Genomic DNA, 55,418 nt, shown 5'->3' with positions numbered 1-55,418 from the left:
ATCTCTTTAAGGAGAAAAGTGGTTCAGCTGGGGGAAAAATATATGGGGCTGCTCTCAGACCACCTGTGTTGACTCTAACTCAATCAATTAATCCTCCTAAATGCACTTTTGTAAGAAAAATTTACTCTGAGACTCTGAAAGGCAACTCAAGTGATGCCACCCAGAGATGTGAGCGAGGAGCTGTCATGGGCAGGATGCGGGGAAAACGGTGAGAAATGCCTCTGCTGGAGCACAAGCCCTACAGATTTAAATGTATGACAGTGTCAGGCTTGGACAAGCCCTGGCTTCCCTTGGTGCTGGGACATTGCAGAAATGGCAGAGAAGGATTTGGGGTTTGTGCCTCTCCAGCAGGACAGGCCATAGAGACCAACACGCCAGTGGTATTTCAGCAAGGGGTCCTTTAATTCGGTTGCTTCTCCCTTATTAAAACCATTTTGTTTTTCTGGTGCAGTTTAAAGCCACGAGACCCAAGGCAGCCTGTGGCAGCACGCCCTCCCTGGCACCAAGGGCCGTGCTGCTCTCCGCAAGTGATTCCACCAAACCTTTGCCCAGAAACCCCTCCCAGATTTCTCTCCTCAGGTGAAGCCTGCAGGCTTCTCACACTGGTGTCTCTTTAGGGAAAGGTAGCAAGGGGTTCCTGTCAGTCCCTTTGTTTGCTTCTGCACCTTCTGTTTTCAGCCACTCCATCTTCTGCCGGTGCTGCTGCATCGCATCGGCCACACGGGCGTCGATCATGGCCTCAGTGAGCACCCCATCCTCCGAGGCATAGGCTGCTGCCTGTGGGGACAAGGACACCTCAGACAGCTCAGGGATGGCATTGCCCAGGACCAGGAGACATCTCAGACTGCTCCTTCTCTGTTGTTCTCCGTGCATGGTTTCCCCCCCAATGCCCTCATTCCAGGTGGCACACAGCAATCACCAACAAGAAGCTCTGCCCACCTCTGTATTTCCTGGGAATCAAACCCCTTGTTTTCAGAAGAAAAGGTCCCACACTTGGCTCATTTAAATTTCCTCTCCTGTTCTTAAAGAGCTGCATGTGTGAAGCCAATAAGGTGAAGAGAGGTGCGTGCAGGGGGGTGATGGAACGACTCCATCCAAGCAACAGAAATTGTTTAAACACTTGCACAGCCAAATGAATGTCAGTGCTGGGGGGAAACATGGGCAATATGGTGCCTCTAAAATTATGTTTCATGTGCACTGATCCTGCTTTCCTAATGCACTTCCCTCAGGAATCTCCCCTGCATCACTTCTGTGCTGTGTCAGCTTCCACCTTGCACTCAAAAGCCCACAGGACCTTCCCTTTCCTCCCCTCTCCAGTTCTGCTTGGCAAACACTCCATCCTGGAGCTGGGAGAGTCAGCACAGACGTGACCACAGCTCCTTGGGGAAAGGGCTGGCAACTCCTGCCCCTCTTGTCCAACAGTCTGCAGGGGGAACAGGCCCGTGAGGCAGCAGCAGAGGGACTGTCCCTTGGGAAGGGGACAAACAGGACAGCTGGGGCTCTGCCCGGCCATCCTGCAGATGCCAGCACAGCCGGTCCCTCCAAGTGAGGAAAGGATGCTTGTGCTGTCAGCTGTACCCATCTCCAAGGTAACAGAGCAGCCCCCAAGCTGCAGATTTCTAAATCTGGTTCCTCCCTCTGCAAGTGCTCCTATGAGCAGCTCTGTGTTGCACTTAGGGAATGAAGGAGCTTGGGATGAGGAGTGGGATCCCTGCAGCTCCCCACAGCCATCCTGCCTGGCCCTAAGAGCCCCAAACCTCTCCCCACATCCACAGAGCCACATCCTGGACTGCCACATGCCAACCCTTCTGTCTCCTGTCCCGGTGAGGAATATTAACTTTGGTTTCAGACACACTGCAGTGTGACTCTGAGGCAGCACACACGGGCTTCATTAATTATTGATGGTGCAAAACATCAGTTCCTGCAAGGAACAAGTCTGACAGCAAAAGCAGCACAGAAACAAACTCAAGTGCGACCCTTTTACACCTCCACTGCCCAGGGATGTCCACAGGGCAGAAGACAAAGCCCAGGATGAGCTGTTGCTTTGCTGTCACCACAGTGCTGTGGGTTAGAGCTGCCTATTACATCAGTGCTACCTCACTGCAGGAAGAGTAACTATTTCCAGAAATGAGCAAAAGGTTACCCAGGCTAGTTTTCAGGCTCCTCTAACCTACTTTCCAACCACTTTTTTGGGGAACTGGTTAGACCACAAAAGGTCTCACTTGCACAACTCACCAGAGCTGGCTGGTTTTCCATGCAAGCAGCATCAAATCCTTTCCCTGTGCAAACCCTTTGCAATCCTTCCTCCAGGCAGCACTGACAAATCAGGCTGGTGGTCCTACTTAAAACCAGGAGTAAACACTGGCCTGGGGCAGGGAGTGCAGAGAACGAGCAGAATTCTCTGTAAACAGAGCATTCTCTCTGCACAAAGGCTCTTGTTCTGCACTCACTGCCTGAGCAGGATCCTCAGCACTGAGGCTGCCACTTCTGCTTCCAAAACCTGCCAAATATTCCCACAGCACCTCTCCCAACCCCTCCTGTCCTCTCTGTAAAAGGGGAACACTGGAAAGGTTTTATTCAGACCTCACTCATCCAGTTTACATCCCCTCTCAAGCCAGCCCTGGTGAGGTATTTTAAAATGAAAAAGCACCTTCCTGGGATGCATTTTTGTGCTTCCAGAGCTCAGAGAGGAAGGACGTCTGGCCTGATCTCCTCCCTGCCACTGCACAGCCCATCCAGCCCAGTGTGGAACCTCCTGCAAAGCTGTGCAGTTCACGCTCTGCTGATTTTGTCAATGACTTTCTATTTTTAGAAAGCCTTAGGCCCTCACTGTCAAGAAAGCAAATGGGAGAAGCAGCTGCCCCTTCTGGGAGTAGCTTGCACACACACAAAAATGGTACCAAGCTTCATTTATATTCATACCTCTGCCTCCTGCATGGACAAATTTTAACCCATTTTATCCCTTGCAGCAATTCCTGTTTTATTCCTTGAAACAAATTATGAAATAATTTTGTTTGGTGGGGATGGAACAGATGACAAGTCCAGCCTAAATGACCTCATGTTTCATTTCAGCCAAGACTTGTGGTTTATTTTAACCTGGCCAGACTAATCTGTATCATTTGAATCCCACTGATAATGAAAATAGCCTGATTAAAAAAAATTCCACACAAAAATACAACAGCTATTTTAAAAATATAAACAAGGGTTCAGGGAACAAAAGAAAGGCATTTATGTCAGTGGCATAAAAAGGCAAGGAAATGACAGGAAGCTCACACTGGGACATAAAACTCCTGGGAATTCTCCTGAAGTGCTGCCAAAACAATTTTCCAAGATTACAGCTTGGAATAGTGAAAGGTTGCTTTTTGGTTTTGACATTTTATCTAAAGCACATCTGTAGGTTTGAGTACAGTGCTGGGAAATCTGCACATGACTATAAACAGAGCTGAGGGGAATTTTTTTAAGGGGAAAATGCATCTGGTCCATGCTAGAGCCATAAAGGTCAATGGAAAAGCACAAGGACAAAAGGGAATGCTCAGTCTTCTGCAGAAGAGATTAAAATGGATTTCTAGCACGCACACTGTTAGCTGTGCCAGACAGCAATATTTTTCCCAGTGCTAGAGGTTACACTTTTGGCTTTTCTGCATCTTATTTTTTTTTTCTCTTGGTAAATACAGGACAGACAGAGCCAGACCAAAACAGCAGTGGGCTAGAATTTCATGTAAATGACAGCAAATCAATCTCAAATTCAGTTTATGGTGGAGTTAAGCCTCTGAATGCTGCAGCTATCGCTCAGTTTAACTGAGATGTTTTTTCAAAAGCAATATTGGCAGAAGAATCCTTGTGGGAACTGACTGCAAGGGCACAGGACATAGTGGCCACTGCTGCTGTCCCAGAGAAGAGCTAATGGTTGTGATGCTTTCACCTCCTAAAGCTTCAGAACTTCCCCTTTCCCCAAACCATCTCTGGGATCAAGTTCTGGGAAGGGAAGATGATCCCAGAGCTGCTGAGGATTCCAGAGGCTCCAACCTCCATCAGGGCTGCACAAACACCTTCCTGTGCGCAGGATTAAAGCTAAGGTGTGCACTCAGAAAGGGGCTGCTCACATCAGGCACAGGGTGGAATTGTGGGGTTTGACCTCTCCAGGGCCCAGAGATGGGCTTGGATGATGCCTGTGAGTTTTTCCCAGCTCAAAATATTCTGTAATCAGATAATTTCCCACCTTTGTCTGGCAGCATCTTGAATTAAAAGGGAATTCAAAGACCAAAAATGATATATTGATATGAGATATAAGAAATACAGAGTGTCTGTGGTACATAAGCACCCTACAGCTGCTGCACCCAGCTGAGGGAAGCCTGATAAGGATTTTTTGGAGTCAGTTCCTGGTTCCTCCAGCCCCTACCTACCCTGAACACTGTAGCTATGCAGTTAACTCATCTTGCCAAGCTATTTTTAGCTCTACTCAGCTCCCTGACCCAGTTCAGAGCACAGCCATCCACAGGGGTGCACCAGCACCACGGGAAGCAGAGCAGGAAGGCAAGAATTTGAGGCAGGAAAACACTGCCAGAAAGGCTTGACAACTGCGTCCTTAAACCTTCCCCGACAGTCCAGAGCACTGGAGCAGCTACAAAGGCACCTACCAGTCCCCAGTGCTAAAACAGGGCCTAAAATACCAACAGCTCCCAGGAGATCAGCTGGATGTGAGCAAAAAACACCTGCCTGGAGAGGGGCTTTACCCCAAACCTGCTGAGGGGCTTCACACAGGCAAACCCAAAGGCAGGTGGGACATGTCCTGCCAAGGTCAGTGGTCAGAGCTGGCAGAACAGCAGCTCCAGCCAAGCTCTAGTCAGTCACAGCTCGTCCAAAAAATGGACCATGGCTCATGGGTTTTCCTATTTTTATAGGTTTGGTCCATTTGCATATTGGGGGTTAATCCTCCAATTCCAGCTTCAGGTAATGAAGGAATTTACCCCAGGTTTGCTGCCCCAAACTCACTTTTGTTTCCATCTCTCAGGCCTGGGGCAGTGAGGTGTCCTCGATTCCCAGGCCCGGAGAGGAATTGTTGTGTCTGCCCAAAATGGGAATGCAGCAGCTCACACTGTGTGTGGAGTGTAGAGTTCTGCACTGAAGAACTGAAGGGTTACAAATCTATGGAATAAAGAAAAGCTAAAATCCTAAGGCATTACAAAGTGACTGAAAAAGAACCCCCAGAGCATCGACAGCTCTGACAGGCAGCTCCCAGGGTAGTGCTCAAGACAACTCTTATCCCACCCTGCATGCCCTCGTGGCCGCATGTCCAGCCCCTGGGCTGCTCACTGACCCTTGGCACATTCCACTCCCCTTCCTGACCAACAAGAAATGAGGCCCCTTTGATTTTAACACAGATGAAGTTTCTTGCTACATCCAACCAACCCAAGTATTTCTTCTCTCCTGCATGTTTGTTTTTTTCAAGCCCTTTGAGTGTTTCATGAGAGCAGAGAGGAACACAACTTCCCGCTGCAATTTTACATCAAACTTTGTTAGTAGTGAATAGTGCTGGCAGCACAAGATACATTTTAAAAAGCTGTCAGGGAAAATTAGTCACCCCCACCTTTTTCCTCCCTTCACCAGCACTTAAAGGATAAATGATAAAAGCTGAGATCATTCCTGGGGAGTAATGACAAACTTGCTGATAAGGGGTGATAAAAAGCAAGGGATCATTTATCACAACTTCTTATCACAGGAAGTAGTTGGCAGCAAAGCCTTTCACATACGTGGGGCAGATGACAGTACACATTTTGAAATATGATTCAGTATCACAAAAATTATACAGGAAAATTAACCAGCTGTGTGCTAGCAACGAATAAAATAGGAACTAACAGCACTCAAATTGGACCTCGGCTCATGACTACTGCAATTAAAATTAATTTGAACTAGAAAGGAACAATATTTCTGTCCCTTAAAAGGTGGAAACCCAGTAGTAGAAGGAATGAAATGCACAAACTTCGTAAGATGTTTGTGAGCTGCTAAACTTAATTAAAAATTTAAGAACTATACAAAAAGTCACTTTGTTTTTACAGTCCCTGAAAAGAAGCTGACATGAGTAAGGTTACATGACACACAAATTGGAGCACATTCCTTCAGTTGAGATTTCTAGGTTAGTTTATGAAAATACACAATCCAGCAAGAAAATGGCAGCTGTGACAAAACAAGGTGAAAACCTGGTTTAAAAAAAAAAAAAAATCACTAAAAATCACTAAAGCTTGCATGTGAATAATTGTACTCCAAATGACTGCATTTCTTATTTTTTATGTATGGAAGAAATACCTTTCTTTTTTCCAGCTCCAATTACAGTTAGATTTGTTTCTTTAATAGCTCAAGTTGCACTGAAGTGTTTAAAACAAGAAGGGAAAGGAGGATGGTTTAGTACCCTAATGAAGGAAACAACATCAAGCATCTCTTCTGCTGAGCTTCCTAAGCTGGACCATGAACATGGCCAGCATGGACTGCCCAAATTCACTTCAAACTCACCTGCTTTACTTAAATTCCATAAGAGATTTCCCATTATAGATTATCAAAACTGTTCCTATTTATGGGATGAGGAATTATGCTGATATTCCAACACCCATTCCAGAGGCAGCAGTGTTCTGGTACCACCCTATGGACAAATGAAACTTTCACAGGGAGAGACAATCTGAGACTCTAGAATCAAATCCTCAAACCTTCCAGGAAGGGAAAAAGAAGGAAGGAGCAAAGCCCCACTCACCTGCCATGCAACAGCAAGCTGAGAGATCTCCCGGCCAGACATGCCCTCAGTCAGTCTGGCAATGTCTGAGCACTTCTTGCCATAATCAAACTGGGCCAGCTTCAACCTCCTGAAAGGCAGAACAACCTTTTGATTGATGTGTAGCTACACCAAAGGAGTTCCTACAGTTTCCTGCTTGCATTACTGCCTCCTGAATTTTAAGGGCACAACAAAAAATCTGGGATGGCATTGCATCAAGATTCCCATCCCTTGAGCTGCTTTTTGAAAGTGGGTTTATAGACAGAACATACAGGAAAGAGGATGAGAAAAACAAGAAAAGAAGGAGAATTCTCCAAGGTGGGAGAGCTGTGAGGTGTACTCACTGTTTGCCCTCCGTGGCTGGCTTCAGGACGTGCTGGTCGAAATACATCCTGACAAGTCGCTCGCGTTCCTCCAGCTGGGGCAGGTCAAAGTTCACCATTTCATCTATCCTGTCATTGATGGCCCAGTCAAACTGCTCAGGCTGGTTGCTTGCTAAAACAAGCATAAACCTGGAATTAGGGGGGGGAAAAAAAAAAGGATAGACTGACAAAGCCGTAAAAATAAAAATCAATGAACTGAGTCTGGACATCGGGAGCTGTTGTAGCTAGGATTAAAGGTGTTTCATCACTTGGAAAAAACCTGGACTCCTTAGAAATAGCTTTAACAGCATCTGAAGCACTGCACTAAAATGTGTTTTGGGCTGTTTAGAACAGTCTGATGTGTGCAGACCAAGCTCTGCTCCACGATACATGTGCTGCTCCAGGTCCTCCTGCATTTTGGAGCTGGAAATCCTTTTATTTTATTGCTTTGCAACGACACTTCTTCCCCGTGCCAATACTTTAATGCTTTAATTGATGTCAGTAGTTTAATAGTGCCTAATAATCTGAAATGGGCTTTTAAGCACAGCTATTGGAATATTGATGTTCTTGCTGTCTGTCTGAATCATTGGCTACAAGGGGCTGTGTTCTCTGCTGTCATGTCTGGAGATAACTTGGCCAAGATAAGTGGCTTTTCAACCAACAAGGACTTGCAGAAACACAAGCCTGGATTAAGGATTGCCATGCAGCCTAATACTCAGACAGTCAGCTATCCTAGAAGATGATTTTGGGAACTTTAAAGGCAGCAATTCCCAATCCTGGTGACAATTCCCTGCTGAAGGAAGAGCTCTCCTCAGGGTCCCACCAAAGCAGCCCCATTTACATGTCCCATTACACTGATCCCAGTGAGCTCCCATTCATGGATGAGGACTGCTCTTTGCCCAGAGCAGCAATAGGCTGCTCAGAAGTCAAAAGCAGTGCATGAATCACCAGGGCATGTTCAGTGACCTCAAATGGCTCATGGTTGAAATCAGGGCTGAATTCAACTTGAAAGTTCATTGCAAATGAGAGCTCAGCTGTTCTGAGGGGAAGCAGAGCATCCCCAGCACCCAAAACACACCCCCAGAGCTCTTCCAAAGCAATTTAACGTCAGGGAAAGAATGAACCATCTCCTGCCTGTCCCTGATTTGGAGAACAAATATTTAATGTGTTTATTCTCGCAAATATAATTTAATAATAATAATTATACTGAACATGGCTTTATAGAGGAACTCCATGTATCATTTCAGAAGAGATTTGCTCTCCTCCTGAAGGGAAAACCAAGGTTCTTGCAGGATCAACACCTTGCTTTGTAGCAATTTATTTATTTTAGAAGAAACACCCCTTCCCAGGCACCCCTGGGACAGAGAAGCTACACACAAGCAATTATCAGTTACAGGTGTATTGGTTCCAACAAGTTCAAGAGACTCCAGGGACAGAAAATGTCCTCGAACAGTGACCTTCCAGGATATTTGTTTCAATGGCATGAGGTTACTCAAGAAATCTTTCATTCCAGCCTCACTGAAGGGAGTTCGTGATTAAAAAAACTCCACTTTTCCACATAAAGCCAGAGACAACTTTTCTTGCTGGCTCAATTGTAAAAGGAGAAATTTTAACAACTAAGTAAAGTTCACACCAAAAAATCAAGTATTATTTGAGGAAGGTGGAGGAAAGGTCACCTCTCTATTATGCTAGCCAGGAAATGGTTTTGGCTAAACTGAGCAGTGCTGTGCAGGGAGTTCCTATGGATGTGACAAAGTGAGCAAGAGTGGGGCACAGTGACCTTGCCACTCTGTCACCTCAGCCCTGCCATCCTGTGCTCAGCGAGGAAGGAACAGCTCTGGGATTCCACACAGAGTCAGACAGAAAGAAATGAAGTCAGACAGAAACTCATCTGCCTCAAAGTTCCTGCCCACACAAGCACAAGATGGGAGGTGACTGAAGAGGAACAAGCACCACTGAAGTGTTTTTCCAGGTGTCCTGGTTAAGGGCAAATTTGGGAGAGAACCTCTCAAAACATGAAGCACCCAGCCAGGATGAACTTGGAATTTTTGCGGTAGTGATTTTCCTGAACTCTTGTACAAACAGTAACTTATCAAGAAAGAAAATATAAACATCAAGACACCCAAGATGTAAAAATACCACCCCAATTTCATGAAAAAAAATTCATTCTGTTCTGATTTCCAAGTGCCAGGAAAAGTTGAAGGAGGACCAAGCAACATTCAGCACATCAACTGAAAGGGGAATATTCTCTGCAGATTTCTTTCAATCTCTCAGCAACACAGATCATTTCCAACTTCCATTTGTACAACAGAGACCTTTTAAAGACTTTCCTCAATTCAGGGAAATATCAGCTGCAGAAACTGGATACTCACTTGTTGCTGTGCTGCCCTGTTCTGTGCAGAAATGCATTTAAAGTTGCTCTGAGATCTTCACTGATTTTCTCCTGCAAAGAGGAAACCCAAAGGAGGATCAGCTGCTGAGGACTGCAGAGAGCCTATAGCTTTAAGCAGCATTATGGACAAAGGGAATTCTCTTATTGTCAAGCACTTGCATTACAGCAGAATCCAAAGCACTCTCTCACCTTGGGGGAAAAAATCAATTTATACACCCAGGAAAAAGGTTAGGAATAAAGCTTCCAGAAGAGAGACTACAGATTTATCCACACACATCCAGTGATTTGCTTCAAACCCAATGCTCTGGCCACTGGCCCAGGTGGCTTTCCCTGCTATGGGAAGTTCAGTGCGATATTCAGAGGAAAATAAGCCAAGGATTCACTCACACATTCAAAGTAACCTTCTGGAGAGCTTTTTAAATACACAGCTGGGATTCAATAGCAGGTCCAGACTGGTTGTACAATGTGGTGACTGACTTTGGAAACACAAATTATTTGTACAGGGGAAGATGCTGCTGTAACTTTGTTCCATCTAGCAAAAAGCAGTTTCGTAATGAAAACTTTCCAGGATAAATATCTGTGGGGACAAAGCCCAAACCTTAAAAGGTACCAGCATGAACAACGTTCAGCATATGCCTCTTTCCTTCCTATTTTCCTGCTGCAAAACCGTCAACAAGACTGGGCAACTGATGCGTTTTTCCTGGTCTTGAAATTAAGAGTTAGACACAGTTAAGGGATAAAGGGTTTTTATCTTGATATTTAATAAGGTTTTTTATGGTGCAACAATTTGCTAAGGTGGAATATGCTGAAATGTACATTCGTGGTAGAGCATGTGGACAATTTTATAGATTTTGTAAATTAGCATATTTAATTAAGATGTTTTAACGAGAGGTTTGAATGAAGAGCGTGGTATTTCTTTATTCCAAAGTATTTTTCATTAGATGGGTTTAATTCTTGTTCATGGGATGTGTTTTGGAGGGAATTTGGCTTTTTGAGGTAGTGTAGGGTTTTTTGGTTTTTAATGGCCAGGCTTTAGGATGTTTGGTTATTTTGGCCAAATAGAATATTAGGACTATGTCAAGATATTAGATTTAAGGAATTACAAGTATGCATGCTAAGGGTATTGAGAATACATAAGAGGTATTTAAAAGAAAAGACAAAAAATTATCATGGCATTGTCGCCCTGAAAACTCAATTTTCTGAGCTTGCTGACAGTTTTCTAAAGACTTTCCCAGGAGAAACTGTAAACATAGACTCCTTCTGATACACGTCTTTTGATGGACATCTCTCACGGTCAGTGCGGTTGGAAAGGTGTTAACATGACTATCCAATCCCTGGCTGTGGTCAGAAACTTACAAATTCTGAGAGAAGAAATAAAGTTCTCTCTTCCTTTCACCACACCTCGAGCTGTGCTCGTGTGACCTATTTCGTATCCAGCAGCACCATGGCATCACCACCCATCTTTTGCAGGCAGGAATTTTCAGTTTCAAGATGCCCAAAACGCTGATTTCTTGTCTCTGCCATCAGTTAATCAGGTGAGCACTGAGGCACCTGCTAGCTTCCATTTTTTGCCAATTGCAGCCAGATAATCAGAATGCAGGAGGCTGCTGGCTGGCACTGCAGAAGGAGCAGACACACACCAAGCACTTACTGTCGCCCTTTTCCTCAGGAACGCGTCCGCTTCATCCACGAACAGCAGGAGGCTGCAAAAGGAAAGCACTACACAGTAACAGGACACAGGTAAGTGATGCTCAGTTGGCTCCAGAATCCACCTGCCCCCACTGCCAGGCACCCACAGCTGGCAACACCCAAAGGATTGCACAAGCAACCTAATTTCCTCAGGCAGTGTTTTGTAGCTATGCTGTGGCAAGCTGTCCGTGGCATGCACCTGGCCCAGCCCAGCAGCTGAAAAATGGATTAATTTCACACACCTCAGGGCCATAAATCTGCCCCCAAGCCCCTGGAGTTCTGTTTCCTGGTGTTCAGAAGAAGATTGAAGCAAGACTAAGGCACATGACCTTAAACTCCTCTGGATTTTTAAATCTAGATGAAAGTTTTCACAGGCACAGTTTGAAGTTTGTGCTGGCAGTGCTGGATGTTACTGCCAAGCTGCATTAGATATTTGAAATTTAGACCTGCTGAAATCTGAGAGTGCTATTTTAGCATTCCCTCCTCTTTAGAGAGGTGTGTACAAGGGCACAATACAGAAATCCTGGTGACAGTGACACCTCCCTGCTATTTTTCTTCCTTATGCCACTCTGAAAAGCACAAACCAGAGTCCTCTCCTCAGCCTGCTTTGTTATTTTGTGAGGTTTTTCTCTCCCAAACCACAGCAGCACCAATGTAATGGTTTTACTACCTGTGGAGAAGCAAATTAATAAAGTCCATGAATTATTCACCAAAATAAATTCACTTATAACCCAAGGGCAGTGCTCTTCCCAAGGGACTGAGCCTGTAAAGATGTTTATCAATAACAGAACCAGGGTGCTCATAAAGCTGTCACAGCTTGTACTACCTCCTTGCCTAGCTTCAAACCCAGCTTTCTTCCAGGGGATTTCAGGCATATTAACATCTTCCAGCCATCCCCAGCTTCTCCCATATACTCTCTGCAGAGAAGTGTCTGTTATCACAATTTCAGTTAATAAAGGCAACAGCTAAGGCTCCTGGATATTCAGAATTAAATATGCTTAAATACTTCAGTGCTACTGGAGGTGAAAATATTGATTCTATGGACCCATGTAAGCTTTGATCAGGAAGTGTAGGAAGCTGAAATGTACATAAAATTTTATCAGGGCAGAGAAATTCAGACCCAGGCAATGCTGTAAAAGAATTCCTTAATGGAACCATCCAGCTGAGTATCCTCCTTCACATCTCTTCCAACTTCTCACTTAAATTCTAAGCTTACTTAAATTCTTTCCTTCTACAGTGCCGCAGGATAAAAGCTTAAAATTTTAAATCCTTAGGACGTTTCCCTGCTTTTTTCTTTGTAAGGGGAAATAGAATGATTTAGATGATGAATGAAGCAAGGATTAAAAGCGACACTGCAAGATAATGTCCATCTCAAGCAATCAGAGAACACATAAATCACTGAGCAGCCACATTTACAGATCTGAGATCAAACCAGCACAAAACCCAAAGTGATACCCCCTGAAAGTTCAATACTGAATTTTACCATCCTGGCTGGACAAACAGCTCCTCAGCTATCTCTGCACTGCAAAAACTCATTTACATTGGTAAGAGCAAATTGGCTACACACTTAGGGAGCCAAGATTCAGCCTCAACGTGAAGATTCTCTGCAGATAAAAATTTGCTTGTAAAGGTGACTGAAAAAGCAAAAATTCTTTTTTGTGTTTGTGATTTTTACATCTGATGTCAATGCCTTTAACATCTGTTTGCTCCTTATCCTCTATATTTCTTATAATTCACTCCTCCTGCAAAGTAAACAAGAAGCTGGATCTAAATACTATCAGTGTTTAAAATCTGAGCAGTTGCAACAGGGAACATCCAGAGTGTGAACACCTTATTTGTGCTAAATCTTCTAATTAGTCAGATCATTCATCACCCTGAAGGAAATTTGTCCCAGCTTTCAAGTGGGCAGGAAGTGTCTTCTTGCTAACAATAAAGTTACGACTGATCTAGAAAAGTTGGTGTAAAAAGGGTTTGAGAGAACAAAAAAGCAAAGGCTTTCAGCTTTTTAAATATTACTAATTAACAAGGATTCACCCATTCTAGGAAAACTTTCGAAGATTCTTCGAAATTTCAAAGTTTTCTCCGTGTTACCTCACTCAGTAATAGTGACTGAGGCTGTTGTAGTGAGGGCTTTTTGAGCAAAAACCCAAATTGAGGACTCAAGAAAAGTTCAACTTACCCTCTCCTACTGGTGTTGGCCCAGTCAAACAGTTTGTGCATAGCTGTGACCCCTTCCCTGCCCATGGGAGCCACGTCCCCTCCTGTCATGATGGCATAATCCATGCCCGAGTGCACAGCTAATTTCTGGAATCAAACAAAAACCAGCAAATTAAACCCTTTCTTTCACAGCAAGGCCATGGAGGATGAAGAGAGAATTAAAGCAGTTTAGTCCTGCCAGTATGCTTATTTGCAGAGGGGAGGTTTGGCTTCCTTATGTTCTTTATTGCTTAGTGGCATTTGTGTATTACTTTTTCCATTTCTGTCCATCTCTATTGGCTTTAGAAACCCAAATTAGGTGGCTTCAGAAATCCAGTAGGTGCCATAGAAAGCTTTAGGTGCCATACTCTCAGAAAATCACTGGGGTAAGAGTTTGATGTACTGACAGAAGGAAAAAATTCAACTTGCATCAATTTGTTAAATCTGCCACTGTTAAAAAGTTGATGACACCTCAGGTCTTGTGGACAAGCACTGAAAAGCAAGGGAAAAAAGTAAAATTCTGACTCAAATCCATGTAAAAATCATCCTGGCAGTGCCTCTGCACATGGACCCATGCCTGTCTCTGCTCTGGGACTGTGAACAACAGCAGGAAAGACCCACTTAACCAAGGGTATAAAACCAACAGAGGTGGATATGAAGTGGCTGCTGCTGGGATTCCTACAACTCCCAGCTGCTAAGGGCCTTTTCCAGATGGAAAGGCTCCTCTGCCTACTCTCAGCACCAGAGTCCAAGTGGCTGCACTGATTCAGAGCTGAAGCAGGCAGGCTGCCCTATCCTCCCTCCCTAACAGTAACACAATGTTTATGCAACACTCCAGCAAGAGATTTCAGCCCAGGGAGGCTTCTCAGGCCCTGCAATTTTCAGAGCACTTTGCAATGTATAGGTTGGCAGAATGTTGGCAGGGTTTTACCTTGGCAAAGAGAGTTTTTCCAGTGCCAGGGGGACCGTACATCAGAACATTCCTGTACAGGCTTTTGTTCTTTTTTGTGTTTCTTGTTGCTATGGCAATGTCTCTCACACGTGCTTCCAGCTGGGGCTGCAAGAAAAGAGTTAAATGGAAGGACCAGAAAGTACCAAAAGAGCTGCAGCTACCAGGGTTCCCAGATCAGTACCTGCAGGAAGGAGGCAGCACTCCAGGCTCAAGCTTTTAAGTCTTAACTTCAGCTGCTCATGACTCCATACCAAGGTCATTTCCTGTCTATGTGAGGATTTACTTGATTTTCTGTCCACTTGGCTACAATTCTTTCATAAGAAAAAGCAGCAATGCAAGAAGCAGTGCAGTGATATTCTAGGAACAGTTAACACCTAAATATTCACTTCCTAATGGATGCCCTGGGAGGGATATGTCAAAACACAAGCAACTCTTTGCAGTGCTAATTCCTTCTCAAGTCATAAACTCCTATTTATTTTACTACTGCATTTGGATCCCCAAATGAGAGCTATTCCTGCAGGAGCATTTTCTCTCAGCAGCTTCAAGCAGCTCTTAAATTTGCCTGATAACCAGGAATCAAACTCAGAAGCAAATATACAGAAGTAGCACTAATTAACAAGTTAAGAAACAATCTCAGGGTGGGCAAGTAAACACAATATTTAGATTTTTTTGGCCTAGAAGCAGGTCTGGGTTCAGTAATCCTTAACTTCAGATGGCACAAGTGACATTGTGTATCTTAACATGCTGACTACAGAGAGAGAAACTGCACCAGAGCAGGGACTGAACCAAGACTTCCAACTGCTTTTCACATAGAAAAAAAAAAGTGAACAGGCTGCTTAATGCGTGTCACAGTGAACACAGGAGCTTATTAATGGTCTCAGTGTCCCAAGGGTGCTATGACCCCAAAACTGCTGGAATTACAGTTTTAGAAGTGAGTTTAAGGAACCAGCAGCTATTATTCAGAATCTAAAGTCATCTTTCACAGCCAAAGACAGGAAAACAGAGTACTCACACTGAGAACAACTCCTTCAAGGGCATCCTGAGCCTTGCTGGTCAGACGTTTACCAACCTTGAGAGGACAAATTCAGTTACTCACAGCTAGGAAAAAACCAAACCACATTTTGAAAACTCACTTGGACTAAAACATCTTACAGAATGTCAGTGGGCTCATCCCATCCATTCTATTCTGTTCATTCAGACCCACTGATGATCCCAGGCTGAGTTTTGTTAAGTGCAACACAGAAACAAAGCTGAATTTTACCTTGATAGGATGTTTCAGAGCCTCCAGCACAGTGATCCGGGAGGTTTCCCTCACCAGGGAGGGTTTGCCCAGCCGTGCTTCTATGTAGCGCCCTGCTACAGCCGTGGCATTTTTGGCAGAATAAACCCCCACTGCCAGCAGGGTCAGGCCTGCCACCTGCAAAAAAAAGGGGGAAAGATTAGCAAAAACACTTGGCAAGGCACTGCTGTTGTGTGCAGCCTGCCCTGTGGTGGGGAATTAAGATTCAGGACAAATGCTGACCAGGAGGAGTTTATTTTTGGTAAGGTGTTTTATCCCTGTTCAGACAGTCAAGGTCTCATACTCCCTGTTCACTGACTGCACTTGCACAACAAAAGGCAGAGGAAGCACAAGTGAAGCATTTAGTCCTGAATCCAGGAGTACATCCTACCCAAAATGTGTGGGGCTGTCCAGATTTTCAACTAAACTGAGTAATGAAGACAAAACAGCCACATCAGCCAGGTGCTGCCTGCCAGAATGCCCCTCACCACAGCAGAAAATGAAAGCTGAATTTAAGGTGCCATGGTAAAACAGTTGAATTGTGGCTGCCACCAAGGAAGGGCACAGTGGGGAACAAAAAGGGAATATCTACTAAAGGTGACAACTGTGCCAGCCCCAACTCAACAGGGAATCAGGGAGTCCACAGGAGAAACAAAGCCAAAACTATCATGGGAATGGAAATTACCTCACTGGATGGGAATTACCATCACTGCACTGGGCTGTTCTTTCAGAAACCCCACAAAATGAGACATTCTCATCAATTTGCCAGTGAAGCAGAAAGACTCCAAACTCAGGAGTCAGCTTAAAGCTGATGCAAATAATTTATATTGGAGAAAAGAGCAAACTGCAGCAATAGCTTTTAAAATAAGCTGACTTCTCCTGCAGATTGGGGTCAAAAACCTCAAGGACAACAAGGATGGACCTGTTCAATAAACCATGAGGCACCATCTGTTCACTCTCACTCTGCCAAAATGTGTGATATCACTTCTGCTCTGGATGGAAACACAAAGGGATCAGAACTGTGAGTTCCAGGATGCAAAGAGTGAGGGATCTCCACACCCAATTCAGCTCAGATACAGAACACAAAACAGATTTCACCTTTTTAGCAGCCTCCCTCTAAAAACAGTGTCATGATCTCATGCTTTTATACCATCCAGCACAGAGCAAAGATCCCTCTGCCTGGATAGATCTGACGTCAGTTTCTCAGGCTTTTGGACTTCATTGATGTTCATGTCACAAGATACACAGAAACAGAGCATTAAAACTGAGTTCTGTATCAAACAAAGGAATGTGTCTCTGAACAGTAAACAAAGTTAATTACATTAAAACCACAATGAACCAAAACACTTGAAGTAGAATCTTTGGGGCTCTTAAAATAACTGACTGGTTCTTATAGTAATTTCAAAATTGTCAAAGCAACAGAAAACATAAGTTATCCAGCTGTGTCATCCCCTTTCCAAAAATATACTTACTTTTTTTTTTTTTTTTTTTTTTTTTTTTTTTTTAAGCTAAATGTCCCAAATTCACAAGAGAAGAGCAAAAATGACCATAATGCAGGAAAGTGGTATCTGGGTCAAGTGCTCAAAGCCCCAAGTACTGATCTACAAAAGATCTGAACACTGCAGACACTCCAGGTACAGATGACAAAAGGAGCCACTAAAAGCTTGTCTTGTTCTCCCCAGTGCTCTCAGGGAAAGGATGTTTTGTATCAGCCTGTGTGTATAAAATCAGAAGGTGGAGCAGATGTTGTTGACTGATTTAAAGCAAAATTTCTATTTTAACCAGCCACACTACCAAAAATATTTTTTCACTGCTGTTTTATTGTAAGTATTACACTGAGAAACAACTTTATGTCTCCAAGATTCCATTTCCAAGCTCTTTTGTCCTATGAAAAGATGCTGCTCTGACTTTTAATCAATTTATTTAGCACACAGAAGAATTCTCTAAGTGCTCTCTAGACTACATCAAAATCAGATCTAAAGCTGTGATACAATCAGGAGTTTAACACATTTACAGACAGGCTTTTCTGGAAGTTACTGACAGATATCCCAACCTTACCGTGGCTGTGACTTTATCCCAGTCTGTTACAAAAGCACGGAATCCTTCCCCAAAGAGCATCCCAGCTGTCCTGTAGCAAGCAAACAGCAAGGCAAGCAGGAGAGAAAGGGATTTCAAGGACTGAATTGATAAACTTTCAAGACTAACTTTCAGATTGTAATAAAGTTGTAAATCTTCTTCAGAACTAGTCAAAGCTAAGGGCTCACCTCAGAATTAGAACATGAACAAGCATGGAAAATATATTCATAGTAATTTGATACCTACACCTGAGCTGGGATTAAGTAAAAAGAAGCATCTGACTTTAAGATGGCATCAGTTTATTTCTTTAATGCATTATTTATGTTGAACTCTAAGTATTTTACTCTAAAGCTTTTTTTGTTCAAAACCTCAAAAGAGCTAAAATTAACCAACTCCACCTCTGTGGAGCCAAACTGCTTTACACCTTTGTGGTGGATGGTCTGAAAGAGCTGAGGGGAACTGAAAGAACTGAGGGGCTCTCAGAATTACTGAGTTGCAGGATTAGAGGACAGGGCTTGAAATGATCTGTTAGAAAAATTGTTCACTATAAATGTCTCTGGTTGCCATTCAGGTGACAATGTAGTGAGACAAGTGAGAGAGTTCATACAAGGGCACACAACACTGAAATTCCTCACAGGAATAAACCTCAGGTTCTCTCACACATGGGGACACCCTTGGAGAAACACCAGGCTGAAATTCCTTAGAGGATTAAACCCCAGGTTCTTCCATGTGCTGGGACATACTTGGAGAAGCACCAGGATGGAACTCCTCAGAGGAACAGAGCCCAGCTTTCCAACATGCTGGGACACATGGAGAAGCTCCAGACCCTGCCCTGCACCTACTTGAGGGACTCGAGCACGGTCTGGCGGTGCTCAGCGGCCTTCAGGCGGATCTGCTCACGGATGATGTCAGCGTTCTCCCGCTCAGCCTTGGCGCGCGCCCGTGCCTCTGCCTCCACCCGCAACATCTCGTTCTTGTGCCGCAGCTCCATCTCCCTCTCCACGGTAGCTTGGGTTAAAAAAAACAGCAGAGAGGTCACATTTTTGGGTAGCTTAATGCCAGGGAGCAGGAAAATCCCAGGGAAGTTACTGTGCATGGCTTGGAAGGAGGAGGAGCAAAACAGTCCCAAAAAGGATTTTGGAAGCTCCATTACTTCAAACGTGGAATTGTGTGAAAGGAGAATTAATGAGAAATCCAGGAGTAAACTAACCCAACCCTACAGGGTTTCATCACTGGGATGTTTTCGTCAGGCTACACTTCCCTCACTGGATGGCAGCACAGCTGTCCACATCTGTGCTCAAAGCAAGCCAGCCTTCCCATCCTGTTCAGTCAAACACAAATTGCCTTAACATTTCTGAGACCTGCACCCCAGTGGAATTCTGGCAATTCCCAACAACAAAAAGAAAATAAGCAAGTTTCACACTACAACTTTTTTATTTTCTGCAGGAAAATGTAGATGAGGTGACACAGATTTAACCACTCCTCCCAGAAGATGTTTTGGTTTTTTTCCCCCTCCTCAAAACTGGTTCTATTTTAGGTTGTTCCAGTACGAAATCAGGATTTCAGGTATTCTATCAGGAGATACTGACAGTTCATTGGGAAATCCAGGAGTGACAGGGCAGATGATTAGCGGTGTAGCCCTTTCCGAAACTAACCTTGGAAGCAATTGCTAATTTTAGTGCTACTGGGATTTACCTGTTCTTGCCAATCTGACATCAAACACAGCATGGACAGAAAAATCAGCACAAGGACTCCACATGCCCTCATGCCCTCAGCAGCTGAACAAAACACTCACCTCGCCTCATGGCCTCCTGCTTCTGCACAGATTCCTCCTGCTTCCTCAGATTTTCCTCATTAGCAAGTTGCTACAGGGAGAGATTACAGCGGAAGAGATGTTGATGTTGTGAGAACTTAAAAGCGCCACAAATATTTTCACGAAGCTGGTGCTCAGGTTGAAGAGTGTTTTCCACTCCCCATCTCCCAGATTTATCCTCCTAATTTCAGGCTGCTGCTTTGTCCTAATGCCTAAGCCTTGATGTGCCAGGCTAGCACTGCTGATGCTGAGCAGATAACATAGATAAACAGTGCCCAGCAGGACAGGGCACAGCTCCAGAGCATCCCCCGGATGTAAGGAGGCTCCCAGCCCATTCCCAGCTGAATCAGAGCAGGAATCCACCTTACCTGCTGTCGCATTTGCTCATCGTAGCGCTGCCGTGCCAGTTTGTCCTGGTACTGGGCTCTCTTCAAAAACAAAACAGAACTCAGAATACACAGATTAGGCAGTTAAAAAAACAGCCTGGTCCTCAGAGAAATGAGGTTCAGAAGGGAAAAAACCAAACTAAATTGGAAAATCCACACAAATAAGAAATTATCCTGGATTTGAATATGAACAGGATAAAATATCCTCAGCACCAAAAACTCCTCTGTGCTAAGAAATCTCCACAGTCTGACTTCATTTTAAGGGACCACAGACGTCAAAATAAAGAACAAGTGTTTCTTGGCCCAGAAAAGGAGACTTCACTGGGAAAAACAGTTTTCATGTTCTAAACCACATTATCTGGACTGGTAGTCACCAGTCTATTGCAAGCAATAGAACTGTCAGGATGGTTTTGATATTTACTTGTTCCTCATTAATTCCTCATATCAATTTTCCACTGTAACTCCAAATAAACCTAAGTAATCTCCACTGAATTGGAAGTGGGCTGAGGATCCACATCCACCAGGAGGGAGAACTCTGTATCAGGGGGTGACATCATTCTCTCCAAACACAGGGACAGCAGAACACCTTGGGAATTACCTCCTCATCAACAGTACAACATCCTGGAATAAACCAAGATTGGGTTTGCTGTGATTTCAAATAACCCATGAGTTTGCTGTGACTTCAAACGATGCCCTGTGAACAGGAGGAGGTGAAGAATCCTGAGAGCAGCTGAATGTGCAGCTGCATCCTGGGCCCTTTTGAGCCCTGCTCAAAGTCCAAACTTTGCAAGAGGAAAAGCACCATGTGCCAAATAAACAGTTCTACCAAACTTCCCAAGCTGGATAATCCATTAGAATTAACCAATTCCCGCATCTCCTGTGCTCTCAGTGTAAGAAATCACCATAATTTAGCTTTAAACATAAAGGCCAGCCTTTATTTTCCTTGTTTCAGGATTATTGCCATGTCAGTGACTCAAGCTCAAACAACCAGGATGCACCGACATTGCTCACAACAACTCAGATTTGCATCACTTCTCCTCTTAAGATATTTTTTCCTGTTTACTTCATAGGAAACAGGGTTTCAAGCTACTTAAGACTGAAATCCAAATAACTTCAGAGCCATTCCACTGTCCAGGCTAACGCTTACAGTTGATAAACCAGTATTCCTCAACATTTCCCTGGAAAGCCCTTTAGGAAAATCCCAAAAAGCACAGAATGAGCACAACTGCTACCACCAGTTCCTCTGGACGTTCAAGAACGTGGGAACAAAAGTCCAAGAAGATAAAAATCCAGCTCAACATTACAAATCCAGGACAGAACAGGGGTTCAGTCTGTGAACACCCCAGTCCTCTGGCTGCCCACAACCCCCTCTCCCCAAAAAGGGGTAATTAATTAAAGGAATAATGAAAGAGATCATTATTGCCTTTTCTATAAGGGAAGATACAAACAAGGTCTCCCCTCACTTGGCTTCCCCCTCATTCCCTTACTGCTTGATGCTGTTTGGTTTCTTCATTGAGTGTTTTCCTTCTCTCTTCTGCTTGTACCCGGATCTGCTCATTCTTCAGCTGTTCTATGGCAGCTTCATACTCCTGGGAACAATCAGAGTATGTAATTCCCATTAACTGACCATCCTGGAGAAATTCTACTGTCAGAAATTCTACTGACAATTATATTCCAAGAAACCCCTCTGCAATCAGAGCAGTACCCTTAAAAGATGACCATTAACACAAGAAACTTAAATATGATAATAAAATTATTGTAAGAAGTATCATAATTAACCATTTCAGGATTAAACACAATTTAAAAAAAAATAAAAATCCAAGAGACCAACCACCACCCAAACAATCCCTAAATTCATTCAAAAGAGAAACAGAAGTCTGCCCTTCACCCAACTACTTTACAGTTCCCACAGAAACCCCTTGTCATTCCCCAAAAACAGTGATATTCCAAGAGTTACAAAACAACTCAGGACATACAAGTTTAATCAAAGCCACAAAAAAAAATGTGTCAGAATAGGCCAAATTAGCTGGGACTTCACCTGCCAGAATTACTTTTTTTTTTCCTAAAGGCAAATAGCTACAATTTCCTGAAGTTGAATAGAAAGGAAAATTTATCATCCTCTGCAGAGGAAAGATTTTATTTTTTATCCTTCCCAAACCTGGCAGCTGCCTGAGGGATTCCAACACACCTTCAGTTTGGTTTGCTGCTCCAGCTGCAACGTCTGCTCCTGCATCTGAGCAAGGCTCAGAGCATCTTTTGCATGGCCTGGAGGGTGGGAAGAGATTATGGACAGTGAGAGGTGTCTTCTCAGCAAAGAAGATGCTTAGACTGTTTGATCCATTTTGCTCCAGCTGTGCCTGCCTGGAGCACAGCATTGCAAGGGCATATTCAATCCTCCAGGGAATAAATTATTATTCAGCACACCTGTGGAAAAGATCCAACCAAGGCCAGGCTGGATGGGGCTGGAGCAATCTGGGATAGTGGAAGATCCCTGCCCTTGGCAGGGGGTGGAATGAGATGGGATTTAAGGTTTTTTCCAACCCAAACCATTCTGGGAATCTGTGATTTTATGAAGACGCTCACTCAGAGCTCACTGACTGGTAATGCTGATCCCGGGACCCCAGGAGAGCAGGGCAGGAGCCAGAGGCGGCCCTGGGCAGGTGGGACCCGACAGGACATGAGGTATGGGAGGATGGGTGAGGCTGGAAAGACTCCGAGAGGCTCCAGCATGGTCATCCCAGAGCACAGCGCACAGAACTGTGTCCAGACACACCTGGAATATCGCCAGTGAAGGCCACTGCACGCCCTCTCTGGCCTCTGTTCCCGAGTGGAACAGACAATTCCTCACGTCCAGGTGGAATTTCCTGGGCACCGATTCCTGCCCTTTCCTCGCGTCCCATCGCCGGGCCCCACAGAGCAGAACCCGCTGCCCGCTCTGACACCCCCTTTCCGCACATTAACGCACCCTGACGAGCTCTCCCACCCTCTCGCCCCGACCCCTCACGCACGGGACGCGTCCAGCTCTCTCGCCGCCTTGGCAGCGCGCTCCAGGCCCGTGGGGTCGAAGTTGCTCCATTTGTCCTTGGGCGTCTGACGGTCCCCGGCGCCGCCGCCGCCACCGGGGACGGGCGGCAGGGAGAGGCCGGCCCCGCTTCCCGCGCCTGTCCCGGTGCCCGGGGGTGCCGCGTCCCCGCCGCCGCCCGGGGCGGTCCCGCGGTTGAGCCCGAACAGCCACGACATGAGGGCGGCGGCGGCTGCACGCGGGGGACGCGCCGCGACCCGCGCGCATGCGCCGGAGGGCGGGCGGGCCACCCATTGGCCCGTGTGGGCGCCGTACCACACTCTGATTGGCGGAGAGACGCGGCGTGAGGGGTTTGATTGGTTGAAATAAGCTGAGGGGCGGGACCGCCGTGTGGGGGACGGATCGCCGGGAGGGACAAACGAGGTAGGCGGTGCTTCTGCGTAGCAACGGGAGTGCAGTGCGTTGCTAAGGGCCGCGAGGCGGGCACGGCTTTGGGGTTATCCCGGAGTTCCCTGGAAATCGGCTCGGGCCTGCCGTTATTTCCAGATTTCCGGATTTCTCCCGAAATCGCCTCCTTGGAATGGCAGAGAGGGTGGGAAAGCAGAAAAGGGGAGCGCGGAGAAACCTATCGCTGTGATTATCTGGGATAAAGAGCGGGATTTCCCTGGAAATCGGCACCTAATCCCACGTTTTGGAATGAGAAGGATGACACAGAAGCTTCCAGAGAAGGGGAGCACAGGGAAACCCTTATCTGTGGCTATCTGGGATTTCCTTTGAAAATCGGCTCCTGATCCAACATTTCCCATGGAATGGGAAAGATGATGGAAAAGTGGAAAAGGGGAGCACAGAGAAAACCATTGCTGTGGTTATCTGGGATAAAGAGTAGGATATACCATGGAAATGATCTCCTAATCCAAATCCTTGGAATGGAAAAGATGAGACAGAAGCCTCCAGAGACTGGGAGCACAGGAAAACCCATCCCTGTGGTTATCTGAGATAAAGAGCAGGAATTCCCATGGAAACAGTCTCCTTGTCCGTCTGCTTGGAGTAGGAAAGATGATAAGAAAGGCTTTAGAGACGGAAAGGGCTGTGATAGTCAGAAACACGTGGAATTCTGCAGCATGAAACGGTGTAAAATGCAGAACACACCTGGACCATGCCCAGAAACAGGCTGGGGACACATTCTCAGATATTTTTTTTTTCTCTAAATGTTCATGTTTCTTCCCAAATGCATGCTTAGAATCATGGAAACATGGAATATCCTGAGCTGGAAGGGATCACCAAGGATCAGAGTCCAGCTCCTGGCCCCTCACAGGACACACCAACAATCCCACCCTGTGCCTGAGCGTGTTGTTCACAAATATTTACCAGTTCTGCCAAGATTTCTCCTTGTAAAATAATTCTTACTGGAACTGAGGCTTTATCAATACAAACACTTTTCTATTTTTACATTTCTAACACATTTATTGAGGGATAGGGATAAAGTTTTGTGTAAGCCAGGCTCTACAGGCATGGGTAGAACACACACTTCCCAGCCATTTAAAATTACTATGATTTAACATGGTCATGTCAGCAGCTTTTCCCAACTTTTATCATTCTATGAATGCCATCTTTTCCACCCCTGGAACAAAACCCACAATTCATAGATTTGCCATCAAGCACAAAGGAGTCATTCAGCAGCTCTTGTATTTTTATTTAACTGTCTTCAAAAGGGTGTGTTACAACTGGGGGGATGACACATTAATGTATTAATTAACTATGCAGGGAGTTGTGCAAACTTAATTTCTGTCCTACAGCAAGAACAAACAAAATCATCTTATTCATGAGCAGTTCCAGGGCCTTTGTCATTCTTTCAACACTGAGATTAATCAGTCACAAATGCACATTCCAAACGAGGACACAAATCATGTGAAAATCTCTTTACAGAGTTAATGAATGACTCACCTGCCTTCTATCCCTTTCTCCTGAACAAGGTAGTCCAAGGAAAACGCTCCAGAAATGGGGAGACGAAGGATTCAGCTCTCAGGAGACAAAGTCAGGGATAAAAGTTCCTCTTAGCTCTGAAAGGAGCTGTTTTAAGAAGGGTTTGTGAGACTGCATGGGGCTTTCCAACAAACAAGTTCCACACGTAGGACAAATAAGCAGTAAATTTAAAATAGAGCAGGAGTTACTGAGGGAGGGTGTTCCCATTGATGCTGGGGTTTAGCAGAGAAGTATCTACATTTCTTTACAGCCCTAAGCCCTGAACTTTGAAACCATTTGCTTGGTCACTAGGTATTTATAATTTGTCTTTTTTTTTTTTTTTTTTTCTAGCTCCCCTTTCCAGAGTGGCTTAGCAACAGCAAGTTCAAGCCTGGGGGCCAAAGGGAAAGAATCAGATTTACTCTTCTCCTTTAAAACCCCTGACTTTTAAGTGTAGCTCAAGCTTAGCACTGGGTAGAAGCCCAAGACAAGACACCAGAGATGTGCTGTGTGTTCAGAGTGCAGAGGAATGATAGTGCTGGAGACTTATTGCCTGTAATTAGTCACAGAACAGACTAATTAATCTCCATGAGGACAGCAGGACTCCCATTTGGTGAAAAGGGGTTGCAGGAATGCCAGAGCAATGCAGTGGTGATGATCCAGGCAGGACCACAGAATCTATAAGAAGTGCTTTAGATGGTCTTGTCTGGCTTTTCTGGACTCTCAGCAGCTCCCTTAGCTCAGCTGAGGGCTGGGACCCCTGGAGGGACCTGCTGGGGAAGCACATTCCCAGGATTTGGGGTTTCCTGCTCTCTCACACTCCAGCTTCCCTGGCTTTTGGCAGTAGGAATGGATTTGGCCACGTGGAATCTTTCTCTGAGCACCCTGTATGAATGGCCAGGGCACTAAGCAGTCAACTCCTGAATGTGCTCAGAAGCTGCAAAAGTAAATCTGGATCGACCTTTAATAAACAGAGAACAGGGAGCAAGCACGCAATAGTGAGGATCCACCACTTTGCCTTCTGTTTGTTCTTTGTCAGACATGTTTATATGAAATGGGTGCAGATTTGGCATCTTTTATCAGATTGGTTGTTCCATCCAGCCAGGCCAAGCCTTTAAGCTCTGGGAGAACTTGGCTGGGGACAGGCTTTGGGCTGGACAAGCAGGACCCCTCAAGAGACAGCACAGGCTGGGAGATGAGGTGTTTTCCTCCCCTGGCTCCTCCTTTTTGTCCAAGTCATTGTCCAAGCAAGATCCCTTACTCTGCTGGGCATCAGCTCGCTCCAGTCTTTCACGCTTTCTGTCTGTGCCTGTATCCTTGGGCCTCTGTAGCTGGAAGAACACAAGGAATAGAAATGTCAGCTTTAGCCACCCATTCTCCACATCTGAGACAGAGATCTCACCGCTGGGGACATTTTTACTCTCACTCCAGTCCCTTGCTGGGAAAAAGGGGTTTCTGTTTAGTAGCTTCTGTTTAGTTTTACTCCATCCTATCAAGGATCCTTTAATGCCACAGAAAGTGGTTTCTGGGAAGCAGAAGGAAAAAAGAAGTGTTGTGTCTTTATAACTGGCTTTAATTGTTACCTGTCCCCTGCCACGTTGGAAAATGAAAGGCAACCAAGGCTTTAAATGACTTTAAAACAGTACTTCCAATGCCCATGCCAGGTTTTAGCTGTTTGTTATCCCGAAGTAGCTCCAAGACCGTCTCCACTGCACGTTTTTTTTCTCCTGCCTGCAATAAACTCCACTAGGAGGAGTCTTACTCCTAAAAACGGGTAAAAGATCCCAACTTTGGTCAATCCCTGTGATGAAGCAAGACCAGCGATGAGCACAGAATATCCCAGCCCTGCGGGGCTCCTCTATGAACGCTCGCAACACCTGGCTGAGGATGTCTGCAGCTCACCTGGCTGCCTGTGCACACTGCGGCAGAGCCTCTGGCCGGGTTGGTTCCTGTACACGGGCTGGACACACACCTTGCCGCTGGTGCCCGAGGGCAGGTCGCTGAGCAGCACAGTGTGCACCTGCGGGGACACGCTGAGCACCGAGGAGGGGCCGCTGTGTCGCCGGCAGCGCACCCGGTAACCCAGCACCGGCCCCGCTGCAGAGTCCCAGGAGACTTTCAGGGTGTTGGGACCCATGTCCTGGAAGCGGAGATGCTTCACCTTGGAGCCCTCTGCGGAGAGAGGATCCATGTTACTGCAGGACATTGTTCCAAAGTGAGCCCTACCATTCCCTGCTCCCCAGGGGAATGCTGCTGGCCAGCCTGGCCTTTGGTGGGGAGATAAAATCACTCTGCATCTCCCCACTGAAGGAGCTCGGTTTAATTACTCCTTAACTTTGTCCTGGTACCAGCATAAAAGTCTTTTTTTCATGCTGTCACACACTGGCAGTCACCTCCCACACCCTCAGCTCTGTCATCCCCTGAGCTCCTCTCTCCTGAGACCTGATAAGGGCCAGACTTTGCCTCCTGCAATATCTTCACAGGTATTTCTTCAGAGCACAAGTTTTTGCTCATTAACTTCTTAACTTCATCAATTTCTACCCCTCTGATGCCAAATCACCCCAAGGAACAGGCACAGAGGAGTCAGAAAAGGCACTTTTCTTTCTTCTTCAGTGAGATTCTTGGATCTGCAGGTGCACCAGCAGCTTGGCCATACCCCATGAACAGCTCTCACTGTGTGAGTGATTCTCTTTCAGCCCTTACACATCTGCTATGTCCTAATGGCACACCCAGAGCTGCTCATGCAGCTTTTCCCTGTATCCCACCCCAGGGACTGGATTCAGAGCCCTCTGGTTTCACCTCGAGGCAGGTGACCCTCTAGGGACACTCAAGGGACTCCTTGTGCTGCCACTTCCCCTCGCTCACCTTCCTGGGTGCAGGCCTTGGCTGACAGGGATTTCTTCTTCCCAGATCTATAGATGGCAGTCACTGTCACCAGGTAGGTGGTGTTGGGTGCCAGGTGCTCCACCACGGTGCTGTTGTGCTTCCCATCCACCTCCAGCACCTTCACTGAGTTCCCTGGGAGTGGCCCATACAGGAGCTGGTAGCTGGCCACACTGTCCAGCACAGGAGCCCAGCTCACCTGGAAGCTGTAAGGCCCAGACTCCGAGATGAGAACCTGAACTGGGCTGATTTCCTCTGGAAGCAATGGAAAGAGATGTGAATGAGGATTTAATGAGCATTATTAACCTACACCATATTTGGCTTCAAGTGTGTGGAATTAAAATCAACCCAGCAAGCAGATCTTGATAGTCATCACACAGATCAGCCCAAGAAAAGGGTTTTCTCTACCTGGGCAGAACAACTCAGCCAGAACTGTTCCTGCATGCAGAAAATTAATATTGTGTACACGTCCACCTTGACTTTGCCACCCCTGCCAGAAACCCTGCTGGTTTTCAGTTTGCCACCTTTTTGCAGGCTGCTCCCCAGCATAAATCTGAGTTATTTTCTGCACAGAGAGGCTGTTTCCTGCTCCTCTCCTTCCCTCTCAGAGATTTCCCTTAGGTCATTCCAGCATCCTCTATCTCTACCTCCAGCCTCAGATAGGAGACATCTCCTTGTCCCCCAAGAGGGACCGTGTCCATTTTACCTGCCAGTGTTGTGACCCTTGTAGTCTGCGGGGGGAAGTAGTGCACGTTGGATTCAGGAACCAGAGCCACCTCATACGTGGTTTCTGGTACAAGGTTGCTGAGCACAAGGCTGGTGTGAGCCCCAGACACCTGCTGTGTCCTCTTCCTTGCTGGATCAGCTGCTGGGGCATATTCCAGGCTGTAGTAGCCAGTTTCCTGGGAGAGGAACTTGGGCCACATCAGGCGGAAACTGCTCGAGGTGACGTCTGTGGCATGGAGCCGGTTGGCTTGGATGGCATCTGGAAGAGCGACAGTGGCCAGAAATCACTGCTGGCATAAACCCCCAGAGCATGGAGCACCTGCAGTCCCAGCCCTTCGGGATGGGAGATGTATCTGGAAGCACCACTGATACCTGATACAGATGTGTCTCCCTGTGGAAATCAACAAGCAGTGAAACCAAACCACTCAATTCCTGTACAGGAATTGCCCAGAGTATGAAGAACTCCATTTCTCCCTGCTCTCTGCTGTGCCCAGTGACCAGGAAGAAAGGGCAGCAACTGGGGACTGCCCAGCACTGCTGAGCCAGCTGGACTCACCCCAGCTTAGGTCATGCCCTGCAGGGCTTCACAGAGCTCCCTTGTTCAGTGACATTCAACACTCAGAGCCCTCTTGTGCCACCTCACCTCTCCCTGCCCCTGCACAAAGGCTTCTCTTTGAGGCTCGTGCCACCTTTGAGTTCCAGACCACAAATGCCAGGCAGAAGTACCTCTTGTGACGTTGGGCAGCTCCCCCATCTTCCTCTGCTACTTGACCCTTCTGACATGTGTGGCCTTCCGAGCCCATTTTAGGCAGAATTCCACTGCTTTCTGGTCTTTCAGAGGGGCAGAAATACACAGGACTTTGTTTCTAGATCTTGGGAAGTGACATAGGAAGACATGGAGCTTCTCTTTTGTTTTTGAAGGATTTTTAAGAGCACCCTGAGCCTTGACATTCTAAATCTTTATAAAAGAACCTTCCAGTTCATGCTCAAACACTCACAGAGCTCTCTAGGTAGCTCTCACTGGTTTCCCATTTCACAGAGGTAAAGGGAGTCACAAAATTCCTCCCAAACCTGCAAGATGGGGTTGCTTTGCACTCCCAGACTTGTCTTTTAGCCGGGAGAGGATCAGCTCCCCGCCTCTGAGCCACTCCGAGGCCCTGCCAACTTCCCCGTACCAAATAAAACAACCTCAGTTTTTCCTCTGAGCTGTTCCCTGGCTCTCCCAGGCAGGCAGGAACATTCCCCTGCTCTGTGCCCTGCCTGCTCCCATCCCATTCCAGCCCAGCCAGCCGCACTCCACCCACTTGGAGGGTGGGAGGCAGTATCAGGAGTGCTAGGGCACTGTACCCTTCTGTGAGCCTCACAAACACCAGGGGCCAAGCCACGAAGGAACAGGGAGCACAGGAAAGGCCTCAGTCCTGCCAAAAATCCTGCCAAAAGCTCAGGGAATGGAAATAAGTGAGCTTGGAGGCAGGGACACTGTGAATAAAAGGGGAAGATGAAAGGACAGGGAGCAGGAAGCCCAGAGCAAACAGCTCTGCCCCTGTTGCCAGACCCCAGAAGCCTTCAGCATATGAAGAAGGCAATAAACCAGACAAAATAAATGTCCACAATGTGTTTCCCAGCCCCTCTGTTCCCACAGGGAAGCAGCAAGTTAATATCCTGTACCAGATGCAGCCAGTGCCTGCCTAGTGACAGACAGGTGATGACACTTGCCCTCCAGCTCTTGCCTCTTGGTGACTCCAAACACCACTCTGCAGCCACGAGTTTGTTGGCACCCCGTGAGCTCTGGAGAGATCAGGATCAGACTTGCAGGAATGCTGCTGGTTTCATGATGAGGGTAAGAAAGGCAGCCAGGCAGGAGAACCTGTCCTAATCTGGGTCTGTGGTCACCCCTCTTAGAAGCTGCAGCTGGGATTTGGGACAAATCACTTCTGTGTCCTGCTCTGATGTGGGTGGGGAAAGGTTCTGATTCTGGGAGCGGGGACAACACTTCTCCATCTCCAGGAGGGGCATTCAGGGTCTGAGATCACTCCCTGTGCTCACCTGCTTGGACTCAGTGCCAGATGAGACAATCAGAGCACTCCAGGCTCAAAGCCTTCACTGTAGCAGGAGTTACCCAGGACCTCATTTTGGATAAGAAATGCATTGCCCTGAGCACACGTGGGACGTGGTGATACTTGGGGAGTGCTGGGTATGCAGGCTTCTGCAAAGCTTGGCTCAGGAGGTGGTACAAGTCCACAGCCTCAGCTCAGCTGGGCTGAGCACAGAGCAAGTGGCTGCAGGCACAGGATCTGATGTCTCCTTGGAGGAATGACTTAATTTCACAACACTGGGGAGTCCCTCCCCAGAAGGAGAGCACCAAATGCCACAGTTTGGGCACATCCAAGATGCAACAGAGGGAGCCCGAGCTTCTCCACAGCCTGAGAACCTTCCCTTCCCGCTGGGAAGGGCGGAGGTGCCTGCCAGGAGCCAGCTGTGCCATGGCCAGGCTGACTGGGAGCTGCATTCTGCAGAATTCTTCCATATGCCAAAGAAAAAGGCAGTGGGCACACCCAGTCATCCACAGTCCCTGTCCTGCACTCCTCTACAGAACAGCAGCAACACTGGATCTATTTCAGGTCCACCACATCTCAAGAGTCTCTTCCTGTGGAGACTGAGGCTTCTCAGCCCACCTGAGACAGCAGCAGCAGCTTGGCAGGAACCCCTGTGTTGGAATATCTATGGAGCAGGCATGAAACGCCCCATTCCTGGAAAGGAGATGGAAGGAGGAGAGCAACTCTTGACAAAGCTTGTTTGTGCCTCTACAAAAGCCTCCACTGTTTTTTAACAGTAGCAGGAGATGAAGATAAGAGAGCAGTGATAATTAAACCAGTCTGGGCCATTCCAGAGTTGGAAAGGCCTAATTCCTGCCTGCCAAGATCCTGTCTGTCCCTGCTATCCCAGGAGGGGTGGTGACTGAGGGCTGCCTCCTCCAGGCAGGGAACAGTGGACTTAAGTAGCTTTATTAAGGTGAAATCAGGTGATGTGACCAATGTCTGGCACTTTGCAACCCCTGGATTCATGTGGGAATCTCACCTTCCATTAAAATCCCAGCCCAGCAGGATCCAGCTGCTGGATGCACAGAATGCTGCCCTCAGGCACAGCAGCTGTGATGTCTGCAGATTTTATGATCTCCTGTGCTGCAGATTTCTAATTTTTGGGATGCTATTTTGTATAACCTGGATTTGGGATGCACCAGGAAATGAATAAGCACGGAAACAAAATACCTGGAGACCTGTGGGGTGGCTGGGACAGGAGGAGGGCTGTTGGTGCTGCCCAATTCTCACATGGGGGAGAAGTGGGTGTTTGGGGGAGAACACAGGCCCTGGGAGTGGTTTTTTTTAATGGTTGTGATTGGAAACATGAAGGAATTCCTACACACAGAGGATTCTGTGGAAAGGGGCAGCTCCAACCCACCTCACACAGCAGAAGTCAAATAAGAAATGAAATCAGGATTTCCAATGGAGAGAGAACCTCCAGAAAAATCTGTGAAAAGTCTGCAAAGTCACAGTAACTCCCTCAGCATTCCAAACAAATCCAGAGGCATCTGGAAGGCTGAGACAATCCCCAGGGACAGATGGCAGTGCCCTTGCCTTCCAAAGCCTCTCCTGAGGCCCAGATCATGGAATTTGATCTCCTCAGAGCCTTTCCTGGATGGTCTAGAAACCTGGAGTGATGAAAACTCCAATCTGCTGTGTGTTCCCTCTCCTAGCAACCACTACAACCCTGCAAGGAACAGAGAGGTAGTGCTTGGGCTGCTGAGCCCAGTGAGGCAGGGCTGGGCTGTTCTTTCAAAGGTTGTGCTGGCCAAGTCAGGCCATGGATCTGGCAGATGTGGAACATGCTAGGACAGGGGATTTATGGAACAAAAACATTCCTTTCCTATAGTCTCAATGCTGACAGCAGGCACCGTCCTTAATTGTATTTTGTAAGAGAACAACTGCAGGAGATGAAGGTTTCAGCCCTCGATGGTGAATTTAGGGAGTCACATCTATCCTAGACGAGTTGGAAGGAGCTGACAGGACCAAATCCTTGCCAGGGACACACATCCCATTTTGGACGTGTTCAACACATTTGTGTTCCTCCATCAGCTGGCGCAGAGACAGACAATGTTTGAGGGGAAAAAAAAGAAAAATCACCCTGAGCATGAAAATCAACTCAAGGGGCTCAGGCACTTTGTGTCCACAATCAGCAGCCTCTTGGTGAGGTAAAATCATTGCTGTTTGGGAAACCTTTGGTTAACAGCCTGTGCAGGTGGGGGCATTTTTGTGCTCTGCCTGGGTTGTACAGATGCCTGAGCTGCATGACTCACTTCAAAGACTTGTGGAGTTTTAAGGGATTCAGATATTTTGCTGCCCGAGTTCCTCATTCCCAGCCAAACTCTTCACAAACACAAGTTCATCTCATCGAAGGGAATTTGTTCCACTCAGTCAAATATTCCAAGGGGAATATATTTGTCCCAGACCTCCCAGAAGCCTTGGTTTATTCTTGGTTCTGTAGCATGGTGGGCAAACCCCTGAAGTTTGCCAGAGCAGCGCTTTTGGGTCAGGATGACCATGAGATTTGGGAATTCTCCCACTGTCCACCCCACAGAGCCAAACACTAACCCATCCTCACCCCTGCCACCAAGTTCCAGTGCCCCCCATGCCAGCCTACCTAGAATCCCATCCCTGAGCTCCTTGGTGATGATGGGCAGGTCATCCACGTCCACAAAGTGCAGGTGTTTGTCCGACGGCTGGCTGGCAGCAGCCGACAGCTCCAGGAAGTTGCTCCGGCCGGTGCTGACGATGAACACGGTCACGCCCATGTCCTTCAGCAGCTGCATGGGCTCAGAGATGTCATCCGTGGAAAAGCCATCTGTCACCCACACCAGCACCTTGGGCACATCTGGCCGGGCCCCAGCTTCCCCACTGAAGAGCTTCTCCTTGGCGTAGGACAGCGCTTTGCCCGTGTTGGTGTCACCCATGAGCTGCCGCGTGTCTCTGATGGCTTTTCTCAAGGTGCCACTGGTCAGGTACTGGTCAAACGGGAACTCCATGGTGGGTGTGGTGCTGATGTGGATGATGCTGGCCTGGACGTCCCTGGGGCCAAAGGTGAAAGGGTGCAAAAGATCCCACATGAATTCTTTGACCTTGGAGAACTCATAGTGGGAGACGCTGGCAGAACTGTCCAGCAGGAAGAGGAGATCTCCCTCTGTGTTGGAGATCGATGGCTGGGGACCTGGCAGGGGAGAGAGAAGGAACAGCATTAGTGGAGTGGTGTGAACCCAAACCCTGCACAGGCACCTGCTGGGAAAGCTCGGTTATCTTCTGCCAAATTCCAGGATTCAGAGAGAGGCTGAGATGGCAGAGGCACAACAGATCTCCTGGAACAGCAGGAGAGACCAGGCAGAGCATTCAGAAATGGAGAAAGTTGAAGTTAACTGGGAGCTACTATTTACAAGGGCATGGGGTGACAGGGCAAGGGGGATAGCTTCAAACTTACAGCGAGGCTTAGATGGGATATTGGGAAGAAATTCTCTGTGAGGATGGTGAGGCCCTGGCACAGGGTGCTCAGAGCAGCTGTGGCTGCCCCTGGATTCCTGGGAATGTCCAAGGCCAGGCTGGATGGGGCTTGGAGCAGCCTGGGATAGTGGAAGGTGTCCCTGCCATAGCAGGGGTAGAATGGGATGATCCTTAAAGGTCCCTTCCAACCCCAACCATTCCCTGATTCTGTGCCTAGGCTGGAGAGACCTGCACTCCAGCTGGATCCTGGCCAGTTCCATGTGACCCAGTACAGCTCACCCCATGCTACAGACACTCCCCTGTAGCTCCCTGGTGCTGGGCAGAAAACAAAAGTGAAGTCCAGGAATCACCAGATCACTGAGAAGAACTGTGACCCCACAGGTTCCTGCCACTGAATGCCAGAACTCCCAGTGGCATTCCAGTAGGGCTTCGGTTCGTGCTGCTGGCTGCACAAAGCAAGGCAAAGCTTTCTGAGCTCTCCCCTCTGCTGGAAGGAGTACAAGCCACTGGTTTGGCTGGCAGGACACAGGGAGAGATCTTGGCAACGCGGGGTTGTTCTTCCCCTGTGCTTCTCACCAGTTTGAGAAGTGTCCCTCACTTCCCAAATGTTGCAACAAGCAGCTGGAAAAGTGTCTGGCCCTGGCAGGCAGGGATCAATGGCCAAAGGACCTTCTTGCAGCAGTAAACAACAGGGTCGTGTGCACAAGCACTGGGAGGGGAACTGGGAATTCACCCCGAGGGAGCAGAAATCCCACTGCTGCCAGAGCTACCTGCATGGGGAACATGCAGATGAGCACCAGTATGAAACACTAGGGAACAGAGGACAGTCACGGCTGTGTCCTTTTGTGTGAAACCCCAGAAGAACTAGGGTTTGGGGAGTCACAGCCGTGTCCTTTTGTGTAAAACCCCAGAAGAACTAGGGTTTGGGGAGTCACAGCCTTTTGTCTGCACCCTGCAGCTCTGGGGCATCAAGCGAGCTGGGCATCACATTCCCATGCCTTAAACGCTGGTTTTCCCCATCATTCATTGCTATGTTAATTAGGAAGAGCCCCAGTCTGACACCACAGGGTTCTGCCTTGGTTAACAACAACTGGTTAACAAAACCAGCAGCTAAACCTGGTAGGTTGGGTTAGGGGGTGTGTTTTGGAGCTAGAGACCCTCTGTGGGTCAGGCAGAAGGCTTCTCCTTCACTCAAACACCATCCCAGCTGTAACACTCTGTCCTGCATGAGATGGACACAAATTCCTCCTATTCAGCAGAAAGAATCCATTTAAAAAAATCGAGACAAAAACTCTGTCCCCATCAGGAGCACGGCAATGCTCAGAAAGTGACCAGACACTGCAACTCCCCTTCCCTGCAGGTTTAGGCTTTCAATTCCCTCATCTATCCTCCTGCTCCTTGTCCTGCATCCAGTACAAACATGCCATCCGTGCCAGAGGTGGGGCTGTGGAGGTTTGTTACCAGCAAATCCCTGCTTACACAAGCAGCTGCTGTTTTCAGGCACTCTCCTCACTTCAGACAGCTTGGCAAGTTGCCAAGTGAGGATTTCTCACTTTTCAGGGAGGATTTGGAGGGAAAGGGGCATCCATGAGCACTTCCCTGACTCCTGAACTGTCAGGAATAACTGCAGATCTCATCCCTGTGCCCTGCTTGAGCCTGGGAGTGACACAGGACACACGACAGGGTCCTGGTGCCACTCCCTACGGGATGCCCAGACAATGCACTGGGCTCAGAAGCGTTTTGAAGGGCTCGATATGGGAGCAAAATGTCACTATGGAAACACAACGCTGCCTGCTGGCTTTTCCTGGAGGAAAACAGCTGGCCAGACTTCCCTGTGATGCTGACAGGAGACATCCGCTCGCAGAGCTCCCCACGCTCTCATCTGGGAGCTGAACACACTCCACATGCCTGATTTACACAGGCTTGGAGCTTGTGGGGCTCAGTTACAGCCAAGAAAGATCATGTCCTATCTGGGTTAACTGCTTTTGACATCCTATGTTTGTCTTCTCTCAAGAAGTGCTTGACCACGCAAGGAAAAAGGTTCTGCTCTGAGAGGGAGGCAGGGGGAACCGAGGAACACAGGCTGAGCTTCCCTGTGGCTCCTCTGGATCACAGGCTGAGCTTCCCTGTGGCTCCTCTGGATCACAGTGAGAGGCAGGAAGAGGAAGGCACCACCTCTCCCTGGCAGAGAATTCTCCCCACAAGCCACCCAGGAGGGGTTTTACACTTCAAACCACATCAGAGAACCCATTGGAGATGGGGAGGTCACCTGTGTGATGAAGGGCTGCCAGCCACCAAGCACAAAATACTTGTGTGGTTAAAAGCCTTTAGAGGTTCCAGGTGCCTTCAACAGCAGGAGGGGAGCTGTGCTGCCATCTCTCATGACCTTTCAATGAGTTTTACTCTCTCTGCTATTTTATCAACAGTTCTGGGATCATGGAATTATGCCAGTGCTTCAGAGGTCAGGAAGTGCAGGGTCCCCCACAAAGTGTGTATGGAGGGGCCATGTCTTCATTTTTCACTCACAACAGCAACATCCTTTTCTGCTGATGCCAGCCCAGGAAATGACAGTCAAATTCCATTTCTCCAAGCCCAAAACGTCAAAAGGCGTTCACACAGCTGCAGCCAAGATCTGAATCTGGACCCAGAGAGGGAAGGGGGGAATTGGTCACAGTTTGCCTTGACTTTGTGCGGGAATCCAAAATCCATTGTCCAGAACAATCCTGTTATTTCTGAGCATGTGGAAACACCAATGGCCACCCAGCAGCTTCCTCACTTTGCCCACTGCAGCTGAGAATGAAGCCACAGTCACTCACATTCAGTCGAATCCCAAGGAAAAAGGGGTTCTGGACACACATCCCAAAGTGTTCCTGTCCCTGTGACCATGGCACAGCATCACAGCAACCCTGGACAAGGCACAGGAGCTGTGCCAGGCTGGGATGGGCATCTCCTGCCCAGAGGGGTCCTTCCCTCTCGAGGGAGAGGCAAAAGGCCACATCACTCACCCAGCTCATCACTAACACACACACACTTTGCCTCTGGAGCATGGCACAGTCCTGGAATGCCATGGCTGGCTTTGTCACACGCCCTGAAGGTCTGAGCATTGTTCAGAGCCTGGTTTGGAAAATGCCACACGCTCCCAGGGCAGCAGGATGGCAGGACAATGGGAATTGCTGCTGCCTGGGTGGACTTGGAGCTCTGGGACAATGCCAGGAGCTGCAGCACCATTCCTGCCCCAGCTGGGACACTGAGGGACAGAACCCAGCACCCCAAAAGAGACCTGAGCCCCAGCTGGGACACTGAGGGACAGAACCCAGCACCACAAAAGAGACCTGAGCCCCAGCTGGGACACTGAGGGACGGAACCCAACACCCTGGGAAGGATCTGAGCCCCAGCCCCAGCCTCTCTGTGTGCCTCTGTGTACCAGCAGCACAGTCAGACCCCAGCAGTCCAGGCTGCTCTGTCTGAGGAGCTCCTGGCCAGGCAGACACAAGGTTTCCTCTCGTTTCCCACCGGATTGCAGCTCCCAGGTGCAATGAAAACCAATCACAACTATCCCTGCAGCCACAGAACTTTCTCCACTCATGAGCACAGGGCAGCACAAAATGCTGCCCTGTGAAGGTGGCTGAGTGAAGCGGGATGAGTCCCTGTCCAGGGTCCAGGAACGAGACATCCATCTCCTGCATGTCCCTTTCCCCACTGTCAGCTCTGCAGGACTGACCCATTATCATTTTCCATCAGCAGTATCCAAGAGAAAGCATTTCTAAAGCAGAGCCGTAATGATTGAATTACAGGGATCAACAAGAGAACACTGTTAATCACTGGCTTGACTTCTCTCAATGCCTGTCCTTCAGTCCATAGTGAGGAGCAAGGACTTTTCCATATGATTACTCTTAACTCTGCAAATTTCTGGAACAATTTCCTCTTCCCCACTGGAAACAAACACACAAAATTACTTCCTAAGCGGCTATTGCAGACAGGTTTGTTTGTACACAAGTACATCCAAACACCTAAAGCAGCACCGTAGCCTCAGCTTTTATTCTGAAAAGGGTTTGTGAGGAGAGCAGGAGGTATGAAATGGGGTAGAGCGCCACAGGAAAGCCTTTGCCTTTTTGGGCACTCACCTGGCTCAGGTGTGTCCTGTCCCGCAGCAAACCGAAGCCACAGACCAAGGGAAAGCAGCGCCTTGGCCAACATAGCAGAGCCTGGTTCTGGCCAAATTACCTTAAATCCACCACCTGGGCTCTGTGAAGGCAGACCAAAAGCCTGAGATCAGTCATAGTCCGGATCCACCAGATCCCAGCACAATCTCACTCCCATGCCTTGAGCTCTCTGCTCCTCGCCGTGTGTTTTGCTGGGCTGTGGTGCGAGCTCTGGCTCCTGGAGGCAATTTTCCTTCCTCCCCCACGACTCCTTTTAAAGCCATAAATCCATCTTGACAGGAATAGCTGGAGGAGAGGCACATGCAACGCTCCTGCTGCTCTTCCTCCTCCGAGTGAAGCTTACCCCAGGAGTGGGAATTCAGTCTGTGTGCAGCTGGACTTGGTTTGGAAAATATATCCCTACAGATAAAACTTTGGCCCTGCAAGGCACTGGCAGCAGGCCAGTTACCAGAGGGGGGGGAAAAAAAGGAAAGAAAAGCTGCGAGAAATCCAAAGCTCTCCTCTCTGGAATAAGCCAGAAGAAGGAAAAACACGAGTAAAAGGGAAAGAAAGAGTAGAAAAGGCTGGGGAGCTGCCCTGCCCTGGGAATATTGGCTAATCTTCTGGGAGGAGCATTGCACAGGTCCTAGTGCTGCCAGAGGGTCCCTCCCACAGGCTGGGGCACACTCGGAGCCTGTGTCCCCTGGGGAAAAGCTACTGGGGCCACCAAGACAGGCACAGCTTGCAGGAAGGAGCTGCTGCCCAGGTGGGAAAGGGCAGGGAGCAATATCGGGAATTGCAGCTGGCGCAGAAGCAGCCCAGGGATCATCTCTTGACGTGGTGTTAAATATGGGCTCAAGTCTGGGATCCTGAGGCAAAGAAGAGAAACCTGTGATAAATCCCTCACTAGATGAGGGGAGGGGAGCAGACACCAAAGATGCTGAGGTCCAGCCTCTCTGTGCTGCTGTGTGCAGGGAATTTCTACTAGAATATCAAGAAATCAACCCCCATTCCCTTTCCCAGGGCTGTCCTGCTCTCCTCACTTTGCATTTGGCTTCCACTCATCAGGTGATGTGACAATAATTCCCTTTCCACTGTAAGTTTTGCTGTGTGCTGCCTCTGGACAGGTCCAAGATGTTACCAGCAGAGGGAAAAACTGGAAAATTACATCCAGTTATAAAGAGATCCATCAATCTTCATCTCATCAATCTTTATCATGGGGAGGGACCAGCAGGCCAGGCTGAAAAGCAGCTAAGAAAGGATGTTTGGAAGCTTTTGGGATTTCAGACACTGGTGAGCACTATTTCCTCCAATTTTATTTCCTCTCCCCTGGGAACTGTAAAAAAACTCACTAGGAGTTAGGGGCCAAGGAGTGCTCAGAGTGGAAAAAAGTTGTATCCAAACTCATCCACCAAATGGAAAATCAGGCTGAAGATCCAATAAAAACCCACAGATTCAGACTGTTGAGAGCACTTGTTTGTGTTCCCCTCACAGTTTGGGGCCCATCTGCATCCCAAGGGAGCTGACAGGATGCTCCAGCACTCAGTCCTGTGGAGGTGACAGCCTCACCCAGTGCTCCATACAGGCTGGAATCAGGATTATCCCAGGTTTTAAGGGAATGGGATAGCCCTGTTCTCACTCTGAGATCCCCTCCCAGGTGGCATCTGCATCCTGAGGCAGGGAAGCTGCAGGCTCAGGTGGCAAAGGAGCTTCCAGGGAGAAATTACACAGCAAAGCAAATCCCACAGAGTCTTAACCCCCATCCTGAGAAATCCATCCATTCCTGCTGCACAGATTCCCACTCAATCCTCATGGATTGACCATTAGGGCAGACAAGAAGGCAAAATGTTTTCAAACTACTGCTGAGTTCAGGACTTTCCCAATCTTATCCTGGTTCTCTGTTGGTGTTTCTGTCCTTGCTGTTCTCCCACTGGCTGGATTCTGAAGCTGGCACATGGGAGGGATGGGCTGGAGGAGGCAGAGAATAGAAGCAGTGGAAGGAAATCATCTCCTTGTTCCCACATGCCCTAGCCAAGGGCTTGGATTGTGCCTCTGAGAGCACTGTCAGCCAGACCCAGAGCATTTCTAGCCCATTTTCTCAGCCCATTTTCTCACATTTTTCTTTGACCCACTGCAAATCCATTTGTTTTTCATCAGCTAACCCAGACATCCACCTGCTCCCATCATATTCCATCCCATCCCATCCTCCTCCTGCCCCATCTCCAGACCCATTCAGAACCCCTTGGTTAGGGCTGCTGGATACAAGAAGATGATTTCCTTCTATTACTCACTTCCCAAGGAAGTGTTGCTCATCGTAGAATAATTCCCTGGTTTTTTGCCAGTTTATCCCTGTGGATGCCATTCACACCCTGAAGCCTGGAGGGAGCCTTTTTCTCCCTCTAAGTCCTGCTGGGATAGATGCAAGCAGGAAAAAGCAGCCTGGAAAATAATTAGATCTTACAGGGTTTGGGTTTATTTTTAAACTTTACAGGAATTGGCAAATCCTGTTTCCAGTAAGCCCAGTGCCTGTGCTCGGGCTGATTCTTTCCTGGATGCATCCTGCATCTGAAGCCAGAGGTGTCACTCCAGCTTTGCTGCTGATTAAATCTCAGCTCAGTCTCAGCTCCCCATCACTTCTGAGCTCCCATTCTCCACCTGCTGTGGATTTGGCCAAAATTCCCTCGGGGTGATCCCCTTCTCGCCATGACAAGCTACAGAACAGCTCAGGAACAATGAATAATTGTAGGACAAAGCCCAAATAAAACCACCAACAACCAATCAAACACATTTTGATTGTGATATTGCTGGGGCTCAGGTTTTTGTAGAGCCCTCAGTGCTTGGGGTTGTTTTGCTGCAGCTGCTGTGACATTCCAGGGATGTAAACAATCCCAAATTTCTGAAGAGATGCAACATCCTCTTCTCTGAGACAAATTCTTGCAGCTGGAACAAGCAGGCTTTTGGGAACACAGCCTTGTTTGAGCTCCACATGGCAGGTTTGTTTGGAGGGGGGTCTATATATGGCAGTTTGGAAATTCCCCATTTGGAAAGGAAGCAGAGCAGCTTTGGGGGGGTGAGGAGGGTGAAAACTTCCCCTGGAACTCCAAGGAAGGCTTGTGCAGCCCCAGCATGGGTGAGAAATCACCCAAAGAGACAGGAATCCCACTGGACAGGGCTTGGGCTGGAAGGCCAGACCTTGCTCAGCTCTTACCAGCCCAAATCTGACTCAGAGGATGCTGAAGAGGAACAGAAATACCAACATCACCCAGATTTTCCCCCAAAATGACCAGGAACAGCTCACCCACTGTGCCACACTTAGTTTCTGCTCAGCTGCAGGGCACCAGCTTCAACTCCCTGACCCCAGAAATGCCAGTCTGACTTCCAGCCCGGAGTCAGGCTCTGAGTTTGTCACTTCTCAGTTACCACTGTGTCATGTAGGGCTCAGCCTCGAGTCATCTCTTATTTTTGTTTGACTTGGAAGACAAACTACAAAAATAGATGTGTTTACTCACAGCATTCACCAGTTTTATGTTTCTCAGAAGATGAGCAGTGCTGAGAATGACTCCTCAGTGAGGTAAGGTCTAGCTTATAGACAATCTCATTTATCCCAAAGCTCCCTAAAAAGACACGTAGCACAAGAACATGGTCACTTATGGGGTGAAGAGCAGCAGCCTGAGCTCTGAGCCCTGGATTCTGGGTACCTCAAGCTCAGAGATTTCATTTTCTCCTCGCTGTTGTCTGGAATTGCAGTAATTCCACCACTGGAGCAGGCTCAGAAACAATGACCCCCAAAAACCAGGTAGGACACAGGCTCAGAAACAATGACCCCACAAAAACCAGGTAGGACACACCTGAGAAACACTGACACCCCCAAAAACCAGGCAGGACACACCTGAGAAACACTGACCCCACAAAAACCAGGCCTGACACAGACCCAGCCATTCTGGAGTGTCCAAATCCTACAGTCAATGCAACCCTCACAGCAGAGCAGGAGGACACAGGGAGAACTGCATCCCAAGGCTTTGCCAGACCAAAGCTCCCCATCCCTGCTTGCTGTGACAGAGCTGCCATAAATAAAGAAGTGGATGCTCCACGTAAAGATCTGATTGCACAGTGCCAGGAACTGCACAGAAGTGAGGGTACAAACGTGGGCAGGCCCCTGGATGTCCCGAGCAGACATTCCCTTTAGGACCAGCACCTCTTTCCAAATGCTGCAAGACTTTTGTTGAAAGCTTCAGAGGGAGGAGTGGCTGATTCAGATCCCAGATCCCTATAGCCTGGCTGAACCAACTTTTCCATGCAGCTCATAATTCCTTGGACTTAACTGGGCATGAATTTGATGGCTCTGAACAGGGGGGAACCTTTCATGTTTCTCCCCGAGAATCTCTAGCAGTGATTCTCCAAGATTTTAAATCCTTCTTCATTTCCTTCACAAGATAGGATTTGACTGCCTTTTTCCCAGCTGGACTTCACTTTGCTTGCCAGGAGCCCAAATAGCTCCAAAAATTGGACTCACTTCTAAGCAGTACAAGCAAGGTCTGGATGACGAGGTCAATTTTTAGCCAAAGGCTATTCTTTGGAGTGGATCATTTTCCATATTGCTTGACTTCTTTGCCCTATCTCCATCCTGTTAGGAAAGCCCAGACAACTTGGAAAAGCCAAATTTAAGAGAATCTCCTTAGGACTGGTTTCCTGAGGAATTTCCACCTACGTAAGGAGCTGCTGCTTCCCCTCAAACAGCAAGTTCTCAGCCTTGAGAACTCCCAGCCTTTCTCAAGAGTTGTAATCTCCTACATTTGTCCAAGTGGGAAAGAGGAAAAAAAAAACCAATTTGGAGCATCCTGCAGGGATGCAGAGGAGACTCCAGCGTTTGGAGAGCCGTATTTGTCTGCAGGGAGGAGCCAGCACAGGAACCACCAAAACAGAGGAGATCAGATTCCCTCCCCCAGGAGGCTGCCCTGGCATCTGTTTCTGTTACTTCACCTTCTATAACCAATTTCTTTGAATCCCTGCAGTAATTAGGGCAGCTTTGCTTGTGCTGCTCTCAGGGTGCTGGAGGGCTGAGTTAACTCTGTCATGGTTTTTCTTTGGCTGTTCCATCCATCTCTGGCTCCTGTTTCAGGGGCCATCAGGACATTATTCCCCTTTTCCCGGGGCCACAATCCCTGGGTGATGGGGGACAGAGCAGAGCTGCTGTTGCCATCAGCTGCATTTTGGGTGTGCTGTGTTTTTGGAGGATTGTGTAAATCCTGCCAGGCTCTGAGTGTGATGGTAGGGGGAAAGCAGCAGGGACAGTAATGGATGGGCCTCTGAGCACCCCTCAGCCCCAAAGTCAGCCACAGCAGGAAAGGGAAGCAGCATGGGGCTGGGAGTTCCCATCAGGAGAAGCTGCTGGCCCCCAGTGCAGCTGCAGCAGAGCTGGCAGAGACTCGCTGCTCTCAGCCTGTAATTCAGAGTGAGGCAGATTTTCCATCAGCCTCAACACCCAGGTGACAGCTCCAGCCTCCCCACTCCCAGTTCTGCAGCCTTCTCGTTCTTCCTTACTATTTCAACTTTTATATTTTCTATTTTTTTTTTTCCATGGATTTGTAACCCTGCAGCTCTTCAGTGCAGAACTCTACACTCCACACACAGTGTGAGCTGCAGCATTCCCATTTTGGGCAGACACAACAATTCCTCTCCGGGCCTGGGAATCAAGGACACCTCACTGCCCCAGGCCTGAGAGATGGAAACAAAAGTGAGTTGGGGGCAGCAAACCTGGGGTAAATTCCTTCATTATCTGAAGCTGGAATTGGAGGATTAACCCCCAATATGCAAATGGATCAAACTTATAAAAGGATAAAAACCCATGAGCCGTGGTTCATTTTGGGTGGTTTTGCCTGCCCTAAATGCACCTGAAGGCCCTTCCATAAATAGAACTGCTTTTTATTCTCTTAATTTTGTCTGGCCTCTGTTTTTAGGTAGCCCCAAAAGGCATCACTGGGACCAGAGAAGCTTCACTTTAGGATAAATCCAGACCTAAAGCTGCCACACTGGGGTGGAACAGCTCCAGCACTGCTGCGCTTGCAGCAGAGCTGCAAACTGGACCAGCCTGGGACAGAGATTTACATTTATTTCCCTGCTCCAGGCTGCCAGAATAGCACCAACCCTCATTTTCAGGGTCTCTCGCAGAGCTGACTCTAATGTAGGATTTGCTGAGGGCTGGCTTTGCATGTGGGGCTTTCCCCCGCCTCTCAGTGGGAAGGCACAAACATGTGAGCAGGAACAAAGCTCGGAGCACAAAAAACAATCACTCTTTTTGTGTGGAGCCAGCAGGGCAGCTGGGGACGGAGTGGGAAGGAAGGGAATGGGTAGTCCCTGTGCCGTCAGCAGGGTTTCTCCAGCCCAGCTGGCCTTGGCCAGCTTCCCCCCTGCTCCTGGAATGCTTGAGAAGTTGTCCCCCCGTGGTGGTTTGGTGTCAGAAGGGGCACAGCTCTGAGTCAGCTCCTCCTTCAAGGCACCAATTCTTAATTTTCCACGAGTTCAGCAAGTTCTGGAGGTGCAAGTGCCTTGTGGAGCCAGACTTTGGAGCAAAGACAGGATAGGACAGTCAGCAGGGAATCAGTCCTAGGGGAATATCCTGCCTGGATCAGCAGAGTTGAGCGTAAACCACACAACCCCACTCCTTACCCCATCACCCAGAGTTTCTATAAGGGAATCCATGGGGGAACAGCAGGAGCCTCCCACTGGGGACATAATCCTGTGTTTTCCACCTTCAATCATTTCTGGTAAGGGCCACACTCAGGTCTGAAAGGGCAGGATGGACTGGCTGGTTGAAAAGTGCAAGTAATGAGGGGGATGAGCCTTGCTGCCATCAACAAGTTGTTATTTCCAGTCAAAAAAAGGGCAGATTGTAAATCCTGATGGATAAACAAGGCCAGGGAAGTGGAGGGCTCTGCTGGGAACTGCTCTGCCTGACATCCATCCCCTCCTCACTGCCAGCCTCATATCCTCCCACGTCAGCCTGGGGAAATTGCTGCCATTCCAGCAGTTTGTGGAGAAAGAGGTGGCTGGACGTGTGCAAAGCCACCCAAACAATTCCCATCTCTTTTGGGGATAAGAGACTTTTGTTCCAGAGCCGGGTGCTGTAATTCCTGAACAATGAAAGAACAACCAGAGCACAAATATCCCCCCACAATTAAGAATCACTGTTAGATAGAAATGTCCTCTCTGCTCTCCACCCTTCCACGGGAGCTCAGGCTCCCTCTGCAAGATAAATTTGCTTTTTCAGCCAAGAAAGAAGAGGCAGGTGATGTGAATGCAGAGTCCATCCACATTCCTCACTTCCCAACAGGAATAAGGAATCAAATAAAACCCAGTAAGAAGCATTACTCAAGTAGGGGAAGAATTGAGGTCTTCCATGAGGGTTCTGAACAGATCAGCCATGTGGAAATCTGCCACTACAGCAAACTCCTGGAGAATGGCCCTAAAACTCCCCCCCAAAATGGGGTGGGTCACTGGAAATGCCACCAAACACTGAGGGAAATGGGAACAGCAACAGAGTAACAGCTGTACCCACACCAACACTGACCCTGTGCCCTGGTGTTCACTGAAAATCTGCAATTCCAGCTATTCCTCCCTTTCCCAGATGCAGCCATGAATCAGGGAATGAAGGAGCACTTACCACTGCCATTTTCCCTGCTGGATCTCAAAAGGACAACCAAAGCTGCAGATATTTATATAGAATGGGATACAGGGTGGAAAGCAGGGAGGAAATACCCAGCTGGAAATTTCAGGTGGTGCTGGTGCTGCTCAGGAAGGAGTCTGTGTTCAGACTGGGCTGCTCCAAGCGTGGGGCCTATTCTGCTCCCCTCTCCCTGCTCCCTGGGCATGGCTGTCCTGAAGAGGAAGTCTGGCAGATCCTGTTTTGCAGAGTTCTCCCACACATGGGGCTTTTTCTGCCCCTGCTTCACTTCCTGGCACCTGTCAAGGACGTTGCTGTCGGGATGCTTTGCCAATAAAAGACACTCAGAGCTTCTCTCCCCATTTGTTCTCTCTCTTCCCTCATCTCCAGGACTGGCAAGCTGGGCAGGAATGGAGGGAACACCTGCAACAGGATGGAGAGATCTCCCAGAGGGGAAAACAAGGAAAATACAGCATGGAACTGTGAAACTTTTTTTTAAAAAAGGGCTTTTTGCTTGCAGTCCCTCAGACTGTTCATGTTACTGCTTCCATCATCAGCGTAGGCTCCCAAGTCTTCTCTCCCTTCAGGGAATTCCTACAAATCTCCAAAGCAGGGGTGGAATTCTGGGGGTTCTTCCCGTGTTCTTTCCTGGCCCTTCAGACCAATCCATGGCAGGATGTGAGGAGACACCCGTTGCTGCAGCTTTCATCAGCAGAACCCAGCAAAAACCACAATGTTTTTACCCCCCATGTTGGACCTCTGGCCCTGCCCAGAATCCAGCATTTTTCCAGGACTGCTGATCAAAAAGCAGATGGTTTTAGTGCAGGGATTCCTGGAATCATCTTTTGTTACAGTTGATACTAATATGGGGTGACAAGACTTTCCTGTGAGGCAGCTCTGGAGGAGCAGGGAAGCTGGAGACTGAGCCAGGCCGTGTATCCTGCAGTATCCCAAATCCTGGAGGATGCCAGCAGGAATGCAAAGACCCCTTTGCCCCATGCTAGACCCATGCTAGAGTAAGATATACAAGGGGTCACAAAGCCCAAAGAGTTTCAATTTCTGGTTGTGAACGATCCAGCCATGGGAGGAACTCCAACAGTGACCTCATGGAAATGTCTGGTGCCAGAGAAACACTTGGCCAGGCTTTGGAAGGAATTTTCCCCGTCTTCAGGATGTTCATGGGGTTTTTCTGAACAGCCACATCCAGCAGGACTGACAGGGAGATGCTGCATCTGTTTTGGAACAGCTGCTGTGCTGGGGTGCAATTCCATCATCCAGGGATTGTTTTCCTCTCCCCTTCAAGGTTTTCCTGGGAAAAAAAAAGGGATTTGTTGGTCTCCTGTTTTCCCCTCTAATCATTATCAGTGGGAATCTGCCAGTTGCTGTGGAATGGCTCAGCACAAACACAACTTTGCTGCTTCCTGGTGGAATTGAGGCAACTCTGCTGCTGCTGCAGCATTTGTACCCCAATAAATTTCCAGCTGTCTTTTCCCAGCTCGCAGGGAATAACAAATTATGTTCCACATCACTGCTGCCTTGATGAGACAACCCCAAAATCTTCCCACACACTTTGCCTGCCACATTGGTGCAGCTAAAATCATGGCAAAGAGCAGCAAGATGTTAAATGACCAAAGCAAGCACCAAGAAGCCCCATGAGCAAAGGGTCCAGGAACCAAGCAGCTGAGGTGAGTTCCACCCACAGGACCTGTGCAATCCCAAGAAAAGTTGATTTTCCAGGTGCTGACAGAAATGGTCTAGTCCAGGTAGGTAGAGCCACGCCCAGGTAATGAGAACAAACCAGAAAAATTAGAGTTATTCACACCCTTATTCAGCTGGGTGACATCTTTAATTGCAACCAGGCAAAAGGGGTTTCTTTATTCTTAGTGTTCCCTCTGTTTCTGTGGGATACAGAGTATCATGAACAAAGCAGGAAATCAGGAGGCTGAATAAGCCCTTCTCCTGTAACCTGAACTAAAATTCCCTGGTGCTCTGAAGCACCGACAGATTTCCTCTCTGTGCTTTATTTTTCTCTGGATCTCTGAGTATCTGCAGCCCAGTTGTGCTTAGGAGTATCCCAAGCAAAGGGCTTTTCGTGGTACATCTGGCTCAGGCTGGGCCAGACTCCAGAGCAATAAAACATGTCCAGCAGCAGGTGAAGGGCAGCTGGTGCCTGAGAGAAAAGTGCTCTTTGTCACAGCATCTGTCCCCAAAAGTGACACAATCCCAGCCTCCCTCTCCAGGGGTTGAGAGCTCTGAGGGGAAAGGCAGTGTGAGAGAGGGGAGCCAGCTCCAAGAAAAATAGGAGCTCTCTACAAGCAGTTTGCTTGGATTTCTTTCCTCCTTCCCATGCCCTGATGTGGTAAAGCACAAGTCCCTGGCAGGAGAACCAGGCCCTGCACAGCTGAGCTCCTTTCAAGACAGGGATGAGGATGAGGAGTTTTGCTCCCCAGAGGGATTTGACAAACACTTGTTCCTCTCACTGAACGCTGTGTGAACAGAGGGGCTGTGCTTGCACCTTGGCAGCAGCTGGTTGAGGAAGGCTGAGGGATCCAGAAAGGTGGGACTCCAAATGTGAGGGGACAGCTAAAACAAACCCCAAAAGTCAATTCTTTCCCAAATATGCTGAGCAGAACCCCAGCCTTAGCATCACAGCAAGAGCTGAAACAGCCCTGATCGGTGAGGGCAAGCTGGTGAAGGACTTTTCAGGGACAAAGCTGATATTCTGAGCAGCAAGAAGTCTGGAGGAAATCTGCTCCCCTGGTTTCTAATTTTACTTCTGTTCATCCGTGTAGGGTCTGGGGCTTGGTTTCCTCAGCTCTGTCCTAAGTGCTTGGGAAACAATGGGGGAGGCACAAGTGGAGCTGGCAGCACCTGAAAGCAGGGAGGCAGACTAGACAGCACCACTGGCCTGGCGGGGAGATTTTGGCTTTGATTCTTATCTCTCCCTGAGGTTCACACAAACCATTGGAAGCCAGGTCCAGCCCTGCACATCCTGTCTGCTTTTCCCCTCTGGAGGATTGCCCACCATGTCTCAGAGGGCAGGAGCATACCAGCATCTCCTGCTGTGACACAGCTGTCCTAGCCAGAGTGGCATGGCTGAACTTGGTGAGGCTGAACCTGTCAGAGGAACAAATTGCTTCGTGCAGAGATGTCCTGGCTCCTAAAGCACCCCAGAGTCAGGACGGCAGAACAATCTCCAACTCCTAAAAGGGCTTGGAAAGGCTTTCCAGCTTCCCCTTTAATATCCAGTGTAATAACTTGTGGTCAATGCCCTAATGTGCTGAAAGACAGGAAAAGCACAATTCTGCTTTCCCCTTTCTCCTCCCCAAATATCAGCAGCAAAAAGTCCCTTCAAAGGCCAACTCTGTGCCTGTAGGAAATCCTCAACAACCTTTCATTTCATCCTACTGTGCCTCATGCCCTGGAGGTGCCAGGGATTTGCTCAGGGCTCGTAGCAGCAGCAGCTTTGCCCAACAGCAGATCCCAAACCCAGATTGCTTCCCTGGGGACACCCAGTACAGCCAGCTGCATCCCTGTTTGCTCCTGCTGAAAGGGGACTCAGAGCCAGCTCCCCTCACACTCTTGGCTTTTTCAATAGGGATGGACAAGGTGCCTGTTTCTTCATGCAGAATAGCTGAGTCTTTAGTCACACAACTCACATTTATGTGAATATCAGAAGGCACTGTGTCAGCAATTCATTGGAACTCAGTTCATTGGTTGGGAATGGCTAGTGTACATGTCCATCAAATATTTTTCTTTCTAGATATGTTCACATTTTTGTCTTCTGGGAAGTGGATGTTTCACACATGAGTAGAATTTTCCTCTCCACAGGTGCAAGCTATCGTTTCATAAAAATAGATCATTATGCAAACTGATTCTCATTATTTTAATTTTTTTTTCACAGGGAAAAAAAAAAAAAATTCTCAGGCTAGCTGTTAGCTTAGCCAAAATAACAAGGCCTTAATTTACAAGGCCTTTCTTTTATAAGGTTTTACCTATAGGTAACACTTGGCCACCTGCCCTGTCTGTTCCCACTTTGTCCTGGCACTTCTCACCCCGTTATCTAAAACCATTGACCTCAGGGGGTTGGGAAGAGCTGAGCTTTACAGCCCCTTCCAGCCCCAGACCATCCTGTGATTCCTCAGGCAGGTTCTTCCTTTGCTGGGGAGGGACGAGGAAGGTGCAGGGGCTGGGAAGTTGTGATTGTGCCCTTGCACCGTGAGCTGCCAGGATGGGCAGAGCAGTCCCACACGACACTATTGGCTTTGCAACACTAGGGAAAGTGTTGACAAAAGAGGAATTTCAGCCCCTTGGTTTATTCACTGTCCTGCTGAAGAGCAGGAGCAGAACTTTCAGGTGAGCAGGACGAATTAACTCTCCTGTTCCTCCTCACGCTGCTGCTACCAAGGGGTCACAGAGCCAGTACCTCTGGAAAATGCTCTGGCAGCTGCAGACAGCTCACTAAAAGCTCATCAGCTGACACAGCTGCAAGCTGGGGTGCTCCCTAAGGGCCAGTGTCCCTTCCAGTAACTCCCAGTCATCCTCCTGAATGCAGGAACATCCTGAGGAAACACCTTTATGCTCCCCCTTGCAGCTGGCTCAGGACAGAGGAGTCCATAGGTCTGGTCTGGGGGAAGGAACCTAAGGCCAGGTCCCTGGCAAGGCAGCATTCTTGGAGCACCTGGAGTTTGTCCCCTGTACCTGTGTCACTGTCACTCGTGTCCCTGCTCTGTGGCCAGGGAGGAGCTGCCCTGGAAAGCTGGCAGGTATTCAAATGCTCCTGGCATCCAGGGACACACACCATCAGCCTGGGCTGGTGACACAGCAGGGGCTAGCCCAGTGCCTGCCCAGCCTTCCCCTGAGCTTGGGCGCTGGTAGGAGCAGGGCTGTGAGGCACGGCCAGGGCACAGCACAATGCGCTGCTCTGCTCCTGGCAAGGGCCTCTTGTTGGGCTGAGAAATGTCCCTGCCTTCTCCCCCTGGGAAATGGGGAAGGGATCCTTCCCGTCCCTTGAGCTGCCATGGCACAGCCCGGGAGTGCTGCCCAGCCTGACCTGGCACTGCTGGCACATGGGGATGGTGGCAGTCCCCTGGCACTGCTGTGTCACATGGGGATGGTGGCAATCCCCTGGCCATGCTGTGTCACATGGGGATGGTGGCAGTACCCTGTCACTGCTGTGTCACATGGGGATGGTGGCAGTCCCCTGGCACTGCTGTGTCACATGGGGATGGTGGCAGTCCCCTGGCACTGCTGGCACATGGGGATGGTGGCAATCCCCTGGCACTGCTGTGTCACATGGGGATGGTGGCAATCCCCTGGCACTGCTGGCACATGGGGATGGTGGCAATCCCCTGGCACTGCTGTGTCACATGGGGATGGTGGCAGTCCCCTGGCACTGCTGGCACATGGGGATGGTGGCAGTCCCCTGTCACTGCTGTGTCACATGGGGATGGTGGCAGTCCCCTGGCACTGCTGTGTCACATGGGGATGGTGGCAGTCCCCTGGCACTGCTGTGTCACATGGGGATGGTGGCAGTCCCCTGGCACTGCTGTGTCACATGGGGATGGTGGCAGTCCCCTGGCACTGCTGGCACATGGGGATGGTGGCAATCCCCTGGCACTGCTGTGTCACATGGGGATGGTGGCAGTCCCCTGGCACTGCTGGCACATGGGGATGGTGGCAATCCCCTGGCACTGCTGTGTCACATGGGGATGGTGGCAGTCCCCTGGCACTGCTGGCACATGGGGATGGTGGCAGTCCCCTGGCACTGCTGTGTCACATGAGGATGGTGGCAGTCCCCTGGCACTGCTGCGTCACATGGGGATGGTGGCAATCCCCTGGCACTGCTGTGTCACATGGGGATGGTGGCAATCCCCTGGCACTGCTGTGTCACATGGGGATGGTGGCAATCCCCTGGCCATGCTGTGTCACATGGGGATGGTGGCAGTACCCTGTCACTGCTGTGTCACATGGGGATGGTGGCAGTCCCCTGGCACTGCTGTGTCACATGGGGATGGTGGCAGTCCCCTGGCACTGCTGGCACATGGGGATGGTGGCAGTCCCCTGGCACTGCTGGCACATGGGGATGGTGGCAATCCCCTGGCACTGCTGTGTCACATGGGGATGGTGGCAGTCCCCTGGCACTGCTGGCACATGGGGATGGTGGCAGTCCATAGCGATCCCACTGCCACAGACAGGCACAGGGCTCAGTGCCAGCAGCAGCCCAGCTCTATGGGAGCCCTGTCCCTGTCCGGCTGTGGGAAGTATCTGGGATCAGGTGAGGCAAAGCAGTGACGGCCACTCTGGGTGGTGACACTGACACTGCTGGCAGTGACAGAGAATCCCTGCACTGTGCCAGGACACGCTGATCCCTTGGAGTTTCCTTTAGGGAAACAACACTGTCTTTTCCATCATGGGACCACACCAGCACATACTCCCTCCCACTTGGCATTTTTCAGCCCTCAGCAGCTAAATAGGATCAGATCTGGCCAAAAATGCAGGGAAGAATGCTGTTAACCAGCAATGGTCCTGCTGAGGCAGCAGGATCCATCCCATAATCAATGCCCAGGTGCATGGTTCAGAGGGATCCTGCAGCATGGACACCTCAGATGTCCCAGGCTCAGCCCCACAACCCCATCTCAAGGCCTGGACACAGCGGGAGCAGCTGCTCCTCCATGCACAGAACTGGCTCCATCAAGAGTTTGCAAACAATGCAGGGAGTTAGGGAAAATTCCATCTGGGAGGGTGACAGCTAAGCAGTGCCCAGCCGAGTCCCAGGGGAGCATTCCCAGCACAGTTTGTGACCCATTCTGCAGCCACGCTGGAGGATCAGCTGAGACAAGGGGCCCTTGCAGACACTCCCAGATTATTCTTTCTTTAATCACTTCCATCCATTCTAACCAAGTTCTCCAGCAGAGCTGGAAACAATCACCAGTGACCAGTTAGAGAGAGAGGAGGGAGGGCAGGGAGGACGAGGGATAACTTCCCTGAAGACAGTCAAGTTTCAGTGAAGCTACACAAACGGAGAGAGCACAAGGAACTGTCCAGAACATGTCATTGAGAGTTTATTACCATGTTATATTTCCATGCAGATCCTGCCAAATTAGCTGCAGAGTTATCCACAGAAAATGAAGCACTTGGAGCAGTAAATGCCTGGGATGAGATGGAGAGCAGCACATCCTCTCATGGTATGTGCAGCAGGTTCCAGCTTCCTTTCCCCTGGCCTCCCTCAGAGAAGGAATGTAGCATCCTTCCAATAAATTCTCTGTTGTCCTTGGCTCTAGAAGATGATCTTCCTGATCTCAGTTCAGCTTGACAGATGGTTTATGTTTGCAGCACCCCCAGCTGAATGTTCCAACAACTGAAGGCATCTGATAATCACTGGGACATCTTCCTGTGGCTTCACCTGAACCAGCCAGTGACAGGGAAGCACAAATAATAAAGACCAAAGGAACTGTATTTTAGTGTCTTCTGAGATGCCTCATAACCAGGTGTCATGGAGTTACTTTACCTTTAAGGAAAGTTGGAGTTGCTGGGGACTGCCTGCAGTCTTTCTCATGACCAATTATCGGTCATTGCTGAGAATTGACAGCAGTTTTAGCCATTGAAAAGTGAGATCAACTTGTGAACCCCACCTTAAAGTGTACAACCAGAATGCTGTTGCTTTCTTTGTTTTCTAGCTGTGAAAGGTAGCAGAGCTTCGGCCTCTCGCTCTCTGCCCGGCCACGTGGCCGGGCGGGGGCCGGGCTGGGCCTGCCGTTCTCCCGGCCGGGAGATGGGGCCTGCGGGAGCTTGCTCCGAGCCAAGCTGGGCCAGGCCGGTTCTTGGCTTGGCTGCAGGTTTTGCTGTGATGGAATTTACCAGAAAACTGTCGAGTAAAGAAGGAGAAGAGCTCTAAGCCTGCTGCAAGCAGAGACGGTGACCATGCTCTCCAGAGCAGCTATGAGGAACTTTTCATCGCAGACAGCTCCAGCTCCTGTTCAGCAGAAATCACCGAGCCATCTACAAAAGCTTGGGCAAGATTTTAACTCTTTCTTATCCAGATGAGACTTGCGGATTAATCTTTTTATCCAGAGAAAGAAAAGGAAAGTGATCAACATGAAAAGAGACTTTATAAACTACTAGTGGCAAGAAAGAAAAGAAGCTTCAAGAAAGGTAGAGAATTAAGAAGATGCTTTAATTAAGCTGAAATATCTTTCTGTTAAAACTATGGGGATGGACAATAAAGTCCTGAAAAGAACTCCTTTAATTCATGATAGAGTATGGGGAGGAATAGAGTGTTCAAAGTGTAAATTTGAGTAAAAAGTAGAGTAATTATGGTATAGTGAAGTGCTGGGAGATTTGAAGCCTTGAGAGGCAATGAGAAAACTGTTTTCTAGTGAAGCTCACAGAAACAGATGAAGAATACTTTTTGCCTTTGAATAACTTATCCTTAAAATGCTATCCCCAAACTAATGACCTATAACACATTTCAGAGTGATGTGGAATAGGAGGGGTGGGCTCTGATAACAGCAGCTCTGAGCAGCTGATATCAGAGAAACGGGAAACTATAACAAAAATAGTTTTCTTGTGAGAAACTCCATAAATTAACAGAAAGGAACTTCTGTTTCTCTACAGAGACTGATAAAAGACTATAGAAGGAATTAAGAATTGTTTAAACCATCAAAATTCTAAAGTTCTTGTCTCTGTTGTCATGTGAACAAAAGAATGGTAAGCAGTGAGAAATGAAAAGGTTTTTTTCTAAAAGTTTATTCTGGTGTTCTTATTCTTGTAGTTTGTCAATAAACTTTCTTTATTCCTTTTAAGTTTTATGCCTGGTTTGCTCTTGTTTTAATCCATATCTCACAGCAAGAAATAAATAATTCTTTTTTCCCCTTTTTGTTAATTACTGGTTCAAAACCATGACACCAGGTCAGTGCCGTGGCTCTGAGCATGGAGATGTTGCAGGGGGATTAAATCCATACATAGCTGAACTTAAAAAAAAAAAACAAACAGTGAAAATAAAGTTCTTTCTGTCCTCCCTGCTGTGCTCTGGGCTCTGGGCTGGTTTGGGAGCTGCCAGGACAAAGCCCTGCCTGTGGGAATGAAGAGGAGGCAGAGCCAGGGATCCCCCACATCTGTGGGCATAGTCCCTGCCTGGCACACAGGCCCTCCAGGCTGCCACAGCTGCCTCAGGACCTGATCCAAGGCTCAGCATATGGCTCTGTGCTCTCTATGGGAAATTTAGGATCAAGTCAGCTTCCTCTCAGAGCTACAGCCCTCCTGGGAATGCCTGGCTGGGGCTCTTTACCCTGAGGTACAGCCTGAGCTGTCTGTTCTGCTGCTGACATTTCAGGTAAATTCATTTCCCCTCTGTTATTAAAATAGTCTGTGAAGTGAAATACCAAATTAAATACAATTTTGCTTTATTGGGATGCTGTAGCAAATAACTCTGGGTTTCTTTGCACAGACAGCAGTGGGGATGGTTCATTACAATACTTGCAGCCCTGCCAGGCTGAAGAATGCTTTCCTTGTAAAAGCAGTTGGATTAAACAACAGGTGAGCAAAAGGAACAGCAGCTCATATCAAATATC

The 55,418-nt window shown here is 48.2% G+C and overlaps 2 protein-coding genes across 3 annotated transcripts; both read right to left on the bottom strand.

Annotated features, from left to right (window-relative positions):
- Positions 1-378: 378 nt before the first annotated feature.
- ATAD3A (ATPase family AAA domain containing 3A) lies at positions 379-23,197 on the bottom strand. The gene is made up of 16 exons (XM_058855080.1): positions 22,914-23,197; positions 22,094-22,170; positions 21,393-21,494; positions 19,888-19,947; positions 19,502-19,571; positions 18,549-18,714; positions 17,689-17,758; positions 15,613-15,768; positions 15,364-15,420; positions 14,331-14,456; positions 13,383-13,507; positions 11,166-11,217; positions 9,495-9,565; positions 7,105-7,272; positions 6,743-6,851; positions 379-777 (listed from the first exon to the last, which is right to left on the bottom strand). The coding sequence occupies exons 1-16, from the start codon at positions 23,143-23,145 to the stop codon at positions 598-600; spliced, it is 1,821 nt and encodes a 606-aa protein (XP_058711063.1). The 5' UTR covers positions 23,146-23,197; the 3' UTR covers positions 379-597.
- A 1,405-nt stretch (positions 23,198-24,602) lies between these two features.
- Positions 24,603-38,777, bottom strand: VWA1 (von Willebrand factor A domain containing 1). 2 transcript variants are annotated; one of them, XM_058855086.1, is made up of 7 exons: positions 38,367-38,777; positions 38,169-38,289; positions 33,197-33,760; positions 28,479-28,757; positions 27,755-28,027; positions 26,862-27,061; positions 24,603-26,220 (listed from the first exon to the last, which is right to left on the bottom strand). In XM_058855086.1, the coding sequence occupies exons 2-7, from the start codon at positions 38,239-38,241 to the stop codon at positions 25,969-25,971; spliced, it is 1,641 nt and encodes a 546-aa protein (XP_058711069.1). In that variant the 5' UTR covers positions 38,242-38,289; positions 38,367-38,777; the 3' UTR covers positions 24,603-25,968. The 2 variants fall into 2 exon arrangements, with proteins under 2 accessions (XP_058711069.1, XP_058711071.1); XM_058855088.1 differs by having other exon boundaries at positions 26,038-26,220; positions 26,792-27,061; positions 38,367-38,542.
- Positions 38,778-55,418: the final 16,641 nt, after the last annotated feature.

Source organism: Poecile atricapillus, chromosome 22 (genome assembly GCF_030490865.1).
Source record: "Poecile atricapillus isolate bPoeAtr1 chromosome 22, bPoeAtr1.hap1, whole genome shotgun sequence".
NCBI classification, from domain to species: Eukaryota; Metazoa; Chordata; class Aves; order Passeriformes; family Paridae; genus Poecile; species Poecile atricapillus.
The sequence above is the reverse complement of the archived record's forward strand: the minus strand, read 5'-3'. Positions and strand labels throughout refer to the sequence as shown.

Excerpts from the sequence above, each read along its gene's own strand:
- ATAD3A (XM_058855080.1), bottom strand. The coding sequence starts at position 23,145 with ATGTCGTGGCTGTTCGGGCTCAACCGCGGGACCGCCCCGGGCGGCGGC. Across the intron at positions 22,171-22,913 it reads GAGAGAGCTGGACGCGTCCC|GCCATGCAAAAGATGCTCTG; the intron begins GTGCGTGAGGGG and ends CCCACCCTCCAG. Across the intron at positions 15,421-15,612 it reads CTCTGAAACATCCTATCAAG|GTTGGTAAACGTCTGACCAG; the intron begins GTAAAATTCAGC and ends TGTCCTCTCAAG.
- VWA1 (XM_058855086.1), bottom strand. The coding sequence starts at position 38,241 with ATGTTGGCCAAGGCGCTGCTTTCCCTTGGTCTGTGGCTTCGGTTTGCT. Across the intron at positions 33,761-38,168 it reads ACAGGACACACCTGAGCCAG|GTCCCCAGCCATCGATCTCC; the intron begins GTGAGTGCCCAA and ends CTCCCCTGCCAG. Across the intron at positions 27,062-27,754 it reads CAAGGCCTGCACCCAGGAAG|AGGGCTCCAAGGTGAAGCAT; the intron begins GTGAGCGAGGGG and ends CTCTCTCCGCAG.